At 33.3% G+C, this 72,089-nt stretch overlaps 1 protein-coding gene across 1 annotated transcript; it reads right to left on the reverse strand.

Moving 5' to 3' along the window:
• Positions 1-594: 594 nt before the first annotated feature.
• LOC114339462 (homeotic protein proboscipedia) lies at positions 595-23,563 on the reverse strand. Its single transcript, XM_050644751.1, has 4 exons — positions 23,408-23,563; positions 20,408-20,705; positions 14,050-14,370; positions 595-1,837 (listed from the first exon to the last, which is right to left on the reverse strand). Exons 1-4 carry the CDS (start codon positions 23,561-23,563, stop codon positions 918-920), a joined length of 1,695 nt encoding a protein of 564 aa, XP_050500708.1. The 3' UTR covers positions 595-917.
• Positions 23,564-72,089: the final 48,526 nt, after the last annotated feature.

Below are 72,089 nucleotides of genomic sequence, written 5' to 3' on the forward strand. Positions count from 1 at the left end.
ATCACCTATAACTCATTTTTAATTAATTCTAAAAGGTTTTCTAAGTAAGGAATCTATTCGATTCTTTATTATCTTCAATTTTGGTAATCGTAACTTTTTGGTAAAATCTTATAATTTTTGCATTTAAAAAATCTTAATCTTTAATCTTTAATTTTTAATCTTTAATAACTCAAAAAGTATTGACTTATTTTAATAACTTGATATAAGCCTTACACCTAAAGGTAGAAAGGTAGAAAGTAAGTAAGTATGTAAGTAAGTAACTTGATATAACAAATTTTGCTTAACATTTGTCCCTCTATCGATTTGTGGGGTTATTTTTAATAAAATTCTTTTTACCCCCGAGAAGGGGTGGCATCCACCCCAGGGTAAAAGCCGAAGTTGACACCATGACATTTTTGTTTCTTGAGGTATCCTTTAACTACTCACCAATTTTCATGTAAATCGATGGAGGTTCAACGAAATCGGACGTGAAAACCTTTAGTGACTGCACTAATTTTCCCCTTTCGCCCCTTATTTCTACTTCCTGTATCCACTGAGGTGTTAGCTTGTAAGAGATCATAATTATCAATATACAATGGACGCATTTCACAGGACAAACTCCCTATTACTTATGACAGTGATTACTCCTCATTACTTATGATATTAGTCTTTTATGTGAAAGTGGAATTTACTGCATTGGAACAATACATAACTTTGAGACATAAGTTTTGATTGTTAAAAAGTCAATTGCCTTGAGACCAGCTACGTATTACTAATTCATTAATTCAATGTCATGCTATATTGTCTTCTAAACAAAATTATTAAATATAAACGGAATTACTTACGAAATAAACAACGAAAACTTTAAGTAAAACCAATAAACTTTAACAATAATCAAAAATATTAACAGCTAACTGTACATTCTTTAATTGCACTGATCAGATTTGATAATATTCGGGAGTATAATCGTTCGCTAAATTACTTAAAAAATTAAAATCCGAAGAACTATTACTACTTTCACCGGGAACTGGAACTTGTGTTTGGGATTCCCCCGCATAAAACTGATGAAAATTGTTATAATTCTCATTGTTTTCTGTCGGAACACTCGCAGGTGGCGTCATGATTGCGGTGGTACCATTATTAGTACCAGGAAAGACTTCAGTACCCATACCATAGGCGGGGTCAGTACCACCTCCTGTAGCAGGAGGCATGTGGTTTGAAGTGTAGTTGTTTTCGTAATATCCAACTTTGCCTTGGTACTCAGCTGGGTTTTGCGCCTTCGGAATCACGGCTTCTGTTGGATAGTAGTTAGCAGTATGGTCATGGTTTAGTTGGACAGAGTTTTGCATTTGGACTGCTTCATTACTCTCATTATTGTAGCCATAACCATAATGATTGTAGCCAGAATGTTCACCATAACCTTGATTGTAACTATTCTGTCCCATCGTATACTTTTCAACATTAGACTGATTATTATAGTAGTACTGCTGTTGGCTAGCGTATCCAGAGTAAGCTTGCCTTCTGCTATTATATTTAACATGTCCCATAGTTCCAGTATGATTCTGCCCTCGATGGTAGGTATGTGCGTCATTCATTCCGCCGTGTTCTTGGTTGTACATATCTGCAGAGTACATCTGCGACATCTGGTAGTGTTTAGATCTGTTGTCCGTCCGATAGTCGTGCTGGCTGTTGTTCATGTTGTACTGATTAGGAAAGTGTGTACTAGATGCACCTCTAGAGGCGAACGGTGGAATGGCGTTAGGAATATTCTGGATTGTTACAGTAGCAGAAGCTATTGCTGTTGCAGTAGTAGGGGATGATCGTGGAATTTGCTGGTACACCATGTTAGTAGGTAAACCTATAAAGAAAAACGTTTTAATAAATGTTCTGTCTCATATCACACTTTTAAAATCATTGTACAACTAATACTAACATTATTGCATTCACAGGGTATTTTGTAGATACAGTTTAATGCCCTGTGAATGCAACAATTTCGACGTGGGAAAAACTGCAAGACCAGTAAGCGTCATGATTAACGAACATGAAACATAAGTACATCAAAAACAGGGATTTCGACAAATCACAGATGTGCAAACATGCCTGGGACAACTAACACAGACCACAGTGGAAAGATGCATCAATAATCATGAAGGAAACATACATGAAAAAGAAAAACATCAAAGAATGAGCCTTCATCCTACTAATTGAAGAAAAATTTGTAGCAAATCCATCAGCAGAGTGCATCAAATTTTGGTTGCCAATACGTAAAGAAGAAGTGAACAACAAAAACATAATAGAGAATAAGAAAATGTGAAGCTCATATCTCTATCGTACACTACACTAATGCAACACACAATACATAAGATATTAACATTTTTTTTATTCCAAAAATTCATTATTACGGACACTCCCAAACATAGAATCAGAAAACACACAGAATTATTGCACAAATACACAGAATAGTCAGAATTTGGTGTACAGTAGAGCATCAAAACATTCACCCTCATGTCTTTCCAGCTAAGGTTGGCTGTTCCCTACAACCATCATGGTAAAGTAAAATATTTATTGACTGGGATGTGACATAACCTTAATTATAACAACAATTGGTGGTAGTACAAAATTTTCAACAAATAACCCTTAATTATTTTTTGATAACAATTTCCGGAGTAGAAATCGAACCCTTAAATATTTTTAGGTAGAATATGTAATAAATAAATCATTACAATCTAACTAGACCAGGGCGCATCTGTTTTGAGATGGATGTGAGAGGTGGCATTCGGATTTTTGAAAATAAAGTTAGGTGACACCTTCAGTAATAATAATTGACTTATGCTCCTTCTCAAATATGCCCGGAACATTAATAAAAAAATTAAAATATTTAAAAATTTCGAAAAAAATCGATTTTTTTCTGCTTTCTTTGCTTATAGCTTTAAAACGATTCGTTTTGGAACAAGCGGCGGCCTCCTTTATTTCGATAGACTTATCCAAGCTTTTTTATGTATTTTGACCCGTAGAACACGAATTTTTTGGGTAACAGTTGATTAGGATGTCGATAAGATTGTTATAAACAAAGAACTTGAGGAATTACATAACAGCGATTTTTCGTAGAATGAGATATTTTTTGTATTTCTTGGATGCAACATGATTTCTAAGCAAAAAATGTTCTTACAAGTTTTTCGTAGGATGCATAGTTTTCGAGATAAACGCGGTTGAACTTTCATAAAATCGAAAAATTGCAATTTTTGAACACGAATAACTTTTGAACAAAAAATAAAATAGCAATTCTGCTGACAGCATTTGAAAATTTAAGTCAAATATACCGGTTTTGATTATTTGCATTGCTAAAAGTTAATGTTTTGATTTTTAAACAAGGCTATTTGTTTATAAGCCAAAAAATTGTTTATAATTTTAAAGCATTGCTGAGGTCCCTTAAATAATCCAATTTTAATTCTGTAAAGTGTATTAGATAGGTAGAGCGCCTCTTTATATGTAAAAAGAATAGCCAACTTTTAAATGGTCTACTTTTTGTTCAGAAAGTTTTTAAAAAATTTGAACTTTTTTAAAAAAATTTAGATTGCAAATTTATTATGCAAAATCTATTAGGTCGATTTTAATGAAATTTGGTAGAAGGCTTAAGTATGTTATACGAATTTTCTAAGCGAATTACTAAGGTTCTAAGTGCCACCAAAGTGGTAAAAAACATTGAATAACAGCAGGCTTATTTTGCCCACTTGTTTTGTATTTATTGCTATATTGCAGAAAGGATAATACTTTAAGACATTTTTATCCAGTCGTATACCATACAAAATTCAATTATATTCATTTTATTTCTGTATGACTTTGTTCCAAAACGAATCGTTTTAAAGTTATACGCAAAGAAAGTAGACAAAAATCGATGTTTTTCGAAATTTTTAAATTTTTTAATTTTTTTATTATTGTTCCGGGCGTATTTGAGAAGGAGCATAAGTCAATTATTATTACTGAAGGTGTCACCTATCTTTATCTGTAAAAATCCGAATCCCACCTCTCACATCCAAAAATAGACGTTTTTTCACAGATCAGCCCTGGTTTAAACTGTAACTAATCCGATATGAACATAACATTTAACTTAACACGCCACAAAAAACAGTTCAACAGTTTTAGAACGCTATTTAAGATTCTCTCCTTAAACTTATAAAACAACAGTGGAAGAAGTTATGTTAATCACATGAAAGTGATGTCAATCGAAAAACAAAACAAAATGCGTCACAACCTTGCACAATAAACGGGCACATAATAAATTTAACCACCTGGGATGTCGGATCGATAGCAGCCTAATTCCTGATCTAGAAATAAGATCGAGAATAGAACAGGTCAGAAAATCTTTAGAATATAGATATAAAAGGACTGCTATGTGATTCTCGAATAAAACTCGAAATTCAACTACATTTATCGAAATGCTACGTCTCGTCTGGTCGACACTTCTCTATGCATTTGTGAAGTGGACCCTTCAAACATCAACCTTAAATAAAGTGGAGGCCTTTGAAATATGGATCTATCGGAGTTAGAAAAACATCATACCTAGGCCACACATGCCATCTCAGACAACCCAGGCAACCAAGTAAAGTCAATAACGTCGACGAAACGTCAGTTTTTGGTTGAATATATATACGTGTTTGAATATTACGTCATATATACGTCCTTTGTAGATGATTTTAAATACGTAAAATTAATGACATTAAAATACGTTTAAAAAAACGTATTCATTGAAGACAGCTTAAGTCTGACGTCACAAAATTGGGAGGAGCCTATTGACTTTGACTCCAAACGATTTCGTTTATAACGTTAAGTTAAATAGTCATAAGAAGTTTTTCATTTATTGGTTACGTGCTTTGTTTGGTAAAATAAGACGTTTCATTCAGATATTTATTTGAAAAAACGTGCTAATTAAGAGATTTTTCTTCGTTTTGCTCAGGTGAGTTAGTTTAATGCCGATATTCTTCCTGAATACTTTTGAGGTTATGTTTTTGGTGTTTATTTTCTGTTAATGAACTAATTATGTGTTATCGAGTCTAATTAAATTAATTCTTAGCCTTCTAAGATTTCTTTAGCAGTGTACAAGATTTAGCTATGAAATCGTGAAGAAAAATGATGCTCATATATTATTGTATACAGATATTTCCAAGAGTTGTTCATGATTCTTTTTGATTTAATGTACAGCGTTAATTTAAGATATTATGCTGGATAATTTATTAATAAATTATTTATTAGTTTATATGTTGTTTCAGTTTTCATACAGTAAGTATACAGGGTGAGGCAGATAAAGGGCCTATTAGAAATATCTCGAGAACTAAAGGTAAGAAAATCATGAAAATTGGAATACAGGAGTTTTGAGGTGTGAATATCTCTTGAGGTGTAAGTTCTCTTTGCTACTTCCGGTTATACCGGAAGTTGATTGTAAGTTCGTTTTTTTTTAAATAGGACAACCTGTATATTTTTACATTTTTGGATTCTCCTCGATTTCTTCTTTCTTAAAATATAAAGTTTTGTAATATTATACAGGGTAGGTTAAAAGATAATTACGTTTTCTTATTAATTTCGTAGCAATATTCGCACCCTGTAGGATTGTAGGAGTTTGACATAATAAACTATATTTATGTTCAAATGATTTTTAGTAAAGTCTACTATTCTTAGGAATTATTGGTATAGTTACATTTTTCATTTTAGTATACAGGGTTGGTCGAAACTCGGGATGAGTATTTTCTGAGTTTTCTTAATTGGAACACCCTGTATTTTAATATTGTAATGAAATGTTATTTTATGGTACTTTTTAATTTCTTAAGCATTCCCTATACCTAACTGCTTTAGTTTGTGAGTTATTGGTGATTCAAACCAAACATTAATTGCAACACAAAATATGTTAAATTGTATTAGGTTGGCAGTGAAAATATTCAATCACAAATAATTTTTTGGAAATAAATACATATTAATCTAGACTGATACTTAAAATTGCCAATAATGGTTCAGCTATCAAAATGCCATCGAAGTTAAGATTGTTGGTGCGATTAACAATTAAGCACAAATTAAAGCAGTTAGGTATAGGGAATGCTTAAGAAGTAAAAAAGTACCATGAAATATCATTTCATTACAATATTAAAATATAGGGTGTTCCATTTAAGAAAACTCAGACAATACTCATTCCGAGTTTCGACCCACCCTGTATACTCAAATTAAAAATTTAGCTATACTAATAATTGTTAACAATAGTAGACTATATTAGAAATCATTTGAACATAAACAGAGTTTATTATGTATGTCGAACTACTACAATCCTACAGGGTGTGAACATTATTATCCTTTAACCTACCCTGTATAATGTTACAAAACCTTATATTTTAAGAAAGAAGAAATCGCGGAGAATCAAAAAATGTAAAAAGATACAGGGTGTCCCATTTAAAAAAACGAAGTTATAAGCAACATTAGGTATAACCGGAAGTACCAAATATATGAAAATATTTTCATTAAATAGATCAGTCTTCAAAACCCCTGAATTGGGATACACAGCATCTCAATAAACATCATATTACAAATAAACCTTTTAATAATTAAATGCCCGTGGTAATGTTTGTTTAATAAATACGAGTAATCTAGTTTTGCATGCTAGTATTTGATACAAGGTCGAGTTGCAATAATATTGGGTGGGTGTTTATTAACAGTCAGCACTTTAAATCACGGTCACCTCGGCTTACCAAAACAGTAAATAAACAATAACCGACTTTAATTATATTTTTACGAAAACAGATAAATCAATTAGCAGTTGACATTCGACGGGGTAACATCGATTTCAAGTAAATAATATACCACCAGGTATTTTCTGTGATATATTTAACGTGTAAATAAATGTCTTAACAACGAACTATATTTACTACATCAACCCTCATAGTCAGGGTAACCACCCCTAAGTATCCAGGGTGGCTCAGAAGGCAGGAGCCACCATATGGCGATCCAAGACCAGGCGAGAACGTAAGGAACAAGCAGTCTAGAACGAGAAATGGGAAAACACGTCAATGTTCTGGCACCTCGACCACCCTAGAACAGTGTGGTATGCAGAAAAGGATGGAGACATCAGGCCCGAGACGGAGCTGAGGTATGGAAAATGGACAATGCTATGGAACGTGCAGCGAGGACTTTTTGGTGATACGAACACAAACGTGTAAAAGTGGTGAGTCCATATTATCTATTTTTATGGTATTTCCTGATTCGTATAATATAAAGTATAAAGTATAAAGTAATATTAACGTAATTATCATTTAAGACGCACATTACCTTTTAAGTTTTACCTATTTTTACTTAATTATTCTATTTTAATTTCCTTATGATACCAATATTTATCAAAATATACAGAATTTTTTTTTAACCCTGATATTAGTTATTATAGGACGTAATGATACATTTTATTTGATACTGATTTTTATATGATTTTTTATATATTTACCAACATATTTTATCTTTGCTGATTCTTATCCATTTATTATGGGACTACTGATTTTTATTACACTTTTGTTGGCTAAGCTGTAGACCCCTTATTAATGGTGATTTATATTGAGTGATATACTGATTTTTTTATGGCAATTTACTATATTTTTACTATTTTTGACATAATATTTTTCATATATATTTACTATACTTCGTAAGACTGTCAAATTTATGCGTTCGTTACGGGTACAGGAATAAGAAAATTATGAATAAATGAGTAGCAACAAAGTTACTTGGGAAGATTTCATCAAAATAGTTGAGGAGATTACGCAAGAAGTAACAAGACAAAGTAGAAGGGTCTTGAAGAAGAAAGTACCTAAATCTAAGGATATACAAGAAGAAGTAACGACACAGCTAATTAAATTGTATAACAAATTCACACATTTAACGAAGAAAAATTGGGAAGCGCTATCGGACAAACAAAGAGAAGCGTGCAACAAATATTTCGGAAAAATAAGAGACAAAGTTATACGCTCATTTCAAGCTGTAAACTTAAGGACAGTAGTTCCAAGTTCAATACATCAACTAATGGACAAGGAAATAGAGGAAGAACAAAGCGACGAAGAAGTAGAAGAGGAAAAAAGTGACGAGGAGATAGAGGAAAAAATTGACGAGGAAATAAAAGAGGGAAAAAGCGACATAAAACAAGAGATAAAAATATTAAACATGGCTCTGACAATCAACGAATTTTTGAATATTGCAAGCAAGGTATTGCCCAACGAGTTTGATGGAAGCGCAGGGAAATTACAACCATTTTTAGACGCATTAGAGTTACTTGGAAAAATAGCAGAAGGACATGAAGAAACAGCAATAACATTAATAAAAACAAGATTGACTAATAAGGCTAGAAATCTGATAACTACAGAGGATACGATCCCACTTATAGCAGCGGCACTGAAGAAAGAATTAAGAGGTGACAATCCGAAAACGATAATAGACAAGTTAACAAAGAAAAGGCAAGGAAACAAAGATGCAGCAGTGTACGCATCCGAAGTAGAGGAATTAGCGGAACAGTTGAAAGTAGCATACATAGCGGAAGGAATGCCATTGGAGCTAGCGAAAAAATACACAACGGAAACAGTTGTAGCAACAATGAAGCGAAACGTTAATACGGATAGAGCAAAGTTAATACTGGAGGCAGGTAATTTCACAACACCGCAGGAAGTAGTATCTAAATTTTTATCGATTGATACGACAGAGGAGAACACACAGGGAAGAGTGTTCAATTATAGGACGAATTATGAAAATAGGAGAGGACAACAGCAATACCGAAGAGGATACCACAACAAATACGACAGAGGAAGAAGAAATAACTTCGGACAACGGAACAAAGGAGAAGAAACAGGAAACCAACGGAATTATTCCAACAGAGGATATAGACAATTCAACAACCAAACGTACAGAGGAAACCAGAGAGGAGGACGAAACAGAAACGTAAGGCTACTTGAGTTAGAAGACAGCCAAGAGGAAACAGAAAACCAGCAGTTGGGGTTTTGAATGAACGAAACAAGGAAAGTACACAGTCAGAAGTGGAATATAATATTTACAACTTCGACTTAAACCTAACGAATTTTGTACGAATGAAAACAGGAATCCTAGAAAACACAAATACCTTTATCATAGACACAGGAGCTGATATTTCAATACTGAAATGTTCACAAGATTTTATGAAGGAACATGTGAAACCAAACACAAAAGCGAAAATAAAAGGAGTAACTAAAGGAGAATTACAAACAATGGGAGAAGTTGAAACAACACTAGAAGTAAAAGGATCTCGATTTGAGCATATCTTTCAATTAGTGGAACCTAGCTTTCCTATTCCAACCGACGGAATCATTGGGAGAGACTTCATTTCAAATTTTCAATGCATACTAGACTATGCTAACCTTAAAATGCACATTAAAGAGGACAACGATTGTTACATTAGTACAAACATTTTGGATAATATAGATAATGACACGATAATAATACCGCCCAGATGTGAAATTTACAGAATCGTAAAAATTTTTCAAACGCTGAAGAACGACAGGATAGTGGAACAACAAGAAATACAACCAGGAATATTCATAGCGAGAGCAATTATTTCAAGTAATAATCCGTACATCAAAATTTTGAACACAACCTACGAAACAGTAAAAGTAGAGACAAACGAAATCAAAACATTAGACATTAAATTATTCAACATATATAGACTGATCAACGACAGCAAGGATAGGAAAAAGGAATTACGGGAATCATTGAAGTTAGACATTCCAGAATACATACGCGATAAGTTAGTATCTTTATGTGAAGATTATTCAGATATATTCGCCCTAAGGCACGACATGCTAACATGTAACAACTTCTACGAGCAGAAACTGAGAGTTAAAGACCAAACTCCGGTATACATTAAAAACTATAGGACACCTCATGCACAAACAGAGGAATTAAACCGGCAAGTGCAAAAACTGAGAGACCAAGGAATAATAGAACCGTCTACATCAGAATACAACAGCCCAGTAGTACTGGTACCGAAAAAGGCGATAGATGGAAATAAAGCATGGAGATTATGCATAGATTTTAGACAACTGAACAAGAAAATAGTCACAGACAAATTTCCTTTACCAAGGATAGACTCGATACTAGATCAACTAGGAAGAGCAAAATGGTTTTCAGTTATAGACTTAATGTCAGGTTTTCACCAGATACCATTAGAAAAATCATCGAGAAAATACACATCGTTTAGCACAGAAAATGGAGCATTTCAATTTACCAGATTACCTTTTGGATTAAATGTAAGCCCAAATAGCTTTTCAAGGATGATGTCAATAGCATTTTCGGGATTAACACCAGACAAAGCATTTCTTTACATGGACGATATAGTAGTAATAGGAATATCTGAAAAACATCACCTAGACAACCTGAAAAAGACATTCGAGACATGTCGAAAATTCAATTTGAAACTTAACCCAGGAAAATGTCAATTTTTTAGAAGAGAAGTAACATATTTAGGACATGATCTTTCTCAGGAAGGAGTATCACCAGACAAAGCGAAATATGCAACGATTGAACAATACCCGACACCTACGACAGCGGAAGAAACAAAAAGATTCGTAGTATTTTGTAACTATTATAGACGTTTTATTCAAAAGTTTGCTGAAATATGCAGACCACTCAACAGATTATCAAGAAAAGGAGTAGAATTTTTTTGGTCAGAAGAATGTGAAAAAGCATTCAATAAGCTTAAATCATCTCTGATGAAGCCACCGATCCTAAAATATCCAGATTTCAATAAACAATTCATCCTAACAACAGACGCATCCAACGAGAGTTGTTCAGCAATTTTAAGTCAAGATTATAACGGAATAGACCTACCTATAGCATACGCATCAAGAAGTTTTAATAAAGGAGAATGTAATAAACCTATAATCGTTAAGGAATTACTAGCGATTCATTGGGGAATTAATCATTTCAAATGTTATTTATATGCAGCACCAACATTTTTAGTAAAAACGGATCATAAACCACTAACACATTTATTTGCAATGAAAGAACCAACTTCGAAACTTACAAGAATCAGATTAGATTTAGAGGAATACGATTTCGAAATAGAATACATAACAGGGAAAAATAACTATGCAGATAGTCTTTCAAGAATAACATTACATCAACTAAAGAACCTATACATAGACAATACCCATATATTAGCTATAGCACGAGCTCAAGCAAGAGAAAATAAGAAGGAAGCAAGGCAAACGAAGGCAGAAAGCGAACTCGCACTACAGCCAGAAGCCCACAAACAGACAGTAAGAAAGGTACTAAATAATTTAGAGGCGCATAGACTACCAATTTTGTCTTTTGGAGCAGAACTAATCTCACCAAGGCTGAGCATTAGGGTCAAAAACAAAATAAAGTGCAGCAAGAGCATAGCCACAGGATTCAATCATTTCGATTTAAACCAAATGTTGGCACAGCTTGATAAGCTGGCGGTAGAGAATGCAGTACGTAAAGTAAAAATATACGTAAACGATATTATTTTTAAAGTGTGCACAATTGAGGAATTTATTAAACAAGGAAACAAAATATTAAAGAATGTTGAAATATACAATATGTGAAGTACCAGAAACAATAGAAGAAGACAAAGAAAAACACAGGCTAATAGAAGAATATCACAATCATCCGATGTTTGGAGGACACGTAGGAAATAACAGACTCATAAAGAAGCTAAAAGCAAGATTTAGATGGAAAAATTTGGAAAAAGACGTAAGAAAATACGTTAAACAATGTCATAAATGTCAAATTAATAAACCGAAAAAAACACATGTCGAAGAATTCGTGATATCGGACACTTCTTCCAAACCATGGGACATAGTATATATAGATACGATAGGTCCATTCACTAAAAGTAACGAAGGTAATAGATACTGTATAACAATGTTATGTGAACTTACTAAATACGCGGTCAGCATACCCGTGTGCAATAAAGAAGCAGATACAATAGCCCGAGGAATTTTTGATCATTTCATACCAACATACGGACTCATGAAGCAAATAAGAACAGACCAAGGCACAGAATATAAAAATGAAGTAATGCAGGAATTAACAAAGCTATTAAAAATAGAGCACAACTTCTCAACGGCATACCATCCACAGTCCATTGGAAGTTGCGAAAAACTACACAGAACATTAAACGAGTACGTAAGAGCATTCATAGATGAAGACAGAGAAAATTGGGATGTGTGTTGCAGGATGTTCACATACTGCTACAATACAACCCCTAACGCGTACCATGGCTACACACCGTTTGAACTATTATATGGCAGGAAGGTTAACCTACCAGAAGACCTTACACAGGAGGTTCAACCATGTTACAATATGGATGCTTACTACAATGAGTTACGTTACAAACTACAAAGCGCACACGAGAGAGCTAGAACCTTCTTACTAAAGCACAAAAAAGAGCGACAAGAAAAGAATAAGCTCAAAGCAACACCACAACAATTTAAAATAGGAGACCTAGTCCTGGTAAAAAGGGAAGAGAATGGTAAGTTTGATAGTCTTTATGTAGGCCCTTTCACAATAACAGAGGTAAATAATGTTAATTGTAAGATCAGATCGGAAAACAATAAAATCAAGGAAATACATAAGAATAGACTATATGCTTACAATCCGAGAACACCGTGAGTGACAAGTGAAACGGGAACAGTCTAGATAACGAACATTTTCACTTTTATTTTTTGTATCTAATTAGTATTTATAGGAAAAATGTATATATTGTACTTCGTAAAACGCAGCAAGTAATTAGTGGTACTATTAGAAAAATTTTCTTCCTTTTCCGTAGTCAGAAAATTTTCGGGGGAAGGGGAAGATGAATTGGGATACACAGCATCTCAATAAACATCATATTACAAATAAACCTTTTAATAATTAAATGCCCGTGGTAATGTTTGTTTAATAAATACGAGTAACCTAGTTTTGCATGCTAGTATTTGATACAAGGTCGAGTTGCAATAATATTCAGTGGGTGTTTATTAACAGTCAGCACTTTAAATCACGGTCACCTCGGCTTACCAAAACAGTAAATAAACAATAACCGACTTTAATTATATTTTTACGAAAACAGATAAATCAATTAGCAGTTGAGATTCGACGGGGTAACATCGATTTCAAGTAAATAATATACCACCAGTTATTTTCTGTGATATATTTAACGTGTAAATAAATGTCTTAACAACGAACTATATTTACTACATCAACCCTCATAGTCGGGGTAACCACCCCTAAGTATCCAGGGTGGCTCAGAAGGCAGGAGCCACCATACCCCCTTATTCCAATTTTCATAATTCAGTTGCCTTTACTTCTCGAGATATTTTTAATAGGCCCTTTATCTGCCTCACCCTATATATAAAAAGTGAAATATTGCATTGAGATTGAGGGTATTGTAAATCTATGCATTTTAGAGAGTCTCCCATTTGGCTTTACTTTTAGCCTTTGGGCTAAATTTAAAACAGTTAAATGGAAAAATTGCAATATCAACAATGCCCATACGAATAATTATTGTGTATTTTTAAAACTATAAAATGAAAAATAAATCTAAAAAAACGACCTAAAAACTACGTTTTTGATACCACGTATTTAATACGTGATAAAAATGACGTCAATTATGGTGGGACAAATTCATGTGACTTTCGACGTCGAAAAAATGTGATAAACTGACGTGATTTGGTGATAATTATGACGTCTTTTCAACGTTTTGTAAACGTTATTTGGTTGCCTGGGAACCAAATGGTTGCCTGGATGCTGAACTAATAGTGAAAGGAAAGATCGAGGAAAAGGGACGACTAGGAAGGAACAGACTACCTAAATCGGAAGGAAGAGGCTAAATTTTGAACATCTAATAAGAACAGCTGAAGACGGAGAAGAGTTTGCAAGTGTAGTAGCCAACCTCACTTGATGAGAGGGTACTTTAAGAAGACGATGAATACAAAGAAGTAAACGTAAAACTCACTATTGTAACAAATACCTTAAACATAGTTATTGTTGAAAATATTTTTTTAAGTTGGATTAATGTCTTACTTAGAGGTCCACTCGGTATCCCAGGCGTGCCCGATGAGCTCTTCGGCGACGATTTCGTAGAAATACTCTCATTTAGACCGATACCAATGTCTTTACTATGACTAGGGCTTGGGGAAATTTTTCTTACTCCTACTTTTCTATCACATGAATTGGGCGAGTTTCTTCGTCCCTCTATTTTCACCACTACGTTGTTCGGTATTGCTGAGGAGTTCTTCTTGGATATCCTCGGAGATGTTTGTGGTCCGCTACCTTCGTTCGATCTCGAATCTTCTTCGTTCATGAGTTTATCGAAACTACCTGCACTGCCGATGCTGCTTGCACCTAAAACATTATGGTCATGTCAATACAATAATTATTGAGTAATTATTTTGATATTGATATGAGAACAAAAACACATTTTTGTACAAAAGAGTTTGTCGTTGATATATACATTTTTTTGTGTCAGTAACCTATATGAAATCATCTTCCTGTAGAGGAAACATCACCTGTACTAATTAGGCATTTGGAAAAGTTGCCGAAAGAAATAAGGAACAGGAACAAATACCGAAAGAATAGTCTTAAGCTATTCTGTTACCAATTCGCAAAAAAGGTGAGAAAAGTTTATGATAAAATTATTACAGGGAAATAGCACTCCTAATAGTTATTTATGATATAAATGTTAAAAGTACACGTTTAAGGCACGCATGTGAAAGTTTGCAGAATGAGCGATAGCGAGTTCTGCAATTCACATGAGTGCCTTAAAAATGTACTTTTTAACACGCATATCATACAATATTTTTTCTACAAACGTAATTACAGGACAATATCTACAAAAGCTTTTACTTGAACTTGACTGACATTCCATTTTTATATTTTTTTGACATTACATCAAAATTGCCTATACTGTCAATACGAACTGCAGTGCCTTAAAAATATTTTAAAGCACTAGTGCCTTAAAGTAGCATTTTTAACGCTCGTGTGGAGTGCTAAAAATTGCATTTTAAACACGGTTGTAGAAAAACATATAAAATACTTTCAGTGCATATTATAAAAAAGATAAGATATCACAAAATATCGATTGTGACATAGGAGAATATTAATATCGATTAAGAAGAGAACGCAGCACGTGGATCAAGTTTTCCTGCTGCGTAAAATACAAGCAGAAAGCCACAAATATGAGAACTCGACAGTGGCACTATTTATCAGCTTTAGCAAGGTTTTGGCTGAGTGAAACGGAAATAAATATACAAACTATAGCACTACGTGAAATGGGAATTGGAAAACAATTGGTACGAAGGATAAAAGTGACAATCTAAAAAACAGAGAATATGGTGAAAATAAATGGAAAAGAAACAGACAAGCTTGAAGTCAATGAGAGTCAATCACTGTTGTTCAGTATTCTTCTTGAAATTGCCAAAGAAGACGGAATCGGCAGTATAGGACTCGTATATCAACAAAAACATAAATGCCTAGCATTCGCTGATGACGTAGTACTGATAGCTAGGGGTAAACAAGAATTAAAATAAATGCTAAAAAGACTAGAAGCGAAAGCGACCAAGAAACGGATATACGTAAAAGAAGAAATAACCAAATATATGGAATGGACATAACGAGAATACATACAATGACAATAAACTGACAATAATCACAAAAAAAATTATATAAATTACAAGAAGTAGAAAAATTCCAATACAGAGGAGCTTCATTCACCAGGAGACCAAATACGAAAGAAGAAATCCAAGTGAGAATTCGACTGGTAATCGTTGTATTTTTGCTCTAAACAAGTAATTAAGAACTAAAATAATATCTAGAATGGCTAAGATAAGAACATATTAAGACAGCGACAGTGAAACGTGGACGATAACCAAATCCGAACAAGTCATGCTCCAAGTGTGGGAAAGAAAAGTCCTCAGGAAAATATTTGAAGAAAAGCTATGAAATGGAATGTGGATAAAACCACCAAATATAGAACTAGAGAAAGAAGATGTATGTACAATCGGATATCGCAGGGATCACAAAATCACAAAGGCAGAGAAGGTTAGGACGTATCTAAACGATGTCAAACACGAAACCACACGAGACCACAAAAGAAGAAGAAAGGTAAGCCAGAAGCCAGGTAGAAGAATGATGTTAAAAAGACAAAAGAAGACAGTACAATTTCAAGTTGGAAAAAAAGCAGCTGGAAAACGATAGGAAGCCAATGTATGGGCTTACTAGGCCTGAAGAACTAAATTTTATATGTATACAGGAAACACCATGTTCAGTCACTTATATTTTCGCTTTGAACTAACCACAAAAGAAAATAAAAATATTCGACTAAAAATAACCAAAAAAAAACGGGTTACAATAGGGGTTAGCAAAAAGGTAGATTACATAACGACGAAAAATAATAGGAAAAGTAGTTAATCCAAAAGGTCGATCAGATATTCATACAATTTTTTAATTTTCTGTAGACATGCGAGACATATTGAAAAAGGCAGGAATATTTAAATTCACAAGATTTTTTTATTTACCTTAATGCCTCGACAACTAATGGCCATTGACTTGGTACTTGGTACAGTTGATTTTGTAATCAGATACCTAGTGTAGTATGTAGTGTGTGTGTTGAATAAATGTCTTGTTACTTTGAAAAGTTGACAATAATTCACATAAGATTGTTAAGATTAATTTATAGTATTAATCAGGCGAAAAATGTGCATTAAAGATCTTTTATTTTTGACCACATTCTTTACAGTTGATACAACAGTAATTTTAAAAATATGTTGAGGATAGCAAGCTAATTAAGTCTGATAATTATAGGCGTAACCAGGGGGTTTTGGGAATTATAACCCCCATTGGGATGTACTTTAAGCTCTTTACGCTTAACACCATACCAGTCGGAGACCTTCCAGTAGTTGTAACCCCCCTTTCAGTAGTTGTAACCCCCCTTTCCAGTAGTTGTAACCCCCTTAGGATTATCCTGGTTACGCCTATGCTGATAATTGCAGTAATCGATATACGTAAAATGATCAATTTTTCAAAACTTTAAATATACGGTGTTGAAGGCACTTATGGAATAAAATTATTTCTGCCCTTGTTTAAAAAAATTATAAAAAAGAATGTGTGTGTACTTTGTACGCACGTAAGAAGTTATACTTCTATCATACGATTTCAACGAAATAAATATACTTAAAAGTTTATTTGTATTTTATTTAATTAATAAACTAAATTTGATATTACCACTTTCAAATTTTTTTTATTAAAACACCAAAAATTAAAAAAAAAAAGGATTACAATCGTCCGTGTCAGGGTTTGAACCAGGGACCTTCGCGTTATGTAGTCGAATGCTCTACCAATAACCCATCAGGGTTTTGTTTTTACGGCTTCTGGGACGTAATTACAAACGACGGTGACAAATAGATCAAGTGAAATATTAAATATAAAAATGTTTAAAATACTTATTATCTTACTCCCAAGGAAGACAAATCCAAAGACACAAAAACTATAATAAATATATTTACTAAAAACACTAATATATTATTTTCAAACCTTAGTTGCGCTGATACATAGATAAATTGAATGATTTAGCAACTAACAACATACTGTCGGTGTGCGCATGCGCCAGGGAATGTAAAAATTCAGCCTCGTGCCTAAATAAGTATACCTTTAAAAAACGCTTAGACCCGTCGATTTTTAAATAAAAACACTTTTGCACTTGTGCACTTTTTAAACATAAATTTAAATGTACATGGTGATTCATGCATGTCCAACAGAGTCCATAAGCTTTATTTTTAATGGGACACCCTGTATATTTTTATATTTTTAAAAGGTGCCTAACAACCTAACTTCAATGAACTAATCATGTAGGGTGTATTATAAATAACACAGGGTAAAACTATGAAATTATAAAGTATGGAAACCAATTATGGAATAAAATTGTTTGTGTCCTTATTTTAGAAAATTATAAGAAATACTGGGACACGTCAACTTTTAAATCCAAATGGGCGCTTTACAAACGTAAATTTAAATATAGAGGAAAGTACAGCAAGTACAGCATAGTCCATGATCTTTAGTTTAAATGGATCGCCCTGTATATTTTTATGTTCTTAGAAGCTTCTTCACAACCTCATTTCAAAAAAGTGTAAAGTTATCCATGTCATTATCAATATTACAAGGTAAAATTTTGAAATTATTTATAAATTTCTTAAAACAGTAAATACAAAACCCAATAGAACTATACATAGTTTAGAAAATGTATGTCTTTATTTAGCTAAATAATACTACAGGGTGATTGATTAATAGGGTAAAGCTCAATAGCTCGGCTATAGTAATAGATAGCAATAAAAGTTAATAACAAAAATTTTAGCCACCTTTGAGCTTCACATTACAAAATTAGTTAGAATGTTACAGGGTGTTCGATAACAAATTGGCAGACCTAATTTATGTTTTTTTTTTAAATAGAACACCCTATATTTTATTTTATATTCGAAATCCTGTTAACTTATCCATCACAAAAATATAAAGGTTTGTAATGTTATACAGGGTATTTACAAAGTTATAACCAATTTTGTATGAAAAACGTAACAAGTTCAACTCCCTGTATAAATAAAAATAAGCAAAACAGCAATGGTTTATTAATGCCATATTTTTTATTTATTGTGAAAATTTTTAAGAATTATTGATATTGCTAATTTCCTTTATATCAAATACAGGGTGAGTCAAAACGCAAGTACATTATTTTCTCAGTAATGTTAAATAGAACACCCTGTATTTTATATCATTATTGAAAAGTAACATTACCTTACTTTAATTTTTATATAATATTTCCTATGCGAAAATTTATTAGTTTTCGAGATATTTTCATTTTTCAGATCAAATTATTTTAGGTGTTTAAATTTATTTAAATTTTAAGTAAGCCATGACTGAATTGACAATTGAAGATTACCGATCGTCAATCCGGTAATCAATGTAACACTAGCAAATAAAGAAATAAAAATAATTTATTAGTAATACATTTTACAAACCAAAACACAACCACTACATGCAACATTTTTGAAACAATTAAAAACTATCTTTTTATGTAAATGCAACAAATAAACAAAGAAAATTAGTAATAAATTTTACAAAAAAAACACACAAACACAAAATACAATATTTTTTGAAGACAATTAAACACTACTTTTGTATGTAAATGTAACAATGTAACAAATAAAGGACGAAACATAATTTTTCAGTAATACGTTTTGCAAAAAACATGTTTGAAAAAATTAGAAGCTACTTTTAATAAAATATTTTTAATATTTAATTACATAAGGTGTTCAAAATTATCTCTTAACACATTTATGTACGCCTACAAACGATCATTGAATGAGCTATTTACTCTACGGAGCATTTGTAAATTAACACATCGAAATACACTTTGTATTCTATTTTTCATCTCATCCCTTGCTGTTGGAGGTATTTTGTAAACTTCATTATTAACGTAACCCAAAAAAAATCAGTCCAGTTTATTAAATTCTGGTGATTGAACTGGGTGGCCACGCTACTGGTCCATTGAAAAATGAAAATATCTCGAAAACTAATAAATTTAGACATAGAGAATGTTATCTAAAAATTAAAGTACGGTAATGGTACTTTTCAATAGTGATATAAAATACAGGGTGTTCCATTTAAAATTACTGAGAAAATAATGTACTTGCGTTTTGACTCACCCTGTATTTGATATAAAGAAAATTAGCAATATCGACCATTCTTGAAAATTTTGACAATACGTTAAAAAATATAGCATTAATAAATCATTGTTGTTTTGCTTATTTTTATTTATATAGGGAGTTGAACTTGTTACGATTTTCATATAAAATTGGTTATAACTTTGTAAATACCCTGTATAACATAACAAACCTTTATATTTTTGTGATGGAGAAGTTAACAGGATTTTGAATTTAAAATAAAATATAGGGTTTTCCATTAAAAAAAAAAACATAAGTTTGGTCTGCCACTGTGTTATCGAACACCCTGTAACATTCTAACTAATTTTGTAATATGAAGCTCAAAGGTGGCTAAAATTTTTGTTATTAATTTTTATTGTTGTCTATTACTATAGCGGAGCTATTGAGCTTTACCCTACTAATCAATCACCCTGTATATAATAGTATTTTAATAGTATAAGAAATAATTTTATTATACCCTATATGAATGCCTTCCATGGTTGAAGTGCTTTCCATCCTATATAAATGAAACATGAACGTTTGACCTAAGGCCCAGCGTCCAGAGAGCAACTGATTTAAAACTAAGGTCTGAAACCGATAGCGTTGGCAACTGAAACTGCTTTCAAACTAGTTTTCAACCATTTTAAAACAGTGGCATCGTGGGCGCTGAAGCTAAAAGTAACTTCACTTACCATTACTGTTGTTATTAAAATTGGTATTATTGTTCGTAGCACTGGGTGTGTTGTTATTGTTGCCTCTAGTAGATGAAACGTCTGACATTTCTTCGTGAGAATTACACAAACCCGCTGTAGGCATCTCGCAACCTTGGCAGCTCTTTTTTGACATTTCTTCCTCGAGAAATTTGTCAGAAAGTTTAGCGCTTTTACCACCCTCGCTGGTCACCGAGTCTTTGTCGTCGCCGTCTTCTCCTTGTTTTCCTAACGTTTGTCGTTTGTGTTTCATTCGTCTATTTTGGAACCATACTTTCACCTAAAAAATAAAGATCAGAAAAACGTGAAAAAAGATTCAAAACAATATGGCTTGGTAACGTTACAAACGTCGCATCTTTGATATTTTATTTTTAAATAATTATTTTTCTTTATTTTCTTTAATATTTCATTAGTAATAATTTTCTTCTATTTGTTTTACCAGTTTTCTTCGTTAAAAACTCGTTGGTGCCCTCGTTTATTATCCTCTTTTATTATCCTCTTGTATTACCCTCTTTTATTATCTTTTATTTAATATATCTTTTCATCTAAAATCTAAATCATCATACTGAACATACCCCGTATATTCTTGCTCTGTGAGTATCTGTTTTAATACGGAACATGCCTAACTTCCTACAGTTCACGCTGTCATTTCAATTCTCAAAATAGTGGTGGTAATGTCATAAAAGGCAAAGAAGCTTCAAAATTAAAACATTTTTATTTCTGGACGATCTTTCTCTTGGTTTTTTGGGAATAAAACCACTTTTCTCCCTCCGGGAACTTCAAGCATCCTCAAATCGCCGGCGATACAACAACGAGGACCATGTCATCTGAACTGCAACCACATCACCAAGACTGCAACGACCAACATCCGTAGGCCTGGTGGAATACAGCATTTAGAACCACAGCGCCGGTTGCAGAAACAGCAGTACTATTCGACATCAAGAATTTACCAGCAAACCAACACCACAAGCCATGCATAAGTATAATCCAGAAATTGTTAGTTTTTGGCAATAATTTGAATATATTTGTTAATCCACTTAATAAGTCACATTTTTGTTATATTTTTATGAACAATAAACATGATTAGTTAAAAATATTGGTTTATTTGCTTCATTCCGAATTTTCATAGTTTATTTCTAAGATAAGGATAAGACGAACACACACCTGAGTGACTGAGCTAAGCTAAGGGTGTAGCGATGGTTATTTTGGATGATTGAGGTAATATTTTCGAATATTATTTCAATTAGCTGGGGTAGTCCAACGCCTTTTTTCGTTTCAGCTTTGCTTTACGTATGAAACAATTGCATTTCCGAAGCTCTTCCGAAGTTGTCCCGAAGCTTCGACCCCGAACTTTTTCAAAAACCCTGTCATACTGATAGCTTCTTTGAAATGTCGTGAAGATAATGTATATGTAGATGGAGAAATGCATGGTAAAAAGTATACATTGTTAGTGGATACCTGAGCAACCAGAACTATTATGCGACCGACAGTTACAGACAGCCGTAAGAAACTTTTACCAATGATAGGTTCCGATTGCGGACCGCCACAAGTGAAAATGCCAATACCCACAGAGAAATTCAGATACAATTTTAGGAATTGGAGCATAAAAGTTCGTCCATACTGTCAGAATTGTTGACATCGAAGAGGATGTTATATATTAGGAATGGATGTCATGAATTTGCATTGATTGCAATTGGATTTTAAGAATAGGGTAATCAAAGTTGGTAACGAGGAGGTATATCTTCATCCACATGATGACAGCACTATGCAAGCAGTCATTAAAGAAGATATAGTTGTGCGTGCAAGGGGTGAAATGATCATAATAGCGCAGCTGCGGGAAACTATGAAGAAGGATTACCTGTTATGATGGAACCTTGGAACCACGGCGAGGAGGTTGGCCGAGGAATCATAATTGGAAAGGAATGGTTACTTCTGCCAAAGAAATTCCTGTAAGACTGGTTAATGTCAATGACTACCCAGTGACCATCAAGAAAGAGACAAAAGTAGTAACCGTGACGTCCATAATCCGTCAGACGACAACATCTCATAATTCTATGGACAAGTTCGGCCAAATGGTGCAGTTGCTTGCCAGTTTCTAAATCAGGTGGAGAAATGGATTAAGGCAATTTATTCGACTGTTTCGTGACATCTTCGTACCGAAAGAAGGAAAGACAGGAATAACTATGTTTGCCAAACATAAAATTGATACTGATAACGCGAAGCCAATTCGTCAAACAGCTTGATGATTATCAGAGGCGAAGACAGAGAAAGCTGAAAGGACTATCCAGGAAATGAAGAGAGAAGGGATGAACCTTCTACCAGCCCATGGGTCTACTTGGTGGATCTGGCCAAGAAGAAAAACGGAACTATGAAGTTCTGTATGGACAACTGTTTGTTGAACAATGTTATCGAGAAAGATAGTTATTCTGTCTTGGATAGATGTCACTTTGAAGTTCTACATATTTCGTTTGTGGTTTTATCGATAGTCGTTTTTACCATCTTGACAATTTTATTTGCTAGACCCATCTCTTTCACTGGTTCGTACAACCAAGTTGTACTATGTATAATCATCTTAAATAATAATCCAACGGACGACTACCTTGTCTAATAAAACGCCAGTAATATCAAAAATTACAATAATATCGAATGCTGTAAAATTTGAAAATACAGAATCTGTATTTTCAAATTTTACAGCATTCGATATTATTGTAATTTTTGATATTGTAATATCTGATAATTGCCATTCCTTTGATATATTCTGTTAAGATCTGTCATAATACATATTTGTATTTATACTCATAAAATTATAATCCGTCTCTTTTTGTTATAGATCTATCATTGTATTTTCAACAATCGGTTGATTTTTAAACTTTCTTCTTAGAAGCGTCCCATCAGGTAAAGCAGCCATTACTCGGCTGTTAGTCCAGATTACAAAGTGAAAAGTGAAAAATCGAAAATCAATTAATAACAATTAAGTGTTACCTGTCGTTCGGTGAGATCTAAGGACGCTGCTATTTCAATCCTCCTCGGCCGACACAAGTATTTATTGAAGTGGAATTCTTTTTCTAACTCTAGTAATTGCGTGTTGGTGTAGGCTGTTCTGAGTCTCCGTGGAAGACCGTTTTCTGAAACAAGCATAAAAAATGTAATTAATCATGATCAGGATGTTCTATTGTTGGGTAAAATAAAGTTTGTATGCGGGGAATCCTTACGATGGGGTGTATTTTTAGAACAGTTTAGAGGATTATGTTTATAATTTGATTTAACTGTTTTTCCAGCCGACAGAGAAAACGAAGTGATGCTGCTGAATTAGATATAAACTGATCTTTCATGGGTAACATATTCATACTAATAAAATCAGCATAAATTAAAATTCAGTCATATTTTAGTCTACAGATTTCTGGGTAGACTGTTTGTAAAATCAACAATTTATAAAAATAAAAACTAATTTTTTGTATTGTCATATTTAAGTTTTTGTCACTAATAAACAGCAAAATGTCCTCTGCTAACAAATTAGTATAATACGTACAGTTGAGTCCCTGAATCTTTACCCGTGCGTCATCATTTAAGGCATACGAAATAAGTCGATGATAAGTCGGAAATTGAAATTTACTAAACGCAACAGCAAGTCACGGGTAAAGATCCAGGGACTCAACTGTATATTGAATGGGTACAGTTGCATTTATTTATTTCATTTATATAAATTAATTCCATGTTTAACAGGTCTACTTGATGAGGTTGTTTCCAATTTATTGATTGGTGTTCTGTATTTTAAACACTTTGTAAACAATTTCAATATATTTCCACTTTCCACAAATACCACATTTTTCAAATATTTTTTAGTAATATACATCTATTAATATTTTTGAAAGCTCTTTTCAAATCTAAAAGCAATACTAATTTCTATAAAGACCTGTCTTATGACTATACTTTATTTTCTTTTGAGATGCAATCATCTTATTGCTTTCCATAATTGGTTTGATGGGACAGACTCAGAATCTAAGAACTTTGTCAGAGTCTATGAACATTATGTATGTTTGAAGAACCTTTTCTTTTTTAAAATACTAAAATAAGAAAATTTACGGTTTCGTTGTGATTAAAATCTGTCTTCCTCCATCCCCCGATAGTACTATTTCTAGGTCTACCTGTTTTCAAGGAGGCTCTGAGGAAGACAGATTTTTACCATCACGGCCGTAGATTCTCGATATAAATTAAAATAATTTATATCGCAGTATGGTTAGAACGCCCTCTAGCGGGGAATAAGCGAAATGAATTTCGACTCGATTCGAGTTCTCTGCTTAACCCAGGTATAACCATACCAACAGGCACCGCTAGGAAAATATTCTACTTTGCGGTTCAGAGAACTCATTTCGCTTTTCTTTTTTGTTTTTTTTACAGGATATGTTTCACATTCATCAAGATGTGCCTATCACGTGACGAATGTTGGCGATCATCATAGCAATCTGTTCAACCAAGTTCTGAGGTTCTTTAACCAGGATTTTATTTTTCCTGGACCTGGTTTTCCAAATATTTTACATTGCAGGATGGCTTGTAGGAGGACATATCTGGATTCATTTCGCATAATGTGTCCGAAGTATTGTAACTTTTGAGATTTGATGGTGGTGAGTACCTCTTGATTCTTCTTGATTCTTCTGAGGGTCATTCTCCTCATTTGTAACTCAACCAGTCCACGAGATTCTAACTATTGTCCAATATAGCCACACTTTAAGTGCTTCCAATTTTCTGCACATATCTTCGTTGAACGTCCACGATTCAACACAATAAAAAAGGATAGTGTAGAGGTAGTATCGCATCATCGCATGCATCTGGTTGAAGGTGGATCTAGCTTTTCTAGTTGTAGTGCATCACTCTTTCTAGAGGGGTTTGTTTGACGTAGAGTTGACCCTCTGTCATCTTTTTCTTGTTAATGATCATAAGCTTTGTCTTATTTAGATTTATATTGAATCCATATTTCTGACTATAATACGTGATTTTATTTTAAAAGGACTTGTAGGTCTTCTAGGTTGTCCGCAAATACTATGGTGTCATATGCATATCTGATGATTTTTAGCCGGTATCCGTTTAGTAGGCTACCTTTTTCAGTCTCCTGCAAAGCTTCGATAAATATTCTTTCAGAGTGGAGTTTAAAGATTAGATGAGACAAAAATACAGCCCTGTGTCACTTCACGCATAAATTTCACATAAAAGTTATTATTTAGGCATGAGCATCAGGCTCTAAACGCACAAATAGCTAAACAGCTATGGAAGCACGCATAAGCTGTCAGGTGGACTTAACGCTAATGTAGGAATGCCGGCAGAAAATCGATAGACGGGCAGAATATAACAGTATTACACTGGCACGAAATCCAGGTCAACGGAAAATATACGGCAATGAAAGAGCTGATGCACTTGCTAAGAAAAACAGCAGCTACAAAATGCTTCGTACCAGAACATAACTACTTATTATTGGGAAAATATACCAGGTCAGACATATAGCAAAATATATTAGATGCACATGTATTGTGGAACAAAAGAAAAATTAGCTTAGAGTCATAACAGGCTTTCTTACTGGACCTTTCACCAGTCAAGGGACACCTGCATACATTAAGAGATCCTTTCATGGAGACTTGAGCTGCAGACTCCATAGCAGAGTACCTGAAATAGGTAACCATAATATCTTCCATGACTGCGAGGTATTAGATCGCAGGTGGCAAATACTTTTTAGAGACAACCAAGTGACACAAATGTAATTTAAAGGTTATATTAACTAAAATGTGGGCTAGTTTCAACTCTTAATAGAATGACTCATAAGAATTAATAGAATGTTTCACTGATGATGGTCCGACTAAAATTTTAAAATTTTTGAATAAAATATACCATCATCCATTCCAAGTATCCAAAATTTTATTGTAAGTTTGTTTAAATACAGCTAACTAGTGGGATTTTGCCTATTATTTTTTTAAAATACATTGGTGTAGATTAGTTTAAAAGAGAAATAAAGTTTCTATAAGTGTTTTTGGTTTTACTTAAAATGCGTTTTATGGACATGTCGGATTTTGAATTTAGACGACTGAAATATAGAGAAAAATAACTACCACACAAAAAGAGTAGGTAATAATGCAGCAGTTTCCTCCACACATAATATACTCGATAAAAGAAACGGTCTCATTCTCAGTATAAATTTCTCCGTTTTAGAAAGAAGACGTTTTTTAATCAAGAGAACACTCGTATTGTTTTTAGAACTATGACAACTTCCATATAATTGTGAAAAAGCATTATGTTTTTTATTGTTCGTAATCTGCACTTCAAAGTACAGTTGTACATGGCCAAAGACTATGAAATTGTTAGGCTTTAATACCGTAATTATGATGATATGCGAAATCATTATGTGGTTTTGGTTCACAGGTAATTTGTAGGAAATGTTGTATTTATAGAAACGTCAACAACAATTGCCTTGTTCTCTCGTGGATGTTCGGACAATTATCATTTTTTAAATTTCACCTTTACTACTTATATCCGGTGCACGGACTGCATGAATTTTGTTTTTAATAATCACACACTCCATATCACAGTGTAATTGAAGTTATTTTGTTTTATTATCATAAATAAAGTTATTTAGTATTGTATTTAAATGTAAACCCATAGAAATATTTTGTATTGTTAATACAATGAAGAGATAACAATGTTATATGTCATATAAAGGATTTCCATAGTTTTTACTTTATTCCTTTACTCGACTGTTCTCTCCAGTTCTTTCTATTTTGCTAGCCCCCTTTCCTGCATATTTCTTCTTTCCATTGCTTCGTCCATTTTATCTCCAAGAGATTTCGGAGTCTTCCTCTCGTCCTTCTTTTCATCGGGCTCCGCCCTGTTATTCTGTTTATCCAACGTTTTTTATCTGCTCTTCTGACATATCTGTACCAGTCAACTATTCTATCTTATGCTCTGTTCTGTTCTATGTAGTCTATTATATTTGAGTTTATTCCCATTCTTTTCTTAATATTAATGATATTTATCTCTCTGTTGTTTATCAATCTTATCTATTCTTGTTATTCTGCAGGTTTTCCTTAGAAATTCCATCTCTGTTGCTCTTATATTATTTTTGTTTTTTTTTTAATTATTATCCAATTTTCACCTGCTGAAAATTCCTGCTAGAGATTTTGCTGCCCTGGGCAAGATCGGCAAACGCCGCCCTCCCTAGGATTCATTTTTAAAATTCTGTTTTGAACTCCCAAGTTCTTCCCTTTGATGTTTGGCCCGTTATCATATCCTTGTTCTTTCATATCATCCAAAGGTATTTTTGCTTGTTACTACCATTGGTGCATGTTACCACCATTCGTTGTTCTCCTAATGTGTTCTTGTAAAACAGACTCAAATTATCCAAAGAACTCAACAAGCTTTAAAAAATGACCATTGTTGTGATAAAAAAGTTTATCAGAATCGCCCCTCAATGGAAGACACTGTTGTGATAAGAACTGCATTATTGATATAAGTCGTATTACATTTTTACAATTATGAGTTTCTAAAGTTATAACTTTTTGCGTTTGTTCGTCTATGGTTTTGCCTAATTGCTAGTTCTACCCACTGTCGCTAGGACTGTTGTTGAGCTGGAGACTTAGCCTTGCTGAACAAAGAAATGTTTATACTTAGAATAAATTAACCATTTTCTCACATTTTGCAACTGTAGTAGTTAGTTGTATATTTACGATCTGAATTATCTTTTGGGCACAACTGAGCCTCTGCATAGGATAATTTTGGCGGGAGGCCTCTTGTTGTTCTAATAAACCAAAGTTGTTCTAATAAAATCATTAAATTTATTGGGCGACTTTGCTGGATCATAATCAATAATAACATTGTTACCTGTGACAATCAGTAGCTGACGAACATGCTGATGATTGTCCTAGATGACTGTCGTTGGACTGGGAGGGGGCGGTAGCAGGCGTGGGTGCAGATGATAGGCCTAGGTCTGAGTGAATGTTGTCAGACTCAAAGGGGGTGGTAGTAGCTGTATTTTCTCTAGGTTGAGCAATATTTTCAGCATCAGTTTGTAACGGTTTTAAAAATTTATGTAGGGAAATTTTAAGCATTTTTGTTTGAATTTCCTTCTCTGCTCTCTTTTTCCTGTACTGACTACCAGAAAAATGTTTTCTACCTTCCATTATTGCACTTACACAATAATTATTTTTAATAAAACTAAACACTTAATAGTATCCTGGCACACACCGGTACGGAAACTACACTGTAGAACTATTTTTTATCTAAATTGATTTAAAAACTAAACACTAAAATACCTACAAACCTATGCAATTAAACGAAATACAAATATAAGTACAATAAAATTGTTAACGGCACATCTATGATCTATGGAAACTTGGTAATAAGCTACGAAAAGCGCGAGTCAACAGATATCAGTCGGTGATACTGCCCCTAATGTATGAAACAATCCTGCGGGGAGGGTGGAGAGGGGTAGTTCGAAACCCACTATTCTTATACGATGAAGAAGAAGGCGGTGATGTCGATTTCCCGTCGAATGAACCTTGCAATTTTTATTGTTTTTCTTATTTATTCTCGTTTTTACAGTTGCATTTTTGCCGCTCTTGTTTATAATATCGATTTTTTATAATATTAAAAACATAATTTACTATTTCTTCAATTTCAAAAATTGGCTGTCCTCTAAAATTTGCCTACCCTAAATATACCGCCCTGAGCGGCCGCCCAGTTCGCCAACCCTGGGGCCGGGCCTGATGCTTCTTGTCATTGTGTTATATACTCTTCTTTTTGTTTTTATACGGATGTTATTTTCCACAGTAGCAGGATAAATATTCGTATGTAGCCTCGTGTTTGTCTTAGTCTATTTTTATGGCCTATATTAGTAGCTCTCATTCCTTTTTTCATTCACTAATCACTTCGTCTGGTAGCCTATCAAGGTATATTTCCTCGAATTCCTTCAGTCCATCCAAAACAACATCAAGTCAATTAGATTTTGCTGTCACATAGTTTATTTTCCCTTTCCTTTATGAAATTTATTCATACTTTTATTCTTTCCATCACATTTTATTAAAATCATATCTTTGACACCAACATTGAATTCACTATCTGTATTCTTTAATTTTCCACAATTCCTCTCACACTTTTAAGAGACATAATTAATCAGTACAATAGTATGCTAATAAATTTAACACACTAAAATAGCTGCTTTATGCATATACGGCTATCTCTAAATACTCTAACCACTACCATCTTGTTAGGCAAACAACAGTACATCTAATAAAAACCTCTTAAAACTTTGATTTTTGGTTTATTTAGCTTCCTATTCTTCCACGTCAGTACATTAATTGTTTAGTTTGTAGTTTATTTCATTTCATTTAACTAAATTTAACTTGCATCTTGTCATTTCACATTCGATGACGTCATATTTTTAAACATGAAATATACCCACATTAAATCTATAAAATCCATAAGTTTTTCTGGAATAGAGAGTTGCTAATTGAGACTTTACAATAGATTATAATATTTAAAAAATTTAACTTGCATTTTCAGATATTTAATAACAACTTTTACATTTTGCTACAAATCCTAAGCCAAACTACACTTTTTAAGCTTTAACCAAAAATTGGCTTTATCTTGTCATGTTATGTCACTCTTGTCATATTGAATGTCCATTTCCTAATTTCTCAGTTGGTATGTGCCCATTGAACTGGCAAGTACCTAGCATTTTCGAGCAGGGAACCATGTTGCCCTTTGAGCATATGTTCTATTATATCTAATAACATCGACTTGTAGTCACCATGTTTTGCTAAAATAAGATAATTAAACCATATATTATGGGGTTACCACTTTGAATAGTGTGCTAGTTTCAAACTACTCAGCAGAATGTAAGTATTCCCACATGTTTTTTCTTTCTAACAGTCACAATTTTAACCTTTTTGCTTTAGTCTAACGTTGAAATACTTCATTCTAGGCACTGAAGATGTTCTGAATTAGAACGAAAACGTTTTGCAATCCATTTGGATGACTTTTTAGATAGTTTTTTAATAAACGATTTTATACCAGAATACAAGTTGAAGTTTTTACTTCTGTATGAGTTTTTTTTTAAACTATGGTATACAGCCAACTATTGGGTTTTTTCCCATTGATTTTCTATTTTTTATATCTTCTTCAGACTTTCCTTTGTTTGATATAAAGAAAACTGAAATACTTGTACTTGTCTGTTCCTTCGATTTGTTTGTCTTCGTCTATTGCCAGCTGTTTAATTTATCTATTCTCCGTTGTGAGGTATTCAGTTTTTATAGGTTTATTTCCATCCCATTCCCGTTCCAGTTTTCTCATCATAAAGCTGAGGTCATCATCATCTTGTGTTATCACTTTTTGGTGGTCTACAGAATAGATAACAAACAATATCAAATAAAATTGACCATCAAATGCATTCAAACAAGGAGTATTCCAGAAATACTAGCATGGGGTCCCGAAAAGATTGGTCATAAATTATACCACAGATTCTGGGGTCAAAAATAGGTTGATTAAACCTCACTTACCTATATACAATAGTGCACACAAAAAAAGTTACAGCCCTTTGAAGTTACAAACTGAAAATCGATTTTTTTTCATATTTCGAAAACTCTTAGAGATTTTTTATTGAAAATGGACATGTGGAATTTTTATAGTAGCACCATCTTAAAAAAAATTAAAGCGAAATTTGTGTACCCCATAAAAATTATATGGGATTTTTGTTCCATTAAACCCTCCCAAACCTTTGTGTACGTTCTAATTAAATTATTATTGTTGCAATATTAGATAAACACAATATTTCTAAACCTTTTTTGTCTCTTAGTACTTTTTCGATAAGCCAGTTATTATCGAGATATTTTAATATTTGTCGAATCCACCACATATTTGTATATGGTTAACTACGATATTATTGAGGGCTGTTAATAATCTGAAAATTTATTTATAATTTACATTATTAGGTATATTTTAAAAAAGAAGCCACATCTCGATAAAAGGTGACTCATCAAAAAAAGACTAAGAGGCAAAAAAGTTTTAAAAACACTGTGTTTACCAAATGGCACCACAATAATAGTTTAATTGGAACGTACACAAACATTTGGGGGGTGTCAAGGAACAAAACTCCCATAAAATTTCTATGTAAATATATTAAAAAAGAAGCCGCATCACGATAAAAGCTGGCTTATCTAAAAAATACTAAGAGGCAAAAAAGTTTTAGAAACGTTGTGTTTAACTAATGGTACCACAATAATGAATTAATTGGAACGTACACAAAAGTTTGGGTGGGTCTAAGGGAACAATACCCCAATAAAATTTTTATGGGGTGGACAAATTTCACTATAATTATTTTGTTTTAAGATGCTCCTGCCATAAGAATGCCCAATGTCCATTTTCAATAAAAAATCTCTAATAGTTTTCGATATATCGAAAAAAAAATCGATTTTCATTTAGTAACTTCAAAGGGCTGTAACTTTTTTTATGAGCACATTTGTATAAGGTAAGTTAGGTTCAATCGAACTATTTTTGATCCTAGAATATGTCGAATAATTTATGACCAATCTTTTCGGGACACCCTATATATCAAATATAAATGAACTATGAACACAATTCTAGCGATTACATTTATTATTATACCAAATATTTTCTAGAACACACAAACTAATGGAGTCTTCAAATATACAAATATCGTAGAGCGACAATCCAATAAACAAACCTTTAAGCCGTCAGGAATTAGAATTTCATGTAATTATCATATCTTGGTGCAACACACATGTGCAATAAAATCACCTCCCACTATAACTTTTTCCTGTGATGGAATATCACTCAGTATGTCTCCTAATTGATCATAGAAAGCTTTCCTTTCAATCTCATCCAACCATATCTTAGGAATATACTCACAAAATTCAATACATAGGTACTTCGGACATCTTGGCTATTAAAGCACCCTAATATGTCTGTGTAGATATTGGCATTGGATCCGACTCGGTCTGACCGTCACATGTAACACCGTTGCCGTATCCTCTATTTTTTCATACTATCGCGTTACAATTTTTTGTGATATTATATTTGTGTGTGAAATGTATGATTTTTGTGTATTTTGGGTATGTTCTAATATGTTATGTATATATAGGTTTTTACTTGATTATTTTAAATCATTGTGACGTTTAACTTGCTAGAAACTTTGTAATATTGTGTACCTAATGTGTTAAAAGTAAGTAGTTTTGAAACACCAATTAAGTAAAGTTTATTATGTTGTTGTTTTCACCAATTTTCAAAAAAATGTGAAAACATTAAATTGTCCACGTCCGTCTGTCCGTCCGTCCGTCTTGTCTGTCTGTTTGCAAACTCAACTCCTCCGTCATTATACCAGGTAGAATGACAAATGAGGTGTCAAATGAAAGCTTATCCAAGGATGGTACTAAAGGTGAGAAATTTAACCTAGGCTGTCTGTCCGTCTGTCTGTCCGACTGCGTATATGATTCCTTCGTCACTATACCAGGTAGAACAACAAATGAGGGGTCAAATGAAAGCTTATAATCCAAGGATGGTACTAAAGGTAAGAAGTTTGACACAGACTGTCTGTCCTGCTGTCCGTCCGACCGCGAATATAACTCCTCCGTCACTATAACAGGTAGAATGACAAATGAGGTGTCAAATGAAAGCTTATAATCCAAAGATGGTACTAAAGGTGAGAAATTTCTCACCTTTAGTACGATCCTTGTATTATAAGCTTTCATTTGACACCTCATTTGTCATTCTATCTGTTATAGTATTATAGTGACGGAGGAGTTATATTCGCGGCAGACAGACACACGGACAGACAACCTAGATCTAATTTCCCACCTTTAGTACTATCCTTGGATTATACCCTTTAATTTGACACCTCATTTGTCATTATACCTAGTATAATGACGGAGAAGTAAATGTTATTATTCTATGATTCTTGTAGGTACATTTAACATTGATTGAAATTATGAAAGAAATATATAGAAAACAGCATGGCAACACTGTACATAAAAATTCAGCCACATTCAGCTGTGCCGGCTGTGCGTTACATAGGGTGCTTTAATATCCAAGATGTCCGGTACTTCTTTATCACTTTATCCATTACAAACTTCACAGTGACATTATTCTGTCACTCGTTTTTATAACTTCTATTACGTTATCTTTCATTTCACTATCAGCAATTATACCAACTACATTATTAGTGTTTCTTTTATTCTACATAGCACAATTTGTACCTTTCACCTAGTTTTTTTGCTATTTGTCCTTTCTTCCTTGTTTCTTGACTGCAAGTACTTTGTACTCTCCTTCATTTAAGCGCATCGTCTACTAACTCCACACTTTTACCTGTAAGACTTTCAAGATTCCAATACCCTCTCCTAATTGTTTTAACCTGTATGGCTGATCCCCTGAAATAGTTCTCACCCGGAAATTCAAACCAAGACCATCATTTCAGTATAAGTGTTATTACATTGAAGAAAGTCTGTACGTCAAGATTCCAATACCCTCTCTTAATTTTTTTTAACCTGTATGGCTGATCCCCTGAAATAGTTCTCACCCGGAAATCCAAACCAAGACCATCATTTCAGTATAAGTGTTATTACATTGAAGAAAGTCTGTATATTTAGCCTGAAAATATTTTCGGACATTTTTTGATGCCTGAATGCCTTTTCTATCAGCATCATATCCTTCACGATTTAGCCAACACATCACCAATGCAACCAAAGTCCAATACCCCGCTCTTGCAATTTTCTGTATAGTCCAGGATTGCTACTATAAGTACTGCCCTATAAGTTAATGAGCAAGGGATTAGCCCTGACAGCGTTTGGTAAACTGAACTATGTATTTAAATCGGACTTACCCATATGCCTAAAAAGGATGTGTGCCTTTGACCAGTGTGTGTTGCCTGTTTTCACTTATGGAGCGGAAACATTAACACCCAAAAAAGGTAGTGAACAAGATTGGCGTAACTCAGAGGGCTATGGAACGCGTCAGATGTTGGGTGTCTCCCTGAGAGACCAAATCTCAAACGAAGAAATACGTCGTAGAACAAAAGTCTACCTGACTAAAATGGAATTGGTCATTTCGCTACAAATTTTTTAAAATTTATGTTTTCTTTTTTTGCCTGCCTCTCCTGTAAAATCGCTAAAAATGAGTTACAACCTTTTTCGATAGGGGTGTCGATATGTCCCGTAGTGGACGCGTACGGGTTGATGATGATCATCATCATCCAGCCCTTTGCGTCCACTGTCGGACATAGGCCTCACTCGTTTTTGTTCATTGTGCTCTATTTTGAGCACTTTGCATCCAATTTCTTGACAGATTATGATGATGATAAGGTAATGTATTGTTGCCCGTATCCCACCAACAAAGAGAAATTGTATTAATTATAAATTTTAATCATTTACAATTAACTTGCTTGTTAATTCGTAATCCACATGATTGGTTTATTAAAATTACTGCATCATTTGAGCTAAGAAAATTTCAACTAATATTGACATTCTTCGTCACCGGTGCATGACGTTACGTTGAGGATTATGAACCTATGTCATAAAAACTGTGCTATCAATAATACATTTTTAAACGGAGAATGGAAATACTTACCTTTTTGTATACATAATTTTTTATTTATTGTGCATGTTTTTATGACAAAAAGGAAATGTTTTTTGAAGATTGAGTTATACACAATTATGCAAAAGCTATACGTACACCTTTGGAATCCCTTTTACATGTTAATTAAAAGTACAAAGATATTATCTCGTGTGTTCATTTGTTTTGTCAGAATAAAAAATGTAATTATTGTAGTTTGATCTATGATGTTTTAATTAACTACTCAGTTCTCAACTTTAATAGTTTCCCACGCATTCTGAAACTAATTAAATTGAATAAATTAATCTCATAGTCTTTAATAGTGCAAATTTGCAATCTTATAAATCCTGATTGCTTGCAATAAATTATACAAGAAGTTATTGTGAAATATTATGATAAATATCAAAAATAGTTAAAATCCTTTATAAAAGGTATATTTAATTTCAGAAAACGCTTAAAGGGCTACATCACAGAACATTTTTGAACTAAAGAGTTCATCATCAGTGCTGTTAACCTGAAATAAGTATATCCACCTAATAAAAGTAAATATGAAATTTTGACTAAGGTGAGAAATACATGATGGTTATATTTACAGGTTTTATATGTTTGACCTACCAAAATATAGATCATGATTTCCAAAGTTTATACATTGTAAATTATGATTCGGGACTGCTCCTATCATAGTAGCATTTAACGTGTCTTTGTTTGTTTATTTCCATTGCATCTTGATTGTAAATTTAGTATAGACAGTTCGTTTACGGAGTAACTGACTTGTCTATTGTTATTTTGGTTTCATCACAGAACACTGATTAAGATCTAAATGGGTATATAATCTATAATCTATACAGCTGCTGTAGATTCTATGATAAAGTTAAAAAATATGGGAAAATTGTAGCTGTTCTCACGTTATTGATTGCTGTACAGAAACAGTCACCGGTTGCCATATTAAACTAAATTTTAAACTTTTAAAATCAGAATATTTTTTGTTCATTTGCTGGTACCTATATATGTTTGTCATTAATTTTTCTTTGTAAAATCATATTAAGCACACAGCACACTCTATCGCTATTTGATTCTTATATCTCTGTGTTCAGAATCTCGTACTCCTAGTATTGTTCTAGAGACTTTCAGATCAGAGAACTAATTGCTTGTGTATGGCGATTATTATCTCTATTTTGCTTTTTTAATGTGACTTTTCTAGAATAGTTTTAAAATTTATATAAAGGCACAACCCCTTTTATCAAATCTTGGAGTGGTTCTAGAATAGTATATTAGAGGAAACCTAAATAATGCTTTTTATCATCTCCTTTGAGGGCAGTTGCTGCATTTGTACGCCGAACGAACGTTAGCAAAAATTTTGTGGCTAGTCAGTTTTTTCATTGTAGTACAGAAGAGATATTTTGTTAATTATGTATACTTACTGTCGAATAAGATTATTTTAAAACATTCTTTTTCCCTAATTCTCTTGGACTTCTTCTTTCTTTCACCACTATATGTAATAAACTCTGCTATTCATGATATCCCGTTACGTTTGGCAAATACGTTATGATAGGGGAGCCCGAGCGGGGATTTTTGCAGTTACTCGAGCGCGTCAGATTATTACATGGGGACAAAAACTTTGTATCCTGAAAATGTGCCTGTACCATATATTGGCTCTTGATACAGGGGAGTTCGTTAGGGGGGGGGGCGAAAAAAATCTATCTTTAGAAAAACTCCAAATCGTTAGATTAAGATAAGGTAAGTTAAGTACATGCACAACAGTGTATATTTCAAAAACCTGACTATTTGAGTGGGGTGTAAGGAAATGGGTGAGTCCCAAAATTTCACAAGAAAAAAGCGAATATTTCGCGAAACGACAAATCGAAAAACTAAAAAATACGTGCTCAATATTTTTCAAAAATCTATCAAATGATACCAAACACGACTTCACACGGAGAGGGGTGGGGGGTAAATTTAAAATTTTAAATAAGAAATTCCGCGATATTTCGCGAAATGAACATCAGATGTAAAAACTGAAAAATACATTCAATATTCAATATTTTTGAAATATCTATCGAATGGAACCAAACACGACCCCCCACGGAGGTGGGGTGGGGGCTACTTTAAAATCTTAAATGGGAGCCCCATTTTTTATTGCAGATTTCTATTCCTTACTTAAAAATAAGTAATTTTTATTCGAGACATTTTTTCGAATTATGGATAGATGTCGCTATAATCTAAAAAACGATTGTTGGAAATGGAAAATTAAATTAAAAATGGAAAGTCTCCACTAAAATGGATAACTTTACTTAACTTTTTTTGGTTTTAGGACCTACTCTTCACAACCCAATAGGCCCCCATAACGCTCGAGTGACTGAACTACTGCACATTTAGCATACTTTGCTCCCCTAGGTACCATTAATTTTATGGTTTCAAAATTTTTTATGATATTCCTAATGTTAATATTATAATTATGCCTACTGTCTTCCCTTCTTATGGAGTATTGACGTTCTTGCGTTTCTTAGACACCATTGGATGACTACGGATTGATTGGATCGGCGCATCGTCTTCTGTTTTATTTTTTCAAAATTTCCTCTACAAGTATTTCCATTCCTCTGTATTTCTCGCACTCCATTTGACCTCTCCCTATTTCAGGCCAATTTTGTCATAATCTCTTGTTACAGTTCTCTTTTTTCTTTCTCTTATTTTTCTTCCATCTGGTTGGTATTCGACTACCTGTCTGGTTATTATTTTAGTCATTCTTTAATGTATATCTAATCCATTTCCATAGTTCTTTTCATCGTGACTGTTGTTTCCTCTTGTTTTGTTCTTCTCCATAATAGTCATAGACATTGAAGTACTCAACAAATTTTTCGATAGGAAGAGACTGCAGATCAACACGAGTAAATATATTGTCAAATTGGAAAGGACTAAGATGATCTTAAAAACACGTGGTAATTTTGTGTTGTAACGACGTTGTGTTGAAATTTTTATTATTGTACGAACTAACCAACTTACTAAAATTTCTACCGTTAACACTGGTGCTCTACCCTCTATACTCGACGGGACAAGCTTGGTCCCGTTGTAGTAAAGTAAATATATATTAAAAAAAACTAAGTTTTCAATCTAATAGCACATAAAACAACATCCAAAAATGCTATTCTACATGCTACCAGACTGAAAACAATGGGAACCTACTCTGGTAACACCTCCGAGGCTTCTACAATTTGCAAGCCATCACGGATTTTTGCTAGCAGTTGCCGCTAGCGCATCCCTGTCATTTCGTTCGTGGCAATCCGTGACTGCACGCCGGGGTTTGTCCTGGTTGAGTCAGAGAGAGCATCATATATGTGCCTCCTGATGAGAGACTAATAAGTTTAGAAACCGGTAGAGGTGCTTGCTGCACTCTCTGATTGAACCAGAATATAATGCGGCTGTAGTTTCGTGTTGCAACGAAATTGAAAATGGTTATTCATTTTTGATTTACATGTTTACTCTGATTTGAGTATTAAGGGAACCATTCTCGTTGGAACTTTACCACGCTGAGCAGATGGGACGTGAATTATAAATTGTAAAATTCCCTCATCTTCTTTAGTCTCAGCATCCGTTATGGCTTGCAAATTGTAGAAGCCTCGGAAGTGTTACCAGAGAAGGTTCCCATTGTTTTCAGTCTGGTAGGATGTAGAATGACATTTTTGGATGTTGTTTTATGTGTTATTAGATTAAAAACCTAGTTTTTTGTTAGCAGTTGCCGCTAGGGCATCCCTGCCATTTCGTTCGTTGCAATCCGTGACTGCACGCCGGGGTTTGCCCTAGCTGGGTCAGAGCCGGTTTCGAAACCGGTAGAGGTACTTGCTGCACTCTCTGATTGAACTGGAAAGATGATGCGGCTGTAGTATCGTGTTTCAACGAAATTGAAAATGGTTATTCATCTTTGATAAATACAGGGTGTTTGGTAAAGAATGGGCCATAACTTAACCTTAGATTCCTGAGGTTAAAATAGGTCTATTTAAGCTAACTTACCTTAGTACAAAAGTTGATAATAACCGAAATACAGGGTGTCACAGTTAAATTTTTATTTTATTTGTTTTGGGATGAGAATTCTAAATTCGCCACCCAAAATTATGTATTACCCAGAGGGCGCCACATGCGTCTTTCAGTGCTCATTTAATAGGTTCAGTTTTTTTATTCCCCACTCTACATACTTTTTGAATCAAAATTTTTATTCTTATTTCTACTTAAAAAGGTATATTACATTCATCTCGCTAAACTCAACTGTTTTCGAGATAAACGCATTTTAAATCTGCGATACAACATATTTTTGTGCATAATATCATTGTAGTTAGACCCGAAAAAAAACTTGAAACCATAATAATTGTGCCAGTTCTCATGTTTCTCTCATTGCATCGCAACTTCCATTTGAAGAAATTTGCGATACATTTTTGTAAATTTTTACGGTTTTAAGTTATTTTTCGGGTGTAACTGCAATAGCAATAAGCAAAAAATTATGTTGCCTCGCAGATTTAAAATGCGTTTATCTCAAAAACGGTTGAGTTTCACGAAATGAATGTAAAGTCCTTTTCATGAGCATTTTTCAGTGCGTCACAGATGATAGAAAAAAAGGTAAGTCCGTGATAATACATATTTATAACATTTATTCTAACATGACATTTTAGTTAAATCTGAGTGAGCGGCCGTGGAGTAACGGCATAATCGCTGGCCTCATACGCCAGTGCACGTGGGTTCGAGCCCTGCCAAAGACAAATCATTTTCATTTCCAATAATGACACGAGCCGTCTCACCGTGCCTCGGAGAGCACGTAACGCCGTCGGTCCCCCTGGGCTAGTGTACATCGGCACTAGTTACTTAAAAATCAGGGTTAAAGGTGTAAATGGCGCCGGAACTGTTCGAAAGGATCTCCCCGGCAAAAATGCCATACGATATTATTATTATAGTTAAATCTGACAGTTATCACATTTTATTTGCAATTTGGCATAAAAACAAATCAATTGTGTTTATTGCATTGATAAAATGGTATTTTCTTTGATTTGTATAGTCTTATAAATTGTACAGATTATATTCGTAGATATATCATTCGTAAATAATTTTTTTCGATTATAGCGCCATCTATCGACAACTAGAATAAATTTGTTATAAATGTCTCTAATCACAGACGTGCCTTTTTTTCTGTCACATACAATTTAATGCGTTAGCAAGAAATCGAAAAACTGTGACGCACTGAAAGATGCTCATGAGAAAAAGAATAGTATACCTTTTTTAAGTAAAAATATTAAGAGAAGAAAAGTTTTGATCCAAAAAGTATGTAGAGTGGGTAACAAAAAAAATTGAACTTATTTAATGAGCGATAGAACGCGTATGTGGCGCCCTCTGAGCAATACATCATTTTTGGTGGCACATTTAGATTTCTCGTCCCAAAAAACCCTCGTGTTTCGTGTTATTATCTCATGCCTATTAGGAAATATTCAAGAATAAATAAAATCAAAGTTTAACTTTGACACCCTGTATTTCGGTTATTATCAATTTTGTACTAAAGTAAGTTAGCTTAAATCGACTTATTGTAACCTCAGGAAGCTAAGGTTAAGCTATGGTTCATTCTTTACCAAACACCCTGTATACATTAATTTTACGGTAACGTGGAGTACCCAGAGTGCTCTCTTTTCTTTTCACTATTATATATTTTCTATTTCTTTTTGCCGACGTAAACTGGTGAAGAGTGCCACGCCACACGCCATCGGATCCCTGCTTTACGTGACCGGCCTATTTCAAAACAATATCGGACGACAGCGATAAATGATTTTCCTTCAGTAATACTTAATCCGGTTAATATCTATCACATTAAAAACTATTTATTTGCTTTATTTGTGAAACTTACTGACGACTTGTAAACAAAATCGTCTTCGTAACGATTCGATAAAAAACTATTACCAAAACAAAAAAAAAAAAGGAAAAAGGAATTCGAAATGATAAATGTTTCGGATTGTTTTTGTATGAGTTCACTTCCCCGTCTGTCGTCAACGAACGACGTGAACCGGCTCATAAGTGACACTATGTATTGTTTTTAGAATCGTGTGTGAAAGTAAGGAGACATAAATAAACACACTTGTAGGTATAATTAGCGCTGTTTTACCGTTGTCTTTGAAAGCCTACGCTAGTTGTGGTCATTGTTATTTTTACTCTGCCAGGTGAAAAATACGGCTGAATGTTAAAGCAGAGCGATTTTTCTGTTCCTTCAAGACTTTAACTACATCCATGATAATTTATTATAAATATGTATGAATTTGTAGTTGACACAAACAACTGTTCTATGACACATAACTAATGACAGAATGGTTGATAATAGATGACATGAAATTAATGAAAAATTAAACGTGCAATAGTTGCACGATGACAATTGACACGTGACGCTCACCACCTGAAAGAAAATTTGCCAATAAAAAATGCTAATAAAAAACTAAAAGAATAGAAAAGATGGTTTAGATTTGATTACAGTACAGAGCCTCTACTATGTGCTTATACGTATTTCGGAATAACTGTTTCCTCATCGGAGCACCTGGGTAGAGGCACTGAACTGAAATCAAATCCTTTCATCCTTTCCGGGTAATTATCAAAATAATTACCAAAGATGCTACTAGCACCATCTATTAATCGAAATCTAATAAAACAGTTTTTCCTACATCATACAGACTCAACATTACTGCAAGAAGTGCATTTTTGATTAACACATCAAAGAAACATGAAACGTAAATCACGTTTCATGGAAATAAAACACTGCTAAACAAATAGACGTCCGGCCATTTATGAAACTTTCCGAAAATAAAAATGTGTTATGAGCATGACTCACACTCGTTTCATTGGTAGGCGGACTTCAAGATTTGTTTAGCCGTGTTTATTTTCATCAAACGTGTTTTACGTTTCATGTTTCATGTTTTTCGTTTCATGTTTCGTTGGTGTGCGGCTTGTCTTACAGTACAGAGTCTCTACTATGTGCTTATACGTATCTGGGCAGAGGCACTGAACTGAAATCAAATCCTTTTATCCTTTCCGGGTAATTATCAAAATAATTACCAAATATGCTACCAGCACCATCTATGAATCAAAAGTTTATGAAGTCAGGACATAAAATTCGAAATTATTTATCCTCTGAGCTTTTTAAGTTGGAAAAATAAAGCACAAAAGAGTGGCGAAATACTCGACAAGGGAAATCTAAATTACATTTCACGTCCTGTCATTCACCGTGATAATAATTTCAGCGAACTATTTCCTTTAATATTCACCAAAGGTGAATAAAGTATAAATTAAAAGAAAAGAAAAGATGGTTCAGATTTGATTTCGCCACTCTGTTATGCTTGATTTTTCCAACTTAAAAAGCTCAGAGGATAAATAATTTCGAATTTCATTTCCTGACTTATTAGACTTTTGATTCATAGATGCTGCTAGTAGCATCTTTGGTAATTATTTTGATAATTACCCGGAAAGGATGAAAGAATTTGATTTTAGTTTAGTGCCTCTACCCAGGTGCTCCGATGAGGAAACGCTTATTCCAAAATACATATAAGCATGTAGTAGAGGCTCTGTACTGTAATCAAATCTGAACCATCTTTTCTTTTCTTTTAGTTTATACTTTATTCACCTTTGGTGGATATTAAAAGAAATAGTTCACTAAAATTATTATCACGGTGAATGACAGGACGTGAAATGTAATTTAGATTTCCCTTGTCGAGTATTTCGCCACTCTGTTATGCTTTATTTTTCCAACTTAAAAAGCTCTAAGGAGAAATAATTTCGAATTTTATTTCCTGACTTATTTTTACATGACTGAACCATTCTCTTTGTCTTTGCCTGTCCAATCTGACTACATCTTGCACGCCACATTGTTCCCTGATGATGTTGTTTCGTATTCTATCTCTTCTTGTCTTCCCTGATATAGCTCTTAGGGCCAGTATTTCCAACCGCACTTAAGCCAAAGCTTACTTTAAGCCTGAGCTTAAGCCTAGATGCCTGTATTTCCACTTCAATTTGAGGCTTAAGCATAGGCTTAAACCAAATAATTTTAAGTTCGCGCGGGAGTTGGTTTAAGCCTTTGCTTAAAATTTGTTTTCTGTTTTTTTGAGGTTATTTCTATAGATTAATAATTCTCGAGTTATTTTGAAAACCAACTTTAGCGTAATAACATTATTATTGGATTATTTACGATTATTAAAATAAAATTCTTAATCTCTACAATGCTTGGTATATTTATTTTGCAAAAGTAAACTTACATTTCAATTTGACATTTTAAGGAATATAAATCCAATAAACACATTTACAAAGATGGATCTATTGCTTATGCAGAATACCAATCAATAAAAAATATAACCAGAGAAAATATATGTACACAATACACTAACAACTTGCTAACAACACATTTACCATTTACACAAAATTAAGTGAAGTAAAAATAAGACTGACACAGATGACAAGATAAGATTAAATGTCAACAGTAGTGGTTTTTACCTCAGAACAGTTAGATCTGGCATTTTGACGTATTCAGAGGTACCAAACCAATTAACTTGACTGTTGAGGACGAGTTTAGTAAAGGAAATGATGGAAATACGGCACCCAGCTTAAGCTTCTCCTTAACTTATGACAGAGGCTTAGGTAAGCAAAAGCTTAAGTAGCTGTTGAAATACCGGCCCTTAGTGTCTTAATTTCGGCTGTTCGTGGCATGGTATTGGTTTTATTGGTGTCTTCTCTTGATTCAATGCCATAGGTCATAACAGGTCTGATGCAAGTTTTATACATTTCAACTTTGCTTTCCATTCTCATATATGGGTTATTCCAGACCACATCACTCAAACATCCGGACATTCGTTAAATTGATAAACATAATTTCATTTATAACTGTAATAACAGTTGGTTTCCACGTTAACAAAAATAAACAGAATAATTCAATTTGGACGTTACGAATTGTCCGTTATGAATTTGTATAGTTACGAACTGTCGCCGTTACGAACTGTCGCTGTTACCAATTGTCCATTACCATTTGTCCGGTTACGAACTGTCGCGTTACGAGATGTCATGGAACCATTATAGCACGTCATAGTACTCCATCTACTGACTGCTGCGTAATCAGCACAGCACTGAAAGAGCCGTATCAGGGACCATTTTACTTTTATAACTAGCCACAGAAAGGGTTACCTTAATTTAAAATTTGAAAAACTATGTATTTAATGTCCTAAAAGATAATACATAAATACATTTTATATAATGGAGTTTAATTTTGATGACCTTTGACCTTTTGACGTATTGAGTTCTCCTTGGGACATGAGAAAACTATGTACTAAGTTTCAAGGCTCTTAGGTAACGTTCATTCTGAGACAATGACAGGATTTCAAGTAAGATATGTCCTGTTCTCAATAAACAGGTGACGAAGCCAGACAACAACGGATGTTTAAATATGTTTTTTTTTTAATTTCATGTTTCTTAAGATTATACTCGTCATACTGAGCTCCTGGTTTTAAATATAACATAACGACTACTATTAGTATTTCGATACATAAAAATACTTTTTTAGCAAATATTTGCTTTATTTTCTGATGATACCTGGGCATTTTAAAGACAAACCCATATTTTGAAAAGGGAATTCAATATTTTACTCTGTATTTTCTTCTTGTCATGAGGTCAAGATGCCTTTCATTAATTAATTAATTAATTAAAATGCTACTCATAAAACAAAATAAAATTTAAAAAACTTTTTCAATAAAACACATTCTCAGGGCTAATTGATTGTATGTATTACCTTTATTTTGTGGCTTCTAGTATTTCTCGTTGCTTGCTTTATCCAGGACAAACATTTACATAATGATTCCCCTTTTTCTCATAAATTTGAAACTCACCACTCTCTTCTCCTTCCATCGCTCTCATAGACAATCACAAGCATTCACCAAACTTCATTTCCCTACTTTATTTTCTTAAGAAAAAATAGTATTGTATACAAAATTTCTTTCTTCTAAATTTCTAAGAGATAAAATTATTTTTATTTACTATCTAAGAAAACCCTATATCCTAAACTAAACAAAAATGTTTACTATCATTTCTTTCTAGGAAACCATTTAGAAAGCATTGTCTATTGTTAAATCACCTCGGTATACATTAACTTTCTAAACAAACCGGTCTAGTCCGTTCTTTGAAATTTATAAAATGTTCGTAGAAACTCTACCACTAAAATTTTACACTTCTGCGAAGTACATCTTACTGCTAAATTATTTTATTTACAAAATTTGACCATATACAAAGTCATGAAAATCTACGGTCTCGTTGTCTTTGACATAAAATTATTTTTCAAATTCTCCCCATAAAAAATATTTAACAGTTTAGAACTACATAGATGGGGGTCAGTTTGAACAATTTCTTCGATTTTTTTCTTTATTACCTATGAAAGTTTCTTTGTTGCTAGCTTTTTCATTTGTCTATTTTTTATTAAGTTTTTGAAATAAAAATAGCCTTATTTTAAGATACAACTAAAAGTTTACTAAAATAATAAAATACCCTTGGTGATGAAATGATACAGAATTAAATTTTATTGATGACAGTATTTTGGCTAGGTATATCGGCGAAGAATGATGTCTTGTACATTACCACAACATACCAGATTAGCTTACAAATTAAGCAATCTTTGAATATTTTAAAAACGAAGGAGATAGGTACATTAAACACAAATTATAGATTGAAGCTATACGATTCAAATCTGTAAAATATAATCAAACGAACAATCTAGTTCGGACATAATGTACAAAGAATGTATGAACAACAAATACCAAGGGAAATACTAAAATGGCAATCAGAAAGAAAGATAAAACGAGGTAGATCTGGAAAGAGTTAGAGCGAAGGAATAAACAAGGAGCTGAGAGAAAGAGACATAGAAGAGGACATATTGAACAACCGGACGAAGTGGTGATTGAAAGTTTGAAAACGGCAGAGAACGTTATAAACCTACATGTAGTATAAACAAAATGTTACCAAATACAGGGTGTTCCGTAAGAAAAAATATACCACTTTGTTTGAGTACTCTGTATAATTACATTTTTTTTAAATCGTAGTGTTAATGACCCTATATTGGATATTAAAGAAAAGTTGAAGACGTAAGAGTATTAAGAGGACCGGAGTGTGGAACTGACCACTATATGGTAAGATCAAAATGTTTTCTACAGTATCGACAGCGACTACTACATCAAACTGACAACCAACCAGCTCAATCAAAATCACTGGAGACGGATCTATCAGATGATATAGACGAACATATGCAAGATCAAACAGAAAATAAAAAATCTAGTAACGAAAGCAAAAAATATTTCCTGGGAAAATAAATGCGAAGAGGTCCACAAATATATAAGGTCAACAAATATATAGGGTCAACAAGATAAAGAGAAGCATGGAAAACGGTAAAAAATCTGAGAACAAACAGAAAAGAAACTAGTAGAATAGATTTAATAGAAGAAATATCTTGGATCGAACATTACTCGCAACTTTTGACTGAAACAAGACCGCAATTCAAGAACATCAATACAACAACATATGAAGTAGAATACGATGAAGACGATGAAATAACAATAGAGGAAGTCGAGAATGCAATACCAACTCTAAAAAATCGAAAGTCATGCTGACCACAAGGAATACCGAACGAATTACTAAAACACAGCCCACAACAAGTATTACGAGAATTGCTGCAATATGGGCATCCCAATCGATGACGATAGATTGTACACAATACACTTCGCTTACGACCAAGTCATTCTAGCTGAAGACGAGAGTGATATAGACTATTTGCTCAGAAAACTGGAAGAGGAGTACACTAAGTGGGGCCTTACAAATAATATACAAAGAACCGAGTACTTAGTTGTAGGAGAAACACCAGAACGCCTACAAATTGAAATGGGAACTTTTTTTTATTTTTTTTTTATTTATTTATTGTTTTTACATATGACCTGGCCTCTAGTGACTAATCCAGGTCGTTTTTTCCTGATGGGATTACAGATATTTTTTTATATTTTTACATTTTTTACTAAACTACTAAATCTATTTTTACAATTTATTAACTAATTTGCCATAATCTATTAATTACATTACAAACATTTACAAACAAATACATTTAACAAATTTAAGTAAACATAAAATATTTTTGGTACCATCAACTCCCTTCTAAGTTATAAAGACAGTCCCTCTATTTTCAGAAAAGAGTTGGTAGTCTTTTTTTTTTTTTTTAATTTAATGAATTATTTACTGATTTATTATTTTTATTTAATTATTTTATATTGAATTATTATTATTATAATTGTAAATATCTATTTTTGAATTTATATTTTATTTTATTTATTTTAAGTTTATCTTACTCAACTTCATCAGGGTTGGATTATTTTTTGTCTTCTTCTATTATTATAAATTTCTTGGTGTTTTTAGATATTATTTCTGTTAGATTGTTTAATATTCCAAAATATTCTTCATTTTGTAATATATCTCTTATTTCAATTCTTTCTAATCTTCTTCTCATTTCTCTATGTTCTTCATTTTCTATAGTATTTTCACAATGTAACACTATATGTTCTGGTGTACCTAGTTCTCCACATTCACAATATGCATCATCTTTTAAGTTAAATATTTCCAAATATGTTGGGTACGGTCCATGTCCTGTTAAATGTACTGAACCTTGTTTTGGATTAAAATAATTTGGAATGTTTTCTAATATTGGTATAAAATTGTATAAACGTCTAGATTTTGTTGAATTTTCCCATTCATTTTGTCTTTTTCTATTTATTATTTCTTTTAATTCTATTTTATTTCTTATATCTAATCCTATTATTTGTATTACTTTTTCATATTTTTCTTTTTTTAGCCAATAATTACATGCTCTTTTTTGTGTTTCTAAACGCATTGGCATTACTCCAGTTAAAACTGTGAGTGCCTGTGTTGCAGTTGTTCCAAATGCTCCCGTCATTCTTACAAGAAATCCTCTCTGAGCTCTATTTAATTTTTCTGCATTTTTTTTATTTATTCATCTATGTGCCCATACACTTACTACAACCGTACCCTACAATTGATGCAAGTATTGTACTTAGGTATATTCTCATCTGTCGGAACGAAATTCTATATTCCTTCTGTGCTAGGCTAGCAATGCTATGCATGATCTTTGTTGCCTTTTCACAGACACAGACACAACTCATGTGTTTTGTAAATAATTTTTGTTCGTCTATTATAATACCTAAATATCTTGTTTCCATTTTTCTTTTTATTGTTTTCCCTTTAATTTTTATAATTGGATCTCTTTCTAAATTTCCTTTTATTAAACTATATGTTGTTTTTGAATCTGATATTGTTAACTTTACTTTATTCATCCAATCATTTACTCTTATTAATACTTCATTTGAGTTATTTTCTAATTCTCTTCTTGAGTTTGCATCTATGATCAACAACAAATCATCTGCATATGCTATGCTTCCAAGCACTTCAGGATCTATAGTCAATTGTTCCAACAGTTCCTCTAGCATTACATCCCAGAACATAGGTCCACATACTGATCCGTGTGAACATCCTTTTGTGATATGTTTTGTCTTTTTTACTGTTGGACAGCTTAGGCTTGCATATCGGTCTTGACAGTAGTTTCTGAGACTTCCGTACAGATTCTTTGAACATCTCATTCTTCGAAGCCTTTCAAAGAATGACGGCCACCAAAGATTGTCAAAAGTCCCAGACACGTCTATAAAGATCATTAAAACATACTTTTTTATGCTTTCATTTACTATTTCAAATACTTTATTTATTGCATCTTCTGTTGATCTACCTTTCCTAAAACCATACTGACCAGGATGTAATCCAATTTCTGTTCTTATTTGATTTAATTTTTTACATAGTAATTTTTCTTGTAATTTTCCCATTGTATTCAATAAACATACCGGTTATTATTATTACATATTGAAATGGGAACTATAAACCCAACAGAAGTCTTCAAATACTTAGGAGTCCAAGTAACTTCAAAAGCAGGAAGTAACGACGAAATATATTCCAAGATTAGCCAAGCAAGATCAGCCACCAGACAGCTACAAGGACTATTGTAGAGTAATAAAATAAAAAAAAAAAAAAATAAAAAAATAATGTATAAAACAATAATAGAAAGTATTGGGTTGTACGATGCTGAACTCTGGGAAATCAACCAAAGAAACAAGTCCAAAATTAAGGCCATGAAAATGAACTATTGGAGACGATATTGCCGATTTACTAGACTTGATAGGGTGAGAAACGAAGATATTAGGAGATAAATGGAAATTGATCTAGATATAATAGACACAATTGAAGCCAAGACTTAACTGGTATGGACACCTTCAGAGAATGCCTGGAAATATATAGCTAAAAAAATATAAAAATGGACTTCACCCACTAGAAGAAAACGAGGTAGGTCAAGACGATCCTGGAGAGAAGATGTCGAAGATGCAATGACCGCAGAGACCTAAAAACTGAAGATTGGTTCGACAGAAAACGCTGGAAATTAGGATGAGTGAAGCGGCGACAGCTGTAGAAGACTCGCTTATTATGTATATAAGAAAAGTTGGAAAAAACTGGATTGAAGTGATAGACAAAGAACTGAGAGAAAGAAAAGAAAAGAAGAAGACCTATGAAACAACCGGACGAAGTGGCGATTGCAAGTCGGAAAAAGGCAGGGGACGTTATAAACCCACATGATGTAGTAGTAGTAAAAATGTCATCAAATGTAGGGAGCTCCGTATGAACAAATATACAAAATCAATGGGAAAATCCTAGTAGCTGGCTGTATACGATAATTAAAAAATCATGCAGAGAAGAAAAAAACTTCGTTTTTACAATGGTATAAAAGAGTTTATTAAAAACCATTAAAAGTCATCCAAAAGGATTCGCAAAACGTTTTCGATCTAGATCAGATCATCTTCAGTGCCTAGAACGAAGTATTTCCACGTTAGAATGAATGCAAAAGGTTAAAATTTTGACTAGTTGAAAAAAAAAATGTGGTAATACTTACGTTCTGCTTAGTACATGAAACTAGCAACCTTATGAAATTGGTAACATCGAGAAATATGGTTTACATGATACTTATATAATATTTATAGCGACTCCAAGTCGATGTTAAAAGATTGAATGTGTTAGGAGTGCTCAAAGGGCAACATGGTGCCCTGCTCGATAAAAACTTGTGGTTCTTACCAGTTCAATGGACACAGACCAACAAAAGTGAAGGAGATGACAATCTAATTATTAGACAGAAGCGACATGATAAGACAGGTAGTCAATTTTTGGTTATGAATTTAAAAATAGTGTTGTTTAGAATTTAGATTACTAGTTAAGCTGAATGTATATTAATAATAGTCCATGTGATGAGACCGCTCCCGTCTGAAAAAAATTTCTGATTCGGTTTCTTTGTGGATTCCTATTCAAAAATGTCCCCTTTAAACAAATCCGAAGGGTGCCGGGCGGAATTTTTGGGCAGAAATTATTTAAACAATTTTTTTAAACAAATACAAAAGATCAATGTTTTTTGCTCCGGAACATATAATTTTAGATTTTCTAGGTCAATCTAAACAAGAAAGGTATCTTGTAATTTTTCTTAGAAATTGATAGTTTTGGAGTTATAGGCGATTTAAAATCTGAAAAATGCGAAAATACGCATTTCGAGGCTTAAAAACTCATATTTATATTAGTATTTTTGAGGTTACCAGATACTTAGATTAAAGACAGAACATTCAGCTTCAAGATTCTGAAGAGTGATCGCGTATAACTTTAATTTATACCGTTGTTTTTTAATTGTTAAATATGCGTGTTTATCCGATTTTTTTGCCGGTGCGGCGCGCTCCATTTCAAAAATCTCCTATTTTCCTCCGAAAAATATTTTTTCTAGATTCTTTGGGACATTCTAAATAAAATAAGTTTCTTGACATGTTTCTCAAAACGTAATAGTTTTTAAAAATCCACGAGGAAAAATTTCCTGTAGTTGGCTGTATACTAGGGTGGAGCGAAAAAATCAACTTTTAAAATTTAAAATGCCTGTATGCGGAAAAGTGGTCTGCATATTTGTTGTAATACCCTGCAAAATTTCAAATCGATCGGACTTCGTTTAGCGGTGCCCCCACTACTTCGAAATTTGAGGCTATTGGCCTCCCACTAAAGTAATGCGCCGATGCGCCCGCCTTCGTTAATACTTACTTGGTTAATTTTGGTAGTAGTTCGATTCGAGAGCAAACTGCGTTTCTTGTATTAGTATCAATTTAGATGCAATACAGTGAACCGTTGTTTTATTCTGTGTTGTTAAACTGTGTCCGTGAGATCCGTAAAAAAAGAAAACATGCCTAAAACACGAACAGACGTCGCTTGTTGTGTTTTTGGAGCACCAAGGAAGTTTAAAGACAATATGTTACCGACCTGTGCTGATGTTATCAGAAACTTTTTGTGTATTCGCCAGTTTATGAAAGAAGCTGCAGCAAATAATGCTGAACCAACTGTTAGTGACATTAATGAAATTCTTCTTGTTGAATTAAAATTGCTGTGGGTTAAAGCATCCATTCCGATAATATCCGATCAACAAATTAAATCTAAATTAAAGGAATTACATCAAAAATACAGAAATATTAAAAAACCTATGAAAAGTAGAAACTCAGCCAATATGCAAAGAAAGGTTAAAGATTTTAGAGATTTATTGGAAAAGAAATTGTTTGATATTGCATCATGCAAATGTTCTGACTATTTATTATGCAAATGCAAAAATAAAATACCGGCTCGAGAGCATGACTTCATTAAAGATCAGAGGCATGATAGAAAAATGGTAATTGGTTCGGTGGATAAAGTAATTACCAAAAAACTAGAACGCTCTATTTACCGGAAAATTGTGGAAACACAATCTCCAATAGCTACATCTTCTTCATCAAGATCCGAAACACATCTTCCAGTAGAACAAATTATAAGTGAGTCTTCAGATGAAAGTGCCACAAGTGTCTACGAGAAAAATACAAAAACCGGAACAAAAGACGATTTACCGAATACAAAAAAAACAAAACAAATGCGAATTAGTTTGCCAAACTTAGCTCAAGCATGCGATCGTACAGGAGTATCTGATAGAGTAGCATCCATAATAACAAACTCGGTGTTGCAAGATCTAAGTTTCATCTCGGTAGAAAGTCATGACAAAATCATAGATCGGAGTAAAATTAGGCGGGAGAGAAAAAAAAGGCGCAACCAGATTAAAATTGATGATACAAAAATTTTTAAATTTCTTCATGGAATCTATTTTGATGGTAGAAAAGATAGAACTCTACAAAATGAAATGAAGGATAATAAATACTACAAAACTACCATATCTGAAGAACATATTGTCTTAGTCTCTGAGCCCAAGTCAAAATATATAGGACATATTAGTGTATCGTCGGGTAGTGCAGAAGAAATCAGCAAGACAATGTTGGACTTTCTAAATAAAAATGTAGACCTTGATAATTTGGTAGCTGTTGGATGCGACGGAACTGCTGTCAATACAGGTATTCACAATGGTGTTATCCGTAAAGTAGAACTTGCAATTGGTCGATCAATGCAATGGTTTATTTGCATATTACATACCAATGAACTACCTCTGCGCCATCTAATAAAGCACTTGGATGGAGAAACTACCGGACCACGTGAGTTTTCAGGACAAATTGGAAAAGGACTACAAAACTGCGAGCATCTTCCTGTAGTTAAATTTGAGCAAATTCGATCAGTTTTACCCAAATATGATGCAAAGGAAATCGAGAAGCTTAGCACGGATCAGAAATATTTATTTGAAATTAGTAATTCAGTATCTAACGGTAAAATCTCGAGTGACTTAGCAAGAAGACAACCGGGAAAAATTTCACATGCTAGATGGCTAACAACTGCAAGCAGAATTCTTCGTCTTTACGTAGCAACAGATCCTCCTTCGGAAAACCTAAAATCTTTGGTATGCTATATACAAAACGTATATGCCCCACTGTGGTTCGAGATTAAAGCAAGACCATTTTGTTTTGATGGACCAGTACATTTATTTAATTTAGTAAAAAGGACGAGGTATTTGTCACCTGAACTGCAAAAAATAGTGGACAGGATAATACAAATTAATGGTTATTTTGCACATCCTGAAAATGTGTTGATAGCAATGCTTTGTGATGAACGGCAGCATATCAGAGAGTTAGGTTTGCGGCGAATCTTAAAATCCAGAAACTCCCATGAAATAAGAAAATTTAAAGTCCCAGAAATTAACTTTAACGCAAATGACTACATTGAAATGATTGACTGGCAACAATTAGTGATAAGCGAACCTCCAATGACAAAAAAAATTTCAACAGAAGATCTAAAACAGATGATTAAAGATGTTCCTGAAGAAATGGAGATACTACGTTTTCCCTGTCACTCCCAAGCTATAGAACGCTGCGTTAAGTTGGTAACAGAGGCATCCTTAAAAGTATGTGGGCCTGAAGCAAGAGATGGCTTCATAAGGTCCCAAATAGTTTCCCGACAAGCATTACCTAAATTTAACACAAAAGTTGAGTTTTTAGCTAATCTCAAGCATTAAATCATAAACGTTTTAAAGGTGGGTGGGTGGGTGGAACTCGAATTGCAGCCACCTCCTCGTGGTGAGTTCTGGGTTGTTTTCACGGAAAACAAGCGAAGAGCTGCAAAAAAAATCACTTTATTTTAATTTTTAGGTGGCTCGGGGCACCGGAAAAAATTATCGCATCAAATTCATTTTTTGCAAGCTACTTACACTACACGTGAGACCACTTTTCCACATACAGGCGAAAAAATTTGAGAAAAAAAAATTTTTGTTTTATTTTCACGTTATCTTAATTTTTAGGTGGCTTGGGGCACCGGAAAAAATTATCCCATCAAATTCATTTTTTGCAAGCTACTTACACTACACGTGAGACCACTTTTCCGCATACAGGCGAAAAAATTTGAGAAAAAAAAAAATTTTGTTTTATTTTCACTCCACCCTACTGTATACCATTACAAAAACATAAAATCCTTTATAAAAGGTATATTTGTTCGTATATACAGGCCCGGCCCTAGGGATTTTGCCGCTCTGGGCAAGATCGGCGACCGCCGCCCCCCTCCTCCAAAAACTCACTATCCATATCCATAATTACACACTTACATTTTTAAGTAAGTAGCACTCTTCTTATCTTTGGCACGGGAAAAGTCTTTTAACAATTCTCCAAGATCCAAGGACTCTGAGAAAAAGAGAGAGAGAGAGAGAGAGAGAGAGAGAGAGAGAGAGAGAGAGAGAGAGAGAGAGAGAGAGAGAGAGAAAGCTTTTCTCTCCAGAGGCCACTGTCACTACTAGGGTTAATAAAATCCTCAAAGCAACACTATTGTTGGGTGCGAAATCAATATCATACTCTATAATCATTTTCAGGGTCTCTAGAGGTGTACTCTTAGGCTTCACAATCGTGGAAAGTACTTTGAGTTCATCTTTTAGATCAGCATAATTTAGATCTTTTGACTCATCAAAAGTTAAAGCACAGCTTAAAACATGTATCTGATAAATCATGCGTCTTTTTTGCGTCTGCCAAATAGCCCTGAAATTTTAAATCACTTCTTAGAGACTTAAAATAGATTTCCGTTTTTCCTAATAAACTCACAGCTTGATACATTCTTCCATATCAATATTCTGTAGGAATTAGCTGACTACGTTGATGTGAAGTAAAATGTCGTGCCATATTACCACAGAGCAAAGAAAAGGAAAATCACGGATTTTATAATTCCGTGGGGACCATTTTAGCGTTGTTTTTATTGACAGTGATTTCTACAACAGCATCGTAGATTTCTTCAATTTGGTATCTGATCGGAGTAATTGCATCAATTCTCATCTAGTTCCCATCTAGTTGCGGACAAAGGTTTCAATGTTATGCTATAAATATGATTTTTCAGTATAGCCCAACGATGAATAGATGCTGAGAAAAAGTTGTAAATTTTTGTCACTACACAAGTAAAAGAAAGAAACTGCAAACTGTGCGGCTTTAGCAGCATCGTTCATGACTAAGTTGGGTGAATGGCTAGAACATGGGACGAAAAGTTCTTCACTTTCATGTTTGCCCCATTATCATACCCTTGTCCTCTCATATCTTACAAAGGTTTTCTCAGTTCATTCAGTTCTTGCAAAATAACTTCTGTAAGTCCCAAGCCAGTGGCTTACAGTAAAGGCACAAATCCAAGAAAATGTTCTGCAATTTTAACACTTTGTGAACAGGAACATGAATGACAAAACGTACAACAATAGTCATCTGTTATCCACCCCAGAAATAGCAGGTGTACAATCTAAAATTATGCTATAATACTTTGCCGATTTCAAAAAGTTTAAAATTTTATTTTTGATTCGGTCATGGAGGAGTTGATTAATTTCTTTTTGAATAGGTTTTCCCAAGTAGTGATGGTTAGGTTGTTATTAACATTCGTTGTTCTCCTAATGTGCTCTTGTAAAACAGAATCAAATTTTCCAAAGAGCTCAACAAGTTTTAAAAAATTACCATTGTTGTGATGTAAAAGTTTATCAGAATCACCCCTCAATTGAAGACACTATTGTGCCAAGAACTGTATTATTGATATAAGTCGTTCTATTACATTTTTCCAATGACGAGTTTCTGAATTTGGAACTTTTTGTGTTTCTTCGTCTATGGTTTTGCCTGATTCTAGTCTAATTGCTAGTTCTACGACTGTCGCTGTGACTGTAGATGAGCTGGAGACTTAGCGTGACTGGACAAAGTTTCAGCCATATGTTTCCAATTATTATATGCTTTTTCAGTAAATTTATTTTTTTAAGTCAATTTCAGTGAATTTAATTTAGTTCTGATCCCACTATTATTATGCGATGAAGAAGAATCGGTGTTGTCGATTTCCCGTCGATTGAACCTTGCAATTGTTATTGTTTCACTTATTTAATTCTTTTTACAGTTGCATTTTCGCCGCTCTTGTTCATAATATTGATTTTTTATCATATTAAAAACATAATTTATAATTTCTTCAATTTCAAAAATTGGCTGTCCTCTAAAATTTTCCGCCCCTAAAATTGCCGCCCTGGGCGGCCGCCCAGTTCGCCCACCCCTGGGGCCGGGCCTGCGTATATAACAAATATACCTTTTATAAAGGATTTTATGTAATAGTTTTTAAGTTATAAGCGATTTAAAATCCGAAAATGACAAAAAAACGCATTTTCGGATTTTAAATCGCTTATAACTTTAAAACTATTAACTTTTGAGAAAAATGTCAGGAAACTTATTTTATTTAGAATGTCCCAAAGAATCTAGAAAATATATTTTTCGGAGGAAAATAGGAGGATTTTTGAAACGGAGCAGTTAAAAAACAACGGTATAAATTAAAGTTAGACGCGATCGTTCTTCAGAATCTGGAAGCTGAATATTTAGTCTTCAATTTAAGTATCTGGCAACCTCAAAAATACTAATTTAAATATGAGTTTTTAAGCCTCGAAAATGCGTATTTTCGCATTTTTCAGATTTTAAGTCGCCTATAACTCGAAAACTATGAATTTTTGAGAAAATTTACAAAATACCTTTCTTGTTCAGAATGACCGATAAAATTTAAAAATATATGTTCCGGAGCAAGAAACCGTGATCTTTTGTATTTGTTTAAAAACATTGTTTAAACAATTTCTGCCCAAAAATTCCGCCCGGCACCCTTCAGATTTGTTAAAGGGGACATTTTTGAATAGGAATCCACAAAGAAACCGAATCAGAAATTTTTCCAGACCGGAACGGTCTCACCACATGGACTATAACTGTATTAAAGTGAAATTTAAATTATAATAAATTAGATTTTATTGAAAAATTCTAAAAAGCAACTCTCTATTATAGAAAGAACTGTTGTTAATGTTAAATTGATAAAAATATTACTTATAGTAGAGTCAATGACGTCATTGATGACAGTTTTGAAAAGAAGCCGAAAGTTTAATTTAGTTTGAAATAGAAAGAGAAAAAAAAATTAAATGTGAACAACTTATAGACGTACAAAGGTAAGATACATAGTGATGTTGTAAAAATAAAAAGAGTAATGTAAAAATATACCACCTTTTTTGGAGCACCCTGTATAATAACCATTATTTTTAAATCCTAGTGTTAATGGCCCTATATTGGATATTAAAGACAAGTTTACATTGTTCTTTTTTGGTGGATGGTCAATAGTAAAACACTTTAATATTCTGATTTGGAAACAGAATTGAAAATATGTGTTCGAATTCCACGAAATTCGAGAACAAAATATACCAGAGCGAGATATCTGCAATTCGAGAGTTCAGTTCTGTTCGGAACTCGGTGTGTCTGGAGTTTACGTTCTCGTCGTGGCAGGCTGCACGAGTTGTAAGCGTGATTGACGTATTCCTCATCAGTATTCCGGCCTTGTGATTGGACAAACTCAGCTGTCAATCAAAAAGTTTTACACGCGCCTCCCCCCAGAAAACGCGTTTCGCCCGCTTTTCAAACCCTCATCTCTCTGCAATGTATTGGAATATTTTTATTCCCCGGTTAGGGCCTTAATACTTTGGTACAAAAATTAAATGAGAAATGCTTACTCCACTTCGGAAAGGAGGGTGGAAATTCAATCCGAATATAAACGATTTTTAAACCACTTTAAATAACTTCCCTCACTTTTCTGATCTACCTTCAGTTTTTGTTTTATTGATTAATTTGCATTTTGGCGAGTTGATGCGAGCGGATAAAACAATTTATTCATCTGAATATTTTTAGTTTTGATATTGTTTTCGTCAGGTGCAATAACTAAAAAATTCAAGTTCTCTATTCATACAAGATATTAAAATTTTTTATATTTAATTTAAATAAAGACAAAAATCAACTATTTTCAATGGGAAATAAAATAATAATAATGAAATAAATTTAATATTAAAAAATGCCACAAGAAATTAACTTCAGACAACATCAAGACAAAAATGCTATTAATTAATGATAATTCTTAGTACTTCAGTTTTTTTATCTAGTATTTAAAATAAATAAAATATCAAATCAAACACAAATATAACAGGAGCCTTAAGATCGGACAAAAACATGCCCAAGACATAGACAGTTATAAGAAAAAGAAGGTGATTACAACATCTATAGAAGATTGTTATAAGTACATGTTTTTTTTTTAAATTGAAGCCATCTGTTGTAGACCCGACATACTGCAGTAAGTTGTATGTTGCTTTTTTTGCATCTTCCATTCACTCATGATATCCACTGCAGGAATCCGGAATTCTGAACCAGCGTTTACAGGTCTAGGGGATTGCTGCTATATGTTTTTGAATCTTCGAAAAGAGTTTGCCATCTGCGATCTAATGACTAGTAGTCTTACGAGATATGGTTGACAGTTTCAGGTCATCTGCTATAGATTCTGCAACTTATGTTTCCATGAAGCGATCCCATTGTATGCAGGTGTCCCTTGACTGGCGCATGTTAAGTCAGGAAGCCTGTTCTGATTCTGAGCTGATTCCTGCTTGCTTTCCGCTGTACTTCAACTTATTCTATTCTGCCAAATCAAATGCTATAGGAAATAAAAACAGTGGGTGCTATAAGAGAAATATCTAAAACCAATATACATAGATAAAAGGGGCTTAAGAATATTAACAAACATTTACTGGAATCAAAGAGCACAAATTTTAATAGATAATGAACCCAGTTCAGAAATTGAAATCAGGAGAGGAATTGGGCTGGGACATATTCTGTCTCCACTAGGTACTATTTAATGTATTTAGTAAATCAATTTTTAAAAGAATTGCTATCTGAAAGTGAACGAATAATAATTAACAAAATAACTATTACCAACAAAATATTTGCAGATGACACATAAAGGGTCAGGATTGAAATAGAAAGAAATGCGTTTGCACAAATGGAAACAATTATCCGCAATAAAGACCTTAAATAAGAACTAAGAGTAAGAGCTCTGAGATGTTATGTGTTTTTTGTACTACAATATAGACTTGAAAGCTGGGCACTGCAGCAAGAATGGGTAAATAAGCTACAGTCATTTGAAATGTGTTACAGAAGGATGCTTAAAATAGCCTGGACAGAAAGCGAATACGGAAATATTGCGAGAAATGGGCAAGGAATATGAAATAATAAACACAATAAAAGTAAGAAATTTACAGTATCAGGGACACGTAATGACGGGCGGCGATATGAAATGCTAAGGAGAATACAAAGAAGGAGAATGTCATGATTGAAAAATTTAAGGAACTGATTTAAATGCAGTTCAATACAACTATTCAGAGTAGCGGTATATATAAATATGTAATAAACTATTTTTAATGGGAAATAAGCCACAATTTTACCAAAAAAATTATTTTATTAACGAGGTTTTTTTCCTGGCTTTCCCTCGTGATTTACTATGGAATTTCTAACGCGAGAATTTTACTGTCATCGTTGCATTTGGTTGTCTTTTTAAAGACAGATCACATGCTATGATTTTTTTGTGACGGATATTCTTGAGTTGGGGATTGATTTCATGTAATCGAATGAACTATCTTTTAGTAAAGTCGTCCCAGGAACGCAACTCATAAATATTGGCGATATCATTTTAAAGTCTTCTACTTTAAAATGTATAATATGTCTGAATTGCCAATATAAATGAGTCAGATTAAATAAATTATTAGAAGAATTTATTTTGCTTAGCAACAACATTTTTGGTTATTCTAGTAGTATTTTGTATTTTGACAACGAAACCCGATTTGGGCTTCGAAACGTTAATAAAATAATTTTTTTGGTAAAATTGTGGCTTATTTCCCATTAAAAATAGTTTATTATAAAAATGCCACAAGGAAATAGCTTCAGAACAACATTATAAATATGTAAAGATGATCGTGCGGTAAAGATGGTGATGATTGGAGACGGATTGGGAGACGGCACTTAAAGAGGACGAAGAATATACTTAAGGAAAAAATTACAGAAATCCATAAAGAATGAGTAAATAAAATAGGCAACAGAATTATTATTGTTAAAGAAAAGCACTACTTATATACTTCTTCTTCTTCTTCTTCTTCTTCTTCTTCTTCTTCTTCTTCTTCTTCTTCTTCTTCTTCTTAGCTCAGGCGAGACTCGTTAGTCTCTGGCACTTGGTCATAAGACCTTTGTTCCAAACCCTGTTGTTCTCTTTAATCTTTAATAAGTCCTGTGGCCTCAACGCAGGCCAATAGTTTTCTAATTGGTAGTTTTAGGATCTCTTCTGGTTCAAACCTCATTTGCATTGGCGTAGTATATGTATGGCAGTCTCTTCTTCCATTTCGCTCTTTCTGCACCATGGTTCATTCACATTACCTAGTTTGTATAGGTGATTTCTTAAACGGCAATGTCCAGTCACAATTTCAGTGACCGTTTTGATCTCTCGTTTATTGAGGTTCATCAAACTGTTTGAGAGTTTTTTATCACTATTCTTGATTATTTTTTTTAGTCTGGATTTGCCCTTAAGTGGTTCTCCATTTATATTAATAATTCTTTATTAACCATTTCTGAACCTTCTTTTTTCATAGCATCTTTAGTGATGCCACAGAAAGCTTCTGGGCCTTCAAAAGCTTCTCTCGAGCCTTGTTTCGCTAACATATCTGCTCGTTCGTTCCCATGCACCCCTTCATGACCCGGTACCCATATTAAAGACACTTTATTGTCTTTTGCCAGGTTATTGAGGAGATCTTTGCAGTTTCTCACCAGTTTTGATTGGGTGAGAGGGTTCTTTACAGCCAGAATAGCCGATTGGCTATCTGTGTAAATGTTGATTCTCTTAGCTTTAGGGTATTCATAAATGATTTCATCAATGCAGGCCACCAAAGCAAAAACTTCAGCCTGGAACACCATTGTAAGTTGACCTAGGCTGTAAGATTTATTATAGTTAGATGTTTGCCCAAAGACTCCTGATCCAGTACCATGGGCATTTTTGGATCCATCAGTGAACCATATTAAGTCCCCATTAATATTTGGGACTTTTTGTTATCTTGATTTCTGTTCTCTTGTGTTAACCTTCTCAGTGAAGTTCTGGTGTCGTCATATCTGAGTTCTACATAAAGATGGATTCTTCAAGTATAGTACCAGTAATGTTTGTGTGGCTATTTAATATATAAATAAAATAAATAAAATAAATTTCGACCAAGAGTCAGGATTCTGTTAACCGAGATACTATAGTATCAAGCGGCGCCGCTAGGAGGAGCTTCTCTAACAATGCGTCTCAGAATACTTTAAGAACACTTGGTCATTTTGTACTCTAAACCGAGTAAAGCATGAAAAAGAAAAAGAAAATAATCGTTTTCGTTTTGATTCAATTCGAGTCTCTTGCCATCCTCTGACACAGTGTTTCTGGATCTCTATCCTTTATCAAAGAGGCTATTGCAAGTAGACTGAATTGAATCAACTCGAGACGAAGAAGAACTGCATCTATTAAAATATCTGCAGTATATTGTGGTTAGACTGTCCTCTAACGGGGAATGACAAAATAAATAAAATAAATTTCGACCAAGAGTCAGGATTCTGTTAACCGAGATACTATAGTATCAAGCGGCGCCGCTAGGAGGAGCTTCTCCAACAATGCGTCTCAGAATACTTTAAGAACACTTGGTCATTTTGTACTCTAAACCGAGTAAAGCATGAAAAAGAAAAAGAAAATAATCGGTTTCGTTTTGATTCAATTCGAGTCTCTTGCCATCCTCTGACACAGTGTTTCTGGATCTCTATCCTTTATCAAAGAGGCTATTGCAAGTAGACTGAATTGAATCAACTCGAGACGAAGAAGAACTGCATCTATTAAAATATCTGCAGTATATTGTGGTTAGACTGTCCTCTAACGGGGAATGACAAAATAAATAAAATAAATTTCGACCAAGAGTCAGGATTCTGTTAAGCGAGATACTATAGTATCAAGCGGCGCCGCTAGGAGGAGCTTCTCCAACAATGCGTCTCAGAATACTTTAAGAACACTTGGTCATTTTGTACTCTAAACCGAGTAAAGCATGAAAAAGAAAAAGAAAATAATCGTTTTCGTTTTGATTCAATTCGGGTCTCTTGCCATCCTCTGACACAGTGTTTCTGGTCATGCTTTACTCGGTTTAGAGTACAAAATGACCAAGTGTTCTTAAAGTATTCTGAGACGCATTGTTGGAGAAGCTCCTCCTAGCGGCGCCGCTTGATACTATAGTATCTCGGTTAACAGAATCCTGACTCTTGGTCGAAATTTATTTTATTTATTTTGTCATTCCCCGTTAGAGGACAGTCTAACCACAATATACTGCAGATATTTTAATAGATGCAGTTCTTCTTCGTCTCGAGTTGATTCAATTCAGTCTACTTGCAATAGCCTCTTTGATAAAGGATAGAGATCCAGAAACACTGTGTCAGAGGATGGCAAGAGACTCGAATTGAATCAAAACGAAAACGATTATTTTCTTTTTCTTTTTCATGCTTTACTCGGTTTAGAGTACAAAATGACCAAGTGTTCTTAAAGTATTCTGAGACGCATTGTTGGAGAAGCTCCTCCTAGCGGCGCCGCTTGATACTATAGTATCTCGGTTAACAGAATCCTGACTCTTGGTCGAAATTTATTTTATTTATTTTGTCATTCCCCGTTAGAGGACAGTCTAACCACAATATACTGCAGATATTTTAATAGATGCAGTTCTTCTTCGTCTCGAGTTGATTCAATTCAGTCTACTTGCAATAGCCTCTTTGATAAAGGATAGAGATCCAGAAACACTGTGTCAGAGGATGGCAAGAGACTCGAATTGAATCAAAACGAAAACGATTATTTTTTTTTTCTATTTAATACATAATTCGGCCTCCAAGTATTGTTTGCTTTGAGTCTCAGGATAAAGGCTACCCAGAAATATATAATTCCGGCGGAGGGAGACCTGTGATAGACTCTAATGAAGCCGTTCCTGTACTATTCAAGGCTCCTGTTATATTTGGAAGCGCCTGTCTTTGTAGGGTGGTGAGAGTGGTCACACAAGATTGCAAAGCCGTCTTTCTCCACCAAAATACTGACCCATAAGTGACCGTCGGTCGTATCACTGATGTGTATAACCAACAGATCACCTTTGGTTTTAATCCTCAGGTTCTCTTTCAGACACCAGTTCTCTATGTAGTGAAGGGCATATCGCATCTGATCCGCAACAGTGCTGGGAAATTTTCCCCTAGTTATTATTACAATATCATCTGCAAAACTATGGACCCAGATTCCATGGGCGCTTAGCCTATGAATCAGATTATCGACAACTTTCCATAATGACGGTGACAATGACAATACACCGCCTTGAGGGCATCCCCTAGATGCCCTCCGTTTTATGGTATCTTCATACGTATCTGTCGATATTATTCTGCTCTGAAACATCTGAATAATCCACTTGCATGTTGTGATGTTGATTTTCTTCCTCACCAGTGCGCTTTGTATAGACTCGATTGAGGTTTTATCAATTGCACCTGCTATATCTAAAAATGCAGCAAGGGCTACTTCTATCTGATGCAGACTCCTTTCAAGTTCCAACACTAGATTGTATACTAGCACTACTTATATACTAGCAACAAGACTAAAATTAAAACTATGTTTACAAGCAACATGAACTTATTACCACTTTCTACAAAAAAATGTTGTGTTGCGTTTAGGCTTTTTTTATTAGTCCAGAAATAAGATTTTTCTCGTGACGTATGGACATCTATATTAATAACCTTTATGTTTACTGCAGCCGATTTTGATGATATACATAGTTATAAACAAATGAAGATCAAAAAACGGTAAATTTTCGCTTTTTTCGTCTAAAACCACAAAGTTAAGCATTTCAAACAAATTTGAGAGTAAGAAACTCATAAATCGTCTAAAAAATTTCAGTATGGCGTTCACTGAATATGTCTATCCTTATTGGTTGCTTAGAAAATTGCAAAATACATCATAAATTTTGAGTTTTTATAAATATTCATAACTTATGTAAAAAATTAACTTAGAACCTTCTTATTACACGAATTGCTGAGACTTCTGGTGCTTAAATTATATTTTAAATTTCAAAGCAATTGGTCAAATAGTTTAAAAGTTATTTAATTTGTTTATCTCAAATTCATTTTTTTTTTGCAACACTATAAGCCAGAAAATTATGACGTTACAGTAAGACTTCTGACAGTTTATAGAAGAAGAACATTTATACTATTAGCCTAATTAAAAAAAAATGACAAAAAATTATTTTAAACAGTGTAAAATTATTTTGCAAAAACACGTCGATTTTTTGCTTACTTATAAACAATTAGAATAACTTTTTAACCGTTACCCGTAGAACAATTATTTTTTTGCATATTTGGAAAGACTGAATTTTTATACACATTTAGAAAGGAAAACAATTGTCCTAGGATAATTAAGGACGAAGTTAGCCCCCCCTTTTTTTAACTCACATGTTTTTGCAAAATAATTTTGCAGTATTTAGAATTATTTTTTGTCATTTTTTTTAAATTAAATTAATAGTATAAATCTTCTTCTTTCATAAACTATCCAAAGTATTAGTGTAACTTCATCATTTTTTGACTTATAGCGTTGCAAAAAAAATTAATTTGGGAAAAACAAATTAAATACCTTTTAAACTATTTGACCAATTACTTTCAAATTTAGGGTATGATTTAACTATCAGAAGTCTCAGCATTCCGTGTAATAAGAACGTTCTTAAGTTAATTTTTACATAAGTTATGAATATTTATAAAAACTCAAAATTTATAATTTATTTTGCAATTTTCTAAGCAACCAATAAGGTTAGACATATTCATCGAACGCCATATTGAAGTTTTTTATACGATTTATGAGTTTCTTACTCTCAAATTTGTTTAAAATGCTTAACTTTTTGGTAATAGAGAAAAAATAGAAAATTAACCGTTTTTTGATCTTCATTTGTTTGTAACTATGTATATCATCAAAATCGGCTGCAGGAAACATATAGGTTATTATTATAGATGTCCATACTACTCAAAAAATTTGGTTTCTGCCTGGAGGGGGTTGTGTCACCAACAGGATTTTTTTTGCTTATTTCTCTGAACTAAATTATAAATACAAACATTGATCCCAATTAAAATCAGGTCATTCAAATACATAATATGTGTAGGCGAGAAAGTATGTAGACTGTCTACATACATTGTCTGAATATTGGTCTACAAACAGTGCTTTTACATGTCTACTGACAATCGTTCTACTTTGTTTCCACGTGCGGACAAAAGTTTACCAATGAAAATCGATTTAAGGTGATGGGTACGTATTTTCGGCTGCAAAGCTATTCAAACTTTTTTTCGAATTCTGCGAAAACTAATAAGTATTTTTGAAAAATTTAAACGCAGAATGAAAGATTACGTTATTAGCGAGTGCCGAAAGTCGCTGAGAACTTCTATACTGTTTATTTTAATAAGTTACAGGGGTGAAAAACTAAGAGAAAATTTAGTGTGATTTTTAATTTCAAATATCTCATTCAAAATAAACTTTCTATTTATTCTAAGACACTTTCGGCCCTCGGTAATAATTTAGTCTTTGATTCTGCATTTGAATTTTTCAAAAATATTTATTGGTTTTTTCAGGATTCGAAAAAAATGAACACAATGTCCGTGGTAATATTTTCCAAATCTATCTTTGTCATCCAACTATACAACGCACTCAGTCGAATAGAATATTGTCAGCATATTGTCAGTCAGACAGTGACAATTTTAAATATTTGACATGAATCGGCAATATTTTGAGTTGTTGATTAAATAATATTGATATATAGTGTATTCGATAAATAATTGATTTAAGACGTGAACTTTATAAAAAGTTATTTATTGTGTATTATTTATGGAAGATCCAATGAGAAAATACATCAATATAATATATATTCTGTGATCCAAGTATTTTGTTGTTAAATATGTTCAAAATTGTAAGCGTTCCCTAGTAACAATATATTATTAAAAAATCACTTTAACACTTTTCCTCTTTTCTCGATTGAGTATTAGTTTTTGTTGTACATATAAATTATTACAATCACTGAATACATAGTTAGTGAAAAAATGATCACATTTATTAACTGAATTAATAATTTGCAATGATACAAATAACAGTTATCCAAGAACATTTAAAAGCCATCTCTTTAAGTTAATTATGACATTGTCAAGTATTGTCCTTTTCATGAGCATTTTTCAGTGCGTAACAAATGATAGGAAAAAGGGTAAGTCCATGTTAATACACATTTATGACATTTATTCTAACATGACATTTTAGTTAAATGTGACAGTTGTTACATTTTATTTTCAATTTGGAATAAAATTAAATTAAATGTGTTTCTTGCATTTATAAAATGGTATTTTCTTTGATTTGTATAGTCTTATAAATTATACAGATTATATTTGTAATATTATTATCTAATTAAAAAAAAAATATTTTTTTTTATTATGGCGCCATCTATCGACAACTAGAATAATCACCGAACTAGAATAATTAACAAAGTAATCACCGACGTGCCTTTTTTTCTGTCATATACAATTTAATGCGTTAGAAAGAAATCGAAAAACTGTGACGCACTGAAAGGTGATCATGAGAAAAAGAATAGAATGACATTCTAGTAATATTTACATATCCATACCAGTGTGAATTTTACTACACGTAATTTGCCATGTAAAGACAGAAAAGGTAGGGATAGCCGTAAAATATTTGCGAATTATGTACCCATGGCCTTAACTGAAGTGTAAGTATATAATTAATAAAATGTAATGTTCGAAACACCATATTTTTTATAGTCCAGGTTGTGAGACCTCTCCCGTAGCATAAATGTTTCTGATTTGGTTTCTTTGGTGATTCCTCTTCAAAAATGTCCTCTTTAAAAAAATTTGAATGGTGCCTTGTGAAACTTTTCGGAAGAAAAAGTTTAAACAATTTTTTAAACAAAATTCAAAAATCCACCTTGTTTTGCCCAGAAAAATAATTTTTAGATTTTTTGATCTACATTAATTTGCCCTGTTTACTAAATCTTGAAATTGAATATTTAAACTTTAGTTTGTGCTACTATAGTATGTGGTCTACCGTCTAGTTTCTACTATAGCTTGGAGTCTACCGAGGGATGCGGTGTATAACCTATATTATATTGCTGACAAAAAGTCTTTACAAAGTGTATAAAATGCGTAAATCATAAGCATTGTGATCTTAATTTTACAAATTAATACTTATAATAATAATTTAATTTGTAGTATCAATTTGCTATTTTAGTTGAGAATAAGCCAATTTTGTGTATCAATAACACCGTAATGTTTTCCCATGATATGCGCAAATGTCAAAAACAATAGTTAAGGGTATAGGCGAAAAATCTTGGTCCAGCGCTATTTAAATGAATTTATTTTTTTCGAATCCAGAGAAAACTAATAAATACTTTTGAAAAAATTAAACGCATGATGAGTGATTACATTATTACCGAGGGCCAAAAGTCACTAAAAACTTCTATAACGTTTATTTTAAAAAGTTATAGGGGTGACAAAAAAGAGAAAATTTAGTGTGATTTTTAATTTCAAATATTTCATTCAAAATAAAATTTTTGTTTATTCTAAGGGACTTTCGGCATCTTTCATTATGCGCTTAAATGTTTCAAAAATATTTATTAGTTGTCTCAGGATTCGAAAAAAATAAATGCATTTAAATAGCATTGGCGCTAGATTTTGCGCCTACTCCCTCGATTAAAAATGTAATTACCATTACACCAATAATTGTGGCAAAATACCATATAAACATAATACTTAAAATAATAATTATGCTGTATCGTTTCATAAATAACTATATAATTATATATAATTTTTTGTAAATATTTAGAGTGCATTTATTTTGTTGATTATTAGATTACTCTTTCATTTTACGTGTATTTTACTCCAAATGTTTATTTTTTTGTCAATAAATTTTTTTTCTACATGAGTTTTCTTGCATTTCATTATTTTGTACAAATCCTTGGGATATAGATCGCACCCTCGACGCAGAAAGCATACCCTTTAATTTAGGTACTTGGTAAAACTAATAATTTACATAAATGAATTTTCAAGTCTCTAAAATGCGAATGTTTATAGCTCGAAAACTATCAACTTTATGCCTCCTCTACACATCGGCACACGCGTCCGCGGACGGCATCTGCGTATGCATCCGTAGATGTGTAGATGGGGTAATTTGATCGTTTGTTGTTTATAATATCACGTCGGCGGACACTTCTGCGAAATATCCGATTGTTGTCTGTTTTCCTATCACAGATCAAAGGATTTCGGTGCGAACGCCCTATGCCTCTCCACACATCTGACCTCTTACCTCTACGACGCATTAGTTTTCGCAGTGAATTCAAAGTAGATATTGCGTCACCCGAGAATTAACACAGACTAAATGATTTAAAGATGTGTACCTACAGATGGGTGGTCAGCTCGTCATGATACATCGGCAGATGCATTCGCAGACGCGTCTGCCGATGTGTAGAAGAGGCATTAGAGACAAATGAAAATAGACTTTTTTGTTTAAAATGACCCAAAGACAATGTAAATTTTTTTCCGGAGCAGAAAATGGTGAGTTTTGGAATTTTAGAATTTGTTTAAAAAAATGTTTCTGCCCCAAAAACGCCCTTTACATTTGTTTAAAACGGACATTTTTTAACAGTAATCCGCAAAAAAACCGAATCAGAAACTTTTTTCCTGCGGGAGCTACCTCACAATCTGGACTAATACTATTTAACAGGTTCTCAGCTCTGTATCTACTTTGTCTATACTATAATCAAAATACCGATAATGGATCCGTTGAGTATCAACGTACCGTGCATCTGTAACGACGCGACCGACGTTTCGAAAACTTTAAACAAAAGTCGAAAGTTGAAAATTAGCCTGCAGGAGAAACACATTTCGCTTTCAGTTTTAGTTTAATAAATTTCGTGCAGCATTTGGCAGTGCGGAAACGCAGACGAGACTCATGCCAATGGCGACAGATACGATGATATTAAATTCACCTGGTGACAGCTGTTGATCTACTTTATCATTCACGAATAGGCAACACGTCAAACTTTACAAAATAGGAATAAATTATAATAAAGAAATAGAGTACATGAGGGGGAAGAATTTCTGGAAGGGAATATGTTACAAATGATGGGGAAAATTTAATCAATAATTCTTAATAGTCATAAACGCGAAAAAACGTAAATAATTGCACAGAGATCCTGATATGTAGTATTAAAAGTTAAATAAATACATGGCAATGACCATTAACTTTAAGAGTTATTGATATATTTTAAATATAATTTATTATATAATTAAAATAACTATATAATGAATAATTTACTAAAAATTTCAAAAAGAATTCATAACTCTTCTTTTTCTTCACGTGAAATATAAGAATTATCCGACGTTGGCGATCAACATTGCGAAGGCTTCTCGATCTTGTAACATATAATAATAATTATTAGTGTCCATTCACGAATATTTTTTAACCAAAAACATATTTTTTCTTACGCTTCTACCTCTAGGGATCACTTGTAGTAGGTATTCTATGTCGATTTCCCCTCACTATATATCCCATATGAAACATTTCCTGGTATTTAACAGTCTTTAGTAGTTTTATATCTTTGTTGACCTCCTTAGTACTTCCCCATTAGTTTTTCTTGCTGTCCGAGATATCTTCAGCATCCGTCTATTAATCCACATTTCGAGTGCTTTAATTCTGTTATGGTCGATACTTTTAGCGTCCACGCTTCTGCACCATACAAATAATATAGGTCACAACTTGGCGAAGTCTATTGTGAACACTTTCCTGGCGCCCAAATTTTTAGTTCGGGTAACGATTCTTACCACTTTTATTATTAGTTATTTCTTTAAATTTGTTTGTTGGATATAGGTCTTGTTAAATATGTTAGTATTATTACAGGCATGCAAATTGGCCGATTCCATCCTTGAGTATTCTAGTGGTCACTCTCGAGCATTACGCCTTTTGTTTCCTCTAGCTGCACATTTTGCAATCTCTTTATTTTTAATTCGTTACGTCCTCTTCCAAATATTGGTGTTTATATAGGGTGCATTTATCAAAGTTTTATTACAAATATTTTTTTTGGAAGCCCTTTGTTGTTTGTTCTTCAACCAATTTCCATCAACCAGGACCTACGTTTTTAGCGTCCTCCGAAGCATAATGGCAGCATCACTTGAAAATTCAAAAATTTGTGTCTTCTTGGAGTGAAATTTTTCGTAAAACTTTACTTGCTTTGCAGCGGATATTCTCAAACAAGAGGGACAATGAACTTTTGTGAAGGAATTATTGAATAGTAATGTAATTAGCCCACGCCTTCTATTAAATAAACTTACTTCTCATTTGTATGCTTTGTATTTCGCCACTGAGCCAAATCCCAAAGGAGGACCATCAATTTCGATACTGCCTATATTTTGCACCAAAAGTAGTCAGGTGCACTGAAAATGAATGAATTTTAGCAGTGCAAAAATTGGGACAGTTCAAAGTGAAACGATATTTTTCCACTGGTTTGCAATCATAGTTTTTTTCTCTTTTTCATCTTTCATCTTTCCGATTATCGAACATTGACGACCATATTGGCAATAATAACTTCTACAGCAGCTCGAAGGATATTAGCGGATGTTTCTCGGTATAACTCCCGAAGATTTCGGAGCTAAGGTGTTTTCCTTCTGTCTAGGCCACTTCTTCCGGGGATCTTGCCCTATACTTATGAGGTTATACCTCTCTGAATGTCTCATTGGCCTAAATATTGTAACTATCAAATTTTCATTATTTTTGTTGTTTCTTTGCATTTTTCGTTCGACGTAAAACTATATTTTCTTTTTAATTCGATCAACCCAGCTTATCCGCAATATTCGTCTGTAGATCCACATCTTAAAGCTCTTTATTTTTTTTCATTTGTAAGTGTCCAGTGTCCAGCCGTCCATACCATACAGCAATGTGGAGATTATGTAACAGCGTATTAATCTGATTTTAAGGTTTAATGTAATATTTCTATTAACGAGAATTTTCATTAGTTTATAAAAAGCAGCTCTGGCTTTTTTGTAACGTATTCTTATTTCTTTGTTTATATTATCTCAGTTATCGTAAACTTTGGCGCCCAAATAGGTGATATTGTGGACTCTTTCTAACTTTATTTTATACGCTCTGATGTTCAATGGTTATCACTCCTGTTTTGCTGACAACCAATATCTTTCCCAGAAATATTAAGTTTTTGCCCATATTACACATGTTTCGGTTAACCTGTTTAGAATTTGTTGCGATTCTTTTTCATTGGAAGCAATTATTACCGTGTCGTCTGCGTATCTTAGATTGTTAAGATCTGATAGATATCAAAAAGTAGGGGCAATAAAATACACCCTTGCATGACTTCACGTTATATTTTCACTGCTTCTATAGTGTTCTGACCAATTCATATCTTTGCACATTGTCGCCAAAACAAATTTTTGATAATACAGAGGTCTTGGTCATCACTTCCCACTTGTTCTAAGATACCTATTAGTTTGTCGTGGGTGACTCGATCAAAGACCTTTTTTAAGTCTATAAAACAAATGTATACTCCTCTGGTTCGGAGGTTGTTTCTGAAACCAAACTGTGTCTCGCTTAGTTTGTTTTAGTTTATTAAAATTTTTAATATTTCTATACAATATATATTCTTTAAATGAGGCCAATTTTCATATTTTATAAGAAGAGAGCTAAAGACTTAAATTGTTATAAAAAAATAACATTACCGCAAGTCTGTTCATATCATCAATGCTTCTTACAATTTTATTACTCAAGGTGATGCATTCACTATTATTCGTTATATCGAAGAAATATAGACGTTAATTCATTTGAGTATTTTTTAGCCACGCATACATTTATATTTCCCGTGTAACTATTTGTCTCCCATACAAAGTATTTGATCAATCTGTCTCTTTTTTATATAAATGTAGCTATAGCTAAGGAAACATCTTTCATGTCAGATTATGTTCTTTTGTTGCTTAGACATGCAATAGTTCAATCTATTTACACAAAGTTACATATTCATCATACGATTGAAACTGTCATTTTACATTGTGAGCCATTGGCGGCGATT

This window comes from Diabrotica virgifera, chromosome 2, assembly GCF_917563875.1.
Source record: "Diabrotica virgifera virgifera chromosome 2, PGI_DIABVI_V3a".
NCBI lineage: Eukaryota > Metazoa > Arthropoda > Insecta > Coleoptera > Chrysomelidae > Diabrotica > Diabrotica virgifera.

What these genes read in the sequence shown, in the direction of transcription:
- LOC114339462 (XM_050644751.1), bottom strand. Translation starts at nt 23,563, where the DNA reads ATGCTTGTTTCAGAAAACGGTCTTCCACGGAGACTCAGAACAGCCTAC. An exon ending in TTTTAATAACAACAGTAATG is followed by an intron (nt 14,371 to 20,407) that starts GTAAGTGAAGTT and finishes ATAATGTTTTAG; the next exon opens with GTGCAAGCAGCATCGGCAGT. An exon ending in GATACCGAGTGGACCTCTAA is followed by an intron (nt 1,838 to 14,049) that starts GTAAGACATTAA and finishes TTTTCTTTATAG; the next exon opens with GTTTACCTACTAACATGGTG.